This window comes from Pseudochaenichthys georgianus, chromosome 4 (assembly GCF_902827115.2).
Source record: "Pseudochaenichthys georgianus chromosome 4, fPseGeo1.2, whole genome shotgun sequence".
In the NCBI taxonomy this organism is placed as follows: Eukaryota; Metazoa; Chordata; class Actinopteri; order Perciformes; family Channichthyidae; genus Pseudochaenichthys; species Pseudochaenichthys georgianus.
Window position 1 is genome coordinate 31,833,043 of NC_047506.1, and position 56,598 is coordinate 31,889,640.

The 56,598-nt window shown below is 41.8% G+C and overlaps 5 protein-coding genes across 5 annotated transcripts; 3 read left to right on the forward strand and 2 right to left on the reverse strand.

Annotated features, from left to right (window-relative positions):
• The first annotated feature begins 1,352 nt into the window (after positions 1–1,352).
• On the forward strand, positions 1,353–24,762 carry LOC117445791 (solute carrier family 22 member 23). Its single transcript, XM_034081662.2, has 10 exons — positions 1,353–2,587; positions 4,755–4,858; positions 5,988–6,142; positions 17,206–17,392; positions 17,664–17,791; positions 18,547–18,649; positions 18,840–19,066; positions 20,770–20,802; positions 20,940–21,063; positions 22,156–24,762. Exons 1-10 carry the CDS (start codon positions 2,159–2,161, stop codon positions 22,574–22,576), a joined length of 1,911 nt encoding a protein of 636 aa, XP_033937553.1. The 5' UTR covers positions 1,353–2,158; the 3' UTR covers positions 22,577–24,762.
• On the reverse strand, positions 24,645–28,609 carry psmg4 (proteasome (prosome, macropain) assembly chaperone 4). The gene is made up of 3 exons (XM_034081663.2): positions 28,283–28,609; positions 27,415–27,490; positions 24,645–25,027 (listed from the first exon to the last, which is right to left on the reverse strand). Exons 1-3 carry the CDS (start codon positions 28,457–28,459, stop codon positions 24,906–24,908), a joined length of 375 nt encoding a protein of 124 aa, XP_033937554.1. The 5' UTR covers positions 28,460–28,609; the 3' UTR covers positions 24,645–24,905.
• A 787-nt stretch (positions 28,610–29,396) lies between these two features.
• Positions 29,397–32,908, reverse strand: bphl (biphenyl hydrolase like). The gene is made up of 7 exons (XM_034081495.2): positions 32,694–32,908; positions 31,425–31,528; positions 31,182–31,348; positions 30,255–30,408; positions 30,010–30,141; positions 29,690–29,813; positions 29,397–29,589 (listed from the first exon to the last, which is right to left on the reverse strand). Exons 1-7 carry the CDS (start codon positions 32,774–32,776, stop codon positions 29,499–29,501), a joined length of 855 nt encoding a protein of 284 aa, XP_033937386.1. The 5' UTR covers positions 32,777–32,908; the 3' UTR covers positions 29,397–29,498.
• Positions 32,909–34,846: 1,938 nt separating this feature from the next.
• Positions 34,847–42,198, forward strand: LOC117445658 (dual specificity protein phosphatase 22-B-like). The gene is made up of 7 exons (XM_034081434.2): positions 34,847–35,095; positions 35,198–35,231; positions 36,889–36,971; positions 39,133–39,182; positions 39,632–39,706; positions 40,019–40,190; positions 41,430–42,198. Exons 1-7 carry the CDS (start codon positions 35,075–35,077, stop codon positions 41,577–41,579), a joined length of 585 nt encoding a protein of 194 aa, XP_033937325.1. The 5' UTR covers positions 34,847–35,074; the 3' UTR covers positions 41,580–42,198.
• Positions 42,199–43,855: 1,657 nt separating this feature from the next.
• LOC117445624 (interferon regulatory factor 4-like) lies at positions 43,856–49,415 on the forward strand. The gene is given in 9 exon segments (XM_034081391.2): positions 43,856–44,249; positions 44,982–45,168; positions 45,495–45,568; positions 46,266–46,404; positions 46,500–46,601; positions 46,935–47,312; positions 48,034–48,146; positions 49,162–49,299; positions 49,302–49,415. Coding segments are annotated over 9 exon segments (1,353 nt in total). The 5' UTR covers positions 43,856–44,051; the 3' UTR covers positions 49,326–49,415.
• The last annotated feature ends 7,183 nt before the right edge of the window (positions 49,416–56,598 follow it).

The following is a 56,598-nucleotide window of genomic DNA, read 5'->3' on the forward strand; positions in this document are numbered from 1 at the left end:
ATTTATCGTGGGATTTTGGAAATAAAAGTTTCATATTCTGAAAGCCAAGACTTTGTTTATTTAAATGTTTTTTAAAAACATCCGAAATAATAATAATAAATTACATTTTTTATTTTATTGGCTCATGATAGGCCCCTGATCTCCGTAGGCCCCTGGGCTTCAGCCCAGGTCAGCCCGTGCATTAAGGCGGCCCTGCACACAGTAATAATATGCTACTTATCTGTTTTCAAAAGTATGGTTGAATGCATCTTACCAGAACTGTGTGTGATTCCTGTTTCTCTATATTAAAACCATTAGGTCCATTTCAGTTGTAACGCTTGAGATGTTGAACAATTAGACAGCTATGTGAAGCAACTAACCATCAATAAATCCTTTTATCGTTCATTTTTGATGTATTAGTTAAATTACCATTCACTAATTAAAATGAAAGATTGCCAGCAGTGAAATTCTGTTTATTTACATCGAATTGAATTAGCTTTTATTTAACTTCTTTTGTGTTTTTGTTTGTGTGGAGGGGGGGGCACATTCTGTTTGAAGCCCTGAGGGTTCCTGAGCCAGCTCTGGTATGTGCAATAGATTGGGTGTGGTTGAAACGGTAACAGATGACACACACGAACACAGCATGTTCCTCCTACATGTCAAACCCTAATTAATCTCAGAGGACAATGAGGAAGGAGATGAGAGATGAGCACACATGTACCTCTCTGCTACACCGTCAGCCCCTAAACCAGCTATGTGTCATTCAGGTGCATCGGGATTAAACTGTTATCAGGTAAACACACACAGACATGCACACACAAACACACAACACACACACACTTGGCTGCAGGGGGGAAATGTGTCACTCTTGCATCTCAAGGTCACTCTTCCTCAGTCCTTTGGGAGCAGCTGCAGCCACAACAACACTAATACTACACTCAATATTTACATCCGTTTAAAGACATTTCTATCTCATTTGTTTGCTTTTCTGCACCTTCAACAAACATCAGTGCGGCCTATGGTTTATGTTCTGTGTGGTTAATGCTGTCATCTGATAATAAAGGCAAACACAATTACAAGGGGGTCTATTATGATCGTTTGACGCCCCCTTGCGGCTATCAGTTAGCACTCCATCCAAAATAACTGACATCCTCCTACTGTCTCCTCAAACCAGTACCTAATAGGCCTATTTATATGACGGTTATGAAAGAAAATATGACAAAAAACCTCAGTGGGACGGTCAGCAAACGCATCACCACGAACCGCCTTGTAAAAAAAATCTGCAGCAATATGCTTGCTTTTAAAATGTGATCTTCAATCATCCTGTGTCGAATGTCGATGTGAATGACTGAATCATAACAAGCTTAATATTTAGTGGAGTTGGCAGAGGCTGCACAAAGGGGATCATTGTTGACTGCAGATGCCCGTCAGTGGTGCAGTCGCCCTTTGAAAGCTCTCCAATCGCAGCGCATAGCGCGACCGAGGGAGGGCGGGGCTTGCCTGCCTCTCCCAGCCCCTCTTCAGCACCCTGTTCCATTGACAAGACGGCGACACACCGAGCAGCGTAGTCCACCGTGTCTCTGGACTCAGCACCGTTACAGTGGACCGGGGATGACTTGGAGCTCGGATATTCTGCACTTGAGGAACTAAGTGATGCACACATCCAGGAGGTCCCCGTTTGGGCAGGTATGAGACCTGTGGCGCTCATGGAAGAAGGAGCAGCAGATGTTTAGTGGACCCAAGGGTGGCTCCATATTCCACTTCTACACAACCAGCAGGCCTGGCCCAGTTGAGCTGCACATGGATAGATCCCGCTTTAGGAGCTGAACTCATGGAATACAAAGCCCGTGCTGGTGAGCATGCATGCCTGTCCGAGCCCTCTCCTCTGCGGGAGCCTCTCCTCCTGACACCGCTTCTGCACTCGGACATCCCCTGGTCGCTTCAAGCACCCTTACCATGAGGACCTCTGCTCGGTGATTTGGTGCCTCTGCACGCTTGCACGGATCAGAGACCCTACTATTTTTGGATCGTGCTTTTGTTGGCTACACACAGGATTTATCTGCGCTGAGGGCTTCCTTTGTGTCAAAGGGCTTAACGCAGAGTGCGCGGACGGCGGCAGAGCGGGGGCTTTGCTTTACCCGCTGTTGCGCACAGCTGCTGTCTTTGTGGCCGGGCCGTTATGGCAGCCGGACGGCTGGAGGCGCAGGACCACCCGCCCGAGAACGGCTTCACCCCGCTAGAGCACCCGGTGCCCCGGCTGCTGCCTCACATCGACGGCTCGGTACTACCGTCCCTGGGGGGCTTCGGGAAGCATCAGAAGCAGCTCGTGGTCCTGACCTGGATCCCGGCATTGTTCATCGGCTTTAGCCAGTTTTCGGATTATTTCCTCCTGGCTCAGCCCCATGTCACGTGCTTGCAACCTCTCACCAACGAGACCAACTGGACCGCGGGACCCCCGCCGGTCACCGTCCCCGGTGGCGCGCCCGCGTGGCAACTCAAGGGCAACGGCACTGGGGAGGGACTGGGCGACAGCAACGGTATGCTGTGCGCGTGCAAGGAGTGGAGGCTCGAGCTGCAGACGGGACTTAGCCAGAATGTGGTTACCAAGGTAACGACTGAGATAGAGCCACAGTGTTATCTGGCAGAGAAGACAGCTCTCTGCTCTTCATCATCATCTTCATCACTGCCACTCAGTTCACAGCAGAGGCTGATGCACCAACAGCTTATTGACAAGTTACCCACTGACCTCAGTGGGTGTGTGCGTGTGTGTGTGTGTGTGTGTGTGTGTGTGTGTGTGTGTGTGTGTGTGTGTGTGTGTGTGTGTGTGTGTGTGTGTGTGTGTGTGTGTGTGTGTGTGTGTGTGTGTGTGTGTTTTTGGCTGGGTGATTTGGTTGAAATTAGTATCACGTTATGTATTACACTATTTTCAACATTTCAACATCACCATATGGGAAACTATAACCGAAATACACGTAGAAATCCAACTCCTGTTAAGTGCAATGCACAGGGTTACATTTGTACGCATTGCATTACACATAGCACTTCAATTGTGCAAGGCTGGATTAGCAACTTGGCAAGGTGGGCGACTGTCCACAGCCAGAGAACCAGGAGTGTGTGTTTTCTTTCTTGACTAAGTGAATGTTAGTAAAAAAAACTGACATTTATAATGGCATTGAAAGGAACCATCTTTAATGTGGCCAACCAATCTAAGGATCAGTGCATCTTTGCTCAGAACTCCAGGAACCCTGATAGCTCCAAATGTAGCTGGTTTGTGTTAACTGAGTTTAAAGCACTGACATAATAAGGGTCTTCATGCCCTATAACCAAAGTACATTCATGTTTTAAAAAGAGTCCCTGTGTCAAAATCCAGTTTATAAACCTTTATTATTTCAAATGTTTGCTAATGTGGCATATACACAGTAGAGAAACAGTAGAGAGTGGGAGCCCCCTGAAGCCCTAGCAGGTTAATATTTCCATCGGCATGTACAAAAATGAGATTTGATGAGATGTTACCAATGCTGATTCCATTATCCTTTAAAAAAAATAGGATTCCTGATAAATTGTTTGTTTAAAATAGATTACATGCAGGTCTGTTACGGTCAATTTACTTGTATTTCTTAATCTTTAAACAGAACGTAGCCGCGCTCCTGGGTTGAGGAGGGGGTGCAGTACTCGCCTGTAGACTATCAATAACATGACATTGATGCCCTTTTGACCAATGTTTCCAAATATTAATAGTCACTTTAATGAAATATACATTTTGCAAGACAACTTGCACTGTTGTTATCTACGTTTGTTAAATGCAGCTGTGCTTTTGTGCATTCTTTCCATGTGCCTTTACTCCGCTCCTAAACAAACTGAAACAGGATACAGGGGGTGAATGGCGTTACTACGTTGCTCAACTGTTGGAAAGCATCGATAAGAGCCCTCGCTAGTTACAGAAGCAAGCAATTATAAACAACCTGTAAACAAATACCAGCCCAAGTGTAAGATGTACACTTTTTAAGAACACAGTATGTGTAAAGATAAAAAACGTTATGGTCATCACTTTAGGTGACTATTCTACAGAGGGTTGTTGAGTGATCTGTGTGCATGACTGCTATCTGTTGTCTCAGATAACACTGGTGCTAATAGCCCGTACTTAATAAACCCATACTGGCTGAGTTCTCCACATCACCACCGGCCATTTCACAACAAAAACCATCAGTCATATCCAATAATCATCTCCTCCTTTGCTCCCCTGCTCAGTGGGAAGCTCAGCTGGAGTTGTGTAACTCCCTGTTAAACACCAACACTGTTTTACACACAGCTGAATCGCTCTGCTGTGCTCTTACTGATGCTCTCGGGGTCGTAAACATGGAGCACACATCGTGCTTCCACATGTGTCTGAGTTTCAGAGCCTGAGAACTGTGGCGGTGTGTTCACTGACCCTGTGCTTTAAAGGCAAGAGTTCAAAGCCATTGATTTGTGTTATTATAGACATGTGCCCACATTCACAAACCAGCCGCTCTTTCTCCCTCTCACGCGCTTGCTTCTTTATTTCAAGATACACATTTGAATATTCCAAAAGCAGCACGTTTGCACACTTATCAACATTCATGAATTATCAAAGCACTGAGTCAGAGAGTTCGACAGACTCGAAAAGAAAAGCCCACATGTCTTTGTTTTCCTGTGCTCCGATGGTGATGTTTAATTCCCTTTTATCAGGTTGTGGGTGGTTTTCTCTGAACAGTTGCCTAACGTTCCTCTCTCTCTGCGTGTGTGTCTTGTTTCAGTGGAACCTGGTGTGTGACTCAGCCTGGAAGGTGCACATTGCCAAGTTCTCTTTGCTGGTGGGCTCCATATTTGGCTACCTAGTGATGGGTGTCATGGCTGACTGGTAAGCTGCCTTTTTATGTATTTTGTGTGCCTCTATACAGCTTCTGATACTTAACCTTAAACCCCCATTCAACTGAATTACAGAAGAGAAAAAAGCTCACTTACATGTACTGGTATTTATCGCCCTTGCAGATAGCTTGTTTTATTTACGTAGGTTTTGACATTTTAGATTAATACTTTCATAACAAAACAATGGTGCTGAATGAGGTTTTGTTATGCGCTATACTAAAAGTTAACAACCCTAGCTTGTCTGTGATGCTGTCTTTTGCTACAGTGGTCCGTAGAGCTAAATGCTAACATTAGCATTCTAACAATAACAGTGCTAACAGGTTTTCCATGTTCACCATATCGTCATCAGGTTAGCAAGTGTTTGTTCATAAAAGAAGGTATTAGTCAAATGAAAACCTCTACCTGGTGATAGTGGTGCTAGATTTAAAATATAGTGCCACCCCTAAAGACACGTAATGTTGCTACTAGTGTGGCCACAAAATGGCAATAGCAACAATAGACCTCATGCAAAAAAGTGTATTCTTATACTAAACCTTCTTTCCCTTCCATATTAAAATCTTCCTTATCAATTCGTCTTCTCCAAAGTTGTCACGATCAACAGGAAACATTTATTTGTTAGAAAAATGTATGAAAGAAACATCCAAGAGTTACCAGAATATTGTCTTCAGACATGTTGCTACCAAATCATTTGTTTTTAAATTGGAGCACCAAAAACTAAATGGCTACACATGTTTAATCAAAACCCAATCTATCTGCATGTCTAGGTGAACAAATATGTTTATTTCTCATTTAATGATCTGACTCTTCAAGGCACGATGTCCGTTACATTTATTGGGGCCCTGTCTGAAGGCCTGTGAACCCCCGAGATGCCTCGTGGGAAGAAAAGGCCTTGCATTGTGATTGGGATCAGTAAGCATGGAAACAATGTAAAGAAATGTGCAGCCTCAGCTCTGGCCTGACCCATTGACCTACTGACCCCCCTTGAAGCAGGATGTGTGCAGCATCTGAAGCTTACAATGAGGGGGATGATCCACAATAAAAGCTTCTTTTTTTCTCAGTTTGTGACAGATTTGAAACACTTTGCTACATCTGTCTCTTTCTTGCTTCTCTCTGTTTCTAAGGTTTGGTCGACACCCGGTGTTGATTATCTCGGTGCTTTTCATGCTGGGGTTTGGTGTGAGTGTTGCCTTCTCTGTAAACGTCACCATGTTCAGCACCTTGCGCTTCTTTGAGGGTTTCTGCTTGGCGGGCCTCGCTCTCTCCCTCTACGTGCTCAGTAAGTATACGCTTTCTCCTCCTTATGCCTGTTTGCTTTTTATTTCTGCTTTCCAGCTCCTGTCTTTCCTAATTCATGCTCTGTCATTTCTTGTTTTTTATTCAAATGAATCATTACTGCCCTAGAGTACTGTAGGGATTCCTGGGTTTGTGAGAAGGCAACTAGGGTGAGCGAGGTCCAGATATGTTCTGTTGACTTGAATGTAGCGACTAAGCTAATAGCAATTGCTGTCTCAGATTTTCATTTAACCTACCTTATTCTATAGGGAGTATAGATAGTGGGTTGGACACAGAAGGTAGTAGGGCAGCAGCTTACATGGACTATCATTGCCAAAATATGTTATTCCTATAACCCCTAGTGTTATTCATCCATTGTTATGGTGTGAGTTGCCTAGTGCTGGATATATCAACCCTATCGATCCCTGCCTTCACTGTAATGTTATAAATCTACATGGCACTTTTCTTGTGGTTAAAAAAGCGCAAAAAATACATTAAAAAGCAATGTCTATTTCCTTAAATCACAAACCAGTAACATAGGATAATCCACAGAATTTATTGAGAGCGGTTTCATGGAGGAATTACTTTCTTTCTATGAAACTACATCCGCCAACGATTGAGAAGGAGCCTTTCCTAAATACGTAGATGCACACTTTGTCTCTGTGCAGTGATACGATATGGTGGTGTAGTTCCGTAAAAAGACAATAGTTCCTATGGTAAAACAGAGAAGGCAGATAAAATGTCCCTTTAACATTATCTGCTATAATTCTTAAGGTTTGTGGTACAAATGTGTGCAGAGACAGTAGGTCTGTTTTTCCCTCTCCGTGTAAAATATCTTCCTCTACAGTATGAGCCTTTGCATAATGGCCATTGGCCAAGGAGATGTAAATGACCCAAACTCGCTGATAGCATTCTATTCCTCCTCACCCTCGACCCCCAGCTGCATTACCTGAACTCTCCCTTCTCCCTGCTGCCGTCTCCCATCGTTCTCACCCGCTGCAGTGCTCCTTTCTCTATCAGGCCAGGGATTAGTCATACATTATGCGTGAAGCCATGGCAGACTGTGAGCCTGGGCGGTTGGGCGGGTTTTGTCCCTCTCAGCGGGGGCTCCTGATAAATCTCTACTGAACTGCTTAAAAAAACAAACAAACAAAATGGACACCTCCGAGCCGTCTGCCACTAGACTCCTGAGAGTTTCATTTGTGATGTATTCAAAGGCAAACGAAATGCTAAGAATACTAATAGTGTTTTGAGGCTCACAGGGAGATTTAAATTGTGATTTGTATGTAAATGTGATCTTCAGCCCAGTATTTATGCTCACTTTACTTTACTGTATATCAGGGGCACATGTCCTCTTCTCCCTCTACAGCAGGGATGGGCAACTTTGATGGTGGTGGGGACCACATCATTGATGTACTGGCCACCAGGGGGCCGCAGATTCACTTGGAACACACACACACAGATTATTTTTGCGGTATTTGAAATCATGTACGCAGCTCGCGACGTAACTAGGAGTCTAGTGGACGGTATCAGTACTACAAGTAAAAAAAATAAAAAATATATTTTTTATTTTTATTTATTTTATTAATTACGTTGTTTATAAATTAATCTGAGGGCCGCAAAAAGAGGAGGTGTGGGCCGCATCTGGCCCGTGGGCCACCATTTTCCCATCCCTGCTCTACAGTATATCTGTCCCTTTAGCACATTCAGTCATGCACACACTTTTCATTTTTTTCCGTCTGTTTGTCAAATAACAATATCTGGAGGCGAGGCAATTGTTCTATATATTACTTGTTTGTGTGTGCTCAGGATTGACAATAATGGGGTTGGTAACCGTATGTGTGTGTTGGTCTCTACTGTCGGTGTGAGGTTGCAGATTGTATGCATGTACTTTGAAGTGCTAAAAACGTATTTGTGTGAGCTAGTGTGTGAGGTGTCTGTTGGTTGTGTGAGGTGTGGATGAATACAGTAGACGGTAAAATCAGCACTCTACCACAGAATGAGTCACTTTGAAGTAGACTCACACTATTACCTCATTTACACCAACGGAACTCCGGTTCAAGCTCCGTGCTAGAGCTTTTCAGGTTCAGAACCGGTTCTTCGGTTTAGCTCCGGCAAGCTCCGTGCTAGAGCTTTTCAGGTTCAGAACCGGTTCTTCGGTTTAGCTCCGGCTCTTTTCACACTGCCCAGAGTCCGACTGGTGCAGCGTCATTGCGTCATCGTTTGCGTCATGACGTAGCCGTTTGCGTGCCTGCTTCATAAAGCCAAACCGCTCGGAAACCCCTCACAGCTGACACCGACAACAACAACAATGGCCGATTGTGCTCCAGCTTCCTCTGTACCTCTTCGGAAGACCAGATTCCCAGAAGGTAGCTGGTCTCTTCAGTGGACCGCTGCTGCTTGTTAAGTTTCTCCATCGTTGTGTACAAACTGGATAAAACGCCGGCTTTTTGTTGTTGTTCAGGAGTTGATCCCGCCCCTTCCCCTGCCTCGACGTAAGCGTGACGTATGCGGTGCTTTCGCTCTAACCGGACAATTTGTTGGTGCTTGAAACGAACCGGATTCCGGAGCTAAGAGGCTGCTCCGCTGCGGTGTGAACAGGAAAACCCGGTGCTTTTCAAGCTCCAGCTCCGAACCGGCCCTGAAACACCGTTGGTGTGAATGAGGTGACAGCAGTTAATACACACTGCCATCGCATCTACAGCAAAGAGACATGTAGAATAACGGCACACACATTTGAACTTTCCAGTAAACACATCCTGGAAGGCTGAATATAAATCATATGAGCTGTGAGGCGATGCAATCCACAATGTTTCATTGTTTTAAACTAAAACACCACAGATGCAGAGTGGAATAGGAAACTTCTCACTGTACCTTGTTTCGGCTTTCATTGTTTGCCTGGAGTCACAACAGTCGCTCTGCAGGAGAGAAACTGTCTGTTATGCGGCTTTCACACCAGCGCTTTTCAGTTTCTAGCTCCGAGCGGGAGCTTTTCTGATTCAGCTCCGGTTTCCCTTTTCAGCTCCCGCTCTGTGCACACCGCCCACTGGCGCCCCAGAGCTGCCCTTGCTGCGTCATGACGTCACCGTTTACATCGCTGATTTGCCCCCCAACGGCAGCCATTACGGCGCTCACAACAACAACAACTGCGTCGGGTCGATGATCGTGTTGCTTTTAATCACACAAAGCCAGAATAAATTGAATAACGACTTCTCCAACCTTATACTTTTCTCCAGAGTGCCGTGGTTCATTGTTTATTAATGTGTTTCTGCAGCATTTACCGACCGCTGCAGTGCTGCTCTTCCACGGGAGTTTATTCTCCCGTTAGCTCCCGGTTAGCTCACACTGCAGCGGCCGCTCTAAAGTATTCACTGTCCGACTCACACAAGCAGCTGATGCATATCCCCAGTTCCCCTTAGCCTAAGTGAATGTGTGTCAGTCTGAATTGACACTGTTTGGTATCACAACGCTGTTATGAAAGTTTCTCTGGTATCAAACGGGTGATGTTAGCATAGCAACCGAAGCTAAACTGACTACTTGCATCCGATAGCTGCAATAATACAAAACAACACGTCTGCCTCTCTCCACGATGATCGATAACAGCGAACGGATGGTCAAAGTAAGGCACAAATAAACAGAATCACACGAAGCCTGGTTAGTGTTGCCTGACTTTATAAAGTGTGTTTATAGGCACTACTGCTTGTAGGCAGGCATAACAGTCGACCCATGTTCAGGGGAGGTGGGTTTAGTTTCCTGCACGCCTCGACGTGAGAGAGACGTAAGCGACGTCACCTCTTAGCTCCAAAGCTCTTGCCTCTGGACCGACAATTTTTTGGAGCTGGAAATGAAGCGGATTCCGGAGCTAAGAGCCGGCGCAGCTCCGGTGTGAACTGGAAAACCCGGCGCTTTTCAGGCTCTAGCTCCGAGCCGGAGCTGAAAAGGCGCTGGTGTGAAAGGGGCATTAGTGTTTTGGCAGTCACACATTGTTTTGTTGTGTTGGCTCTGTAGCCATGACTAGTCGAAGTGATTATACTCTATAATTTGAAGTTTTTCCTGTTAATAATACAATACAATACAGCTTTATTTATAGAGCAGAGAAGAGGTGGGTTTTAAGAAGCGATTGAAAAGCAGGCAGTGTGGAGGCCTGTCTGGTGTGCAGGGGCAGATCGTTCCACAGTGTGGGAGCCGCTACAGAGGAGCAACGGCCCCTCTGAGCTTTGACTTGGTTCTGGGCACGTTCAGGAGCAGCTGATCCGCTGACCTGAGAGGGCGGGTGGGCGTGTAAGGGTGTAGCAGCTCAAAAGGATATGGTGGGGTCATGCCATTTAGGGATTTAAAAGAAAATAAAAGGATTTTTAAATGAATCCTAAAATGTATTGGGAGAAATGTGGTCATATTTCCGTGTGCCAGTTAAAAGCCTTGCTGCGGCATTTTGCTCCCGCTGCAGACGAGCGAGGGAGGACCCACTGACCCCCATGTGGAGAGAGTTACAGTAATCCAGCCGAGTGGTGACAGAGGTGTGGATTACTGTCTTAACCACTAAAACTGCAAGTACTTGCATCTAAGTTGCTATGTACAAGTGCTTTGTCACAAGTACAAATCCTTCATTGAATCCAACATTCTAAAAAGGTTTTCAAAATGTTGGTGGAAGTGCGGCACATTTGAACTACTTAACATCCTGTTGGATGGTTCAAACTATTGCAGAGTATCACACTTTATAAACGAATCACATGTTTTGTTTGTAAAATCTTAAATATTTAAGTTGTGTACCTCCAAATGGTAATCAAGTGCAGTACTGGATTATATGTACTTAATAATGTTTAATTACTGTAAAAGAGGCGACCAAGGAGTGTTTGAATACACATCAGACCCACAGTGTGGGAAGTGAATCCCTATAGACACTCTCCCAAAAGGCATTTGCAACTAGAATATACTACCTTAATATTTAAAGGGATACTATTATTTATTACAAAAAGGACACATTTCAGTAGTTATGAGCCTTTTTCTTTATCTGCAATAATACGATTGTACTCACTAAGCGTCCAGTATCCCATCCGAGTACTGAGCATGGCCGACCTCATCATGGCCTCTGAGGTCAGGGCATACTCAGGGTTATGTCGCTGTGAGGTCTGGATGAGATCTGTGGATAAGCAACATTGTTAACAATAAGTCCTACGGGGCAACACACGAGCAATCCGTCACAAACAAAGGTTGTAAATAAGATAGCAGAAGCCATCACTGAAACAAACCAACCTCCTTGTTTAACCTGGACAGAAATGCTATGGTTGTTGTTAGTGTTTGTCCTCGGTTGCCTGTATGTCTGGTAAGTACCTTTATCCTGCTGCGTTGTGCTAACATTGGGGGCTGGGCGGGTGTTTACGAAAAAGAGACGGATGTGAAACCCTAAAATTAAGCTTAAAGCCAGCACTTAATGTCGCAGTGTGCTAGACTGCTGAGTGCTGGGCTGCAGTGGGAAGCCGATCAGACCAATACACATGCAAGTAGCACCGATAGAATATTTGCTGCATTATGGATGATAGTCCAGTAAGCATGCAACATCTTATCGGGCCCATTTCTCTGTCTGCCTCCCTCTCTTCTTTCCTTCTGTCACTTTAACGCAGCACACCATTTCTATTTCTAAAATGCAGCTCTCTGGCCTTTTTCATTTTCCCTCTATGCTTCCCTCGACTCTCTTCGCCCCATTCATCCCCCCTCCTCCTCCTCCTCCTCCTCCTCCTCCTCCTCCTCCTCCTCCTCCTCCTCCTCCTCCTCCTCCTCCTCCTCTCTCTCTCTCTCTCTCAGTACCATTTCATTACTACCAGCACTCTCGCCCTCAATTTCTAATTTTCTCGAGGCTCATTTAAAATCGTTCATCGTTCGGTTATCTCTCCGCAGCACGCAGCCAATAATAAACTCCGCTGGAGCTGCCAGCAGAAGCTTTAGTTGACTCTGCACATGTACATGTGTTGATTTGTGTGCATATTGTGTGCACAGGTTATTAGTTTGTATTTAGCACCTCAGGACCGTCCCCATGGAGATCGTAGGAAAGAGCTTCTGTGTCCTGGTACCTTGTCGCTTCTTTATCTGCCATCATCCAAACTAATCTGGAAAACACAATCACATTAATACAAGTGCTGTTAGCAAGTATTAGAACAAAACCTTAGGGAATACGAAATGTAACTTTTGACAACAAATACTTATTCTCTGTTTTCTCTGAAAGCGGCTTCCTCACAGCAGACCGCAGAGGAAGTCAGTCTGTTCTCAAAACAGTTCTAAAGGATTCTGAAAGCTTTAGTCATCCATAGAAACTTCTCACACCATTCAACCCACTCGTTCTGCCACTGAACAATAAGCTTCATATGTTCTTAACAATCGTTCTTTCAACATTAAATGTTGCTAATGATCCGACTTCATGTGGATCTTTGGAAAACTGTTTGACCCAGAATCATAGGAATTGGTCATCACAAGGTAGCCATGCTCCACAGCATGCTCTACTCTATAATCTACTTTAAAGGTAGGGTATAAGAATGGAGAAACCAGCTCGAGTGCGCTAGAATTTGAAAGTACACAACTGAAAAAAATCTGCCACTTCCTTCAGACTTCCTCCAACACACACGAACGCGCACATGACCAATGAGGGCACGAGATAAGTTTGTGCACAGATGGAAGGCTGACAGGCAGGTAGGCCATCCAGTTACTTTAGCCGGGCCGGCTCAGATGATTGGTCGTGCTTTTTACAGTACTATGGCTTCCACAGATGAAATATTTGTATATATTTATTGTCAAAGCATTCAATGTATTCATTGCTATCGGGATGTTAAGAGCGTTCCATGGAATATAACAAGTGTTTCTGAAGTGAATGACCTACCCCACCTTTAATGGGACCATCGTTTACAAGATGAACAACATGCTGTATTAAAGAATGCATGCAACATGCGTTTAGGCCCATACCCTCAATTAAAAATGGTTTACTGAGCAGAAAGAGTATTTCTCTGGGTCAGGGGTCGGAACATTTTCTCATAGACTTCTATACAATCACATATTTTCACAACTCACTGACCATGTCAAAGTTTAAGGCACTTATGCATTGGCTTTACTCTTTCATCCTTGCGGTTTCAGAGAGAAATAGTGCATCAAGCTTCGTAACTGCTTACTAGACCTGACTGACAATAGACTGGCCTGGAGCTTGGACTCCAAATCATGGAACAATCAAAAGAACGACGAGGCATTATGAGGCAGAGAAATTCTGTCTTGTTATAGTTATCGAGACTTGCAATTTCTCATAAAAACACGTCAGGTGCCTCAAACAAAGCAAGAGGAATAGGTTGTGCTGAGGACGCTTCGAAACATGTTTTCTCACCAAATTCTGTCAACCTTTAAATGCAGTGTACATCCTATGATCCCCAGGGACTAGAGTAGCTGCAGAAAGCTTATATCCTTTCAGATCCACGTTTCAAGCCGTTTGGGGAGCGATCACGTGCTACTCAGGGGGCTTCAGTGAGCAAGCACCCGGAGGAATTAGGCTGCAGTTGCTTTTACACCGACGACACACGGGTAACATCTTTTTGTCGTCCTATTTGTCTCTGCTCCTCTGAGACTTTTAGGTAATGACAGAGACGTACGATATACGCAAGTGTGTGTGTGTGTGTGTGTGTGTGTGTGTGTGTGTGTGTGTGTGTGTGTTTTTATGAGCTGGGGGAACAGCTACTGCTGAGTCAGCTGGGGAGAAGTACTGTCCTGTGATGCTGTGCCCTTGTAAAACATCCTCTCTGTTCCCCTCCCTCCCTCTCGATGCAGTCATCCCCCTTAAGCAGCTGCAGAAGACGTTGTCATTATGAATGCATAGACTAATTAGCCAAAACAAAGTGACAAAGGCTCATCATTAGCCATTAAGGCAACATATTGAAATGGTTTTGACCAAAAGAAGGTCCAATCACAAAGGTACTTAAACGATCAGTGATGTAGAGAATAGTCGGTACTTTTACCAAAGGAAGCATCATGGTTTAAGGCAGGGCAATATTTGTCTTTACAGTAAGGCGGTTGGATAGCAATTATTTCATTATGGATGAATCCTTTCAAATTCTGTTTCATTTTTCACTTGAAATCCAGGAAACCCACATATTTGATGCTAAAAACAGCATTTTCTGACATGTTTGCTTAAAAGAGATCAGCATATAAGACTGGTTAGTCAGCTGATCGTTGCAGCAATACACTTATAATTCTATCATTTGTGGATTGACACTACTATTCTTTCTTTCCCTGAATCTAAAGTGTATATTATTAGCACCTGCATCCTTCCTACATCCACATGCTCCACACACGGACATACTGTGGTTCTCGCTCTGAATGCATGCTGTTAGGAAGCCAATCGTCCCTGCGCCCTGTTCTCACGCCCCAGGCAAGGTTAGCGAGGGAGCAGCAGACAGCGGCGAGTGTGTGCTGCTGTCAGACATGTGTCATCAAAGATTATGGTCATTAGATCAGATGATTTGTGTTGCATTCTCTTTGTTTTTAGCCTCCCTTTCTTCCATTGTATCTTTTTGTTTTTCACTGCCCTCATCTGCAACTGCTCAGATGGCGGGACAGTGGAGGAGCTGCGTAGTGAAAGAGGGAGGGGGAGGAGGAGGAAGGGAGCAAGGAGGGAGGGTAGAAGTGGGGGATGGTGGCTTTACAAAGAGTGAGGGAGCCACTTCAGCCCTGATGCGCAAGAGGGACGAGTGGGAGGGGGGTGGGTGAGGGAGGAGATCAGCCCACTGGGGGGGGGGGGGGGGGGGGGGGGGGGGCGGCAGTGAAATAATCGGCACAAGGAGAACTATTCTCCCACTCAGCTGGAACAAAAGGTCTTTGCCAGTGTGTGTGTGTGTGTGTGTGTGTGTGTGTGTGTGTGTGTGTGTGTGTGTGTGTGTGTGTGTGTGTGTGTGTGTGTGTGTGTGTGTGTGTGTGTGTGTTGATAGAGTGGTTCTTGTTTTGTGAGGTAGGTTTGGAGACCAATTGCAAAGCCAAGGTACAGGGTATGTCTCTAGTTGTGTGTGTGTGTGTGTGTGTGTGTGTGTGTGTGTGTGTGTGTGTGTGTGTGTGTGTGTGTGTGTGTGTGTGTGTGTGTGTGTCTCTGTCTGGTCCCGCAGAGACACTCCTCTGTGTTGTTTGTCAGAAAGGACGGCAGTGGTGGAAACACAGTAAATGTGCACAAGCCACCGACTTTAGTTGTTAGAAAACCATCACGTGGTTATTATTTCCCGTCTGAATTAGTACAATGTTGTGAGAAAAGCTGATACCAGCGATTGAATGGACTGATAGAATTCAAAACGCATGAACTGGCAATGTAATACTATCATACATGTTGTATTGTAATACTACACTTTCATGTTATAGTACTTGCCTTTACATTTGAGTTGGAAACATTGAACATTTGGTGTTGCTGTTGCTACATGAACTTTTGGTATTTATTATAAAGCTTAAAGTTAAATAATGCTTCTTTGGGGTTGAAAACACAACACATACAGTGCAGTATATTATTTTTCAAAGTTATCATGGTACAATTGTTGTGGGTTGAAAGTTAACTTCAAAGGGGCCCTATTATGCTTTTTGTGGTGTCCCTTCCCTGTAGTGTGGTATATAGGCTAAAAGGTCAAAGTTCACATCATAGGCACTTTCCCTCCCACACATTCCCCTCACTGCCTGGACGTTTTTTACTTCAGTAACATATTGACATCACTACATAACACTCACGCTTCTATTGGCTACCGCACCAACACATTGTATGTGATAGGCTAAGAGGCGGGACATGGTTTACACCTCGCCTGTGTGTTGAGTGGAGGTGGCTACAACACTGCTGTGCCATCCTGTTTTGTATAGTGACAATAATAAGACCTTGAATTCCAACTAGGGATTGGAAAGCGAAGCTGCGAAACTATTATACATACATTCGCCAAAGTGAACAGACCACCATCCTACCTGAACTATGACCTACAATGCATGAGATACACACACACAGTGTTTCCTGTAATGCAGGAAAGGATTCTTACCAAGAATGAGCCTCTGGGTTCCTTTCACCACTTTATACACTAACAGCTGATGGATAGACAGACTTTCCTCTCTCTCCTTTGATGCGTGAAGAGAGGATAACAGAGATGAGGCAGGTTAGGGATTACGGGTCAGTGTAATTTCCTTTATCTGTTTTGGTTTCTGCAGGGAGGGCTTTTGAAAATATGAACTCAAATTGTACGTCTGGGGCTGGAGAGAACAGAGATGAAGGGATTTCCAGTGATACCTTTCTTTCCTTTCTTAATCTTTCTCCTGTCTTTCTGTTACGTGGACATCTTTGTCATCTTCCTCTCATGCTCCCTTCGCCCTGTCTGCGTGTTTTCTCTGCCTCCCTCTTGCTAGTCTTTCTTCCTCTGGTGCATCCGCTGATGAATAGGGGGACTTTTCCGTTTCCTTCATGGAGGGAAAGTCATTTGTATTCTGCTCCTGTCTTCCTACTTTCTCCTCTCCCTACCTCCCATCCCTTTTCCTCCCCCTCCTCGTTCTCTTCTTGTCCACAATAACATGCGACTGTACATGAGGCCAGGTTAGCGAGTTTCCCCCCCGCCCTTCCACAATGGTCACCTTCAAAAAGACCTTGCCATATGGGCCAGGCCATCTGGACTGTACCATGTCACAGGGGAGGGGATGAGGAGGGGGGAAATGAAAGGGTGGATACAGTAAAACGCTCTCTGAGCAGCTGCACCCTTTCAATAGCTTTGACGTGAAGTGCATCCTAAGTTTATATTGAGGTCTGGTGTTAAACTATAGTGGCTTCTCAAGGGAAAGATCAGTAATAGGAGTCTTTAATAATTCACAAAGAGAGGACATTCAATACGGGCCTCACCATTAAACAAACACACACATCACACTCTTCCAGGCCATTAAGGCTGCTGCTTGTTCTGGTGGTAATCCCATAGACACACATAAGGCCTATACATCATTTACCTTTCTCTTCTGGCGCACACACTCTACAAGAATCTGTATGTTCTGTGAAACTAAATGTCCCTCTTTCCCTACTCTCTCCGTCTCTTCATTTGTTAGGAATCGAGCTTTGTTTGCCAGCCTGGCGCTTCTCCATGACCATGGTGGCCAGCTTTCTGATGGTGGCCGGGCAACTGCTGATGCCAGGGGTGGCTGCTCTGTGTCGCAATTGGCCGGATCGGGATGACTGGCAGGTCCTGCAGATTGTCATAATCAGCCCCTTCGTTCTGATGCTGCCCTACGTCTGGTGAGTCTCGCCCTCTGAGGAAATCCACAGCGGGTGGAGTGCAGATTCTCCCCTCGCTGAGCCAGGCGACGGCTTGTACAGTACACACTGCTCTACACAGAACTGAGCAGCCTCTGCTTCAACTTACAGACAATACTCTCTTTCTTCTATTGTTTATCTTCTTCCTCGCTTTCTATCTGTTTCTTCTTCTGGCTCTTACACATCTGCTCTCATCCTTCTTTGTGTGTACTTTTCATGTCCTTCCTTTCAATTGATTTATTTGGCTCTGCAGGCTTTTCCCTGAGTCGTTGCGCTGGTTGCTGGCCACCCAGCACTACAAGAGGTCCAAAGTCATGATGCTGCGCATCGCCAGGAAGAACGAGGTTAACTTGACAACTGAGCCCAGTGGAGTCCTTACAGGTGAGGGACGTTAAACAAGATGAGTTATCCAATTCCATTGAATACTTGGATGCACCATTTTGCTTAAACACTCTTTTATGCAATTTATTTGAGATCTTCATCCATGGTATGTGATGAAACATGCAACCAACCCAAAGACTAACTTGCATACAAAGACCCATAGATCTTCTTTCCATGTGCAAGCATGTAGTTATCAAGAAGCATTTCCCAACTGATTCAATGACGAAATGTAATTGTAATAACCCACATACATGATCTTCAAATAAGTCTGACTTCTTCCCACTAAGGAGCATTTTCATTTAAGTTTAATTAATTTTCCAGAAAAATGCCAGAAAATAGTGAAAACACAAGTTCTAAAAGTCCAATGTTTAATCTTCAAATCGCGTTTTGTTTCAAATAAAAGAACAAAATGCAAATAAATACACTTTAAATAACACTGGGCAGTACAAGATAACATTTATGAAGCTCAACTATTAGATATTGGGAATTTTTATTTATAAATGACTTTTAAAGTTGAAAAGGAATTGTGTTGGATTTTCCTCCCTGAGATCTGTCCTTGCTCATACTCCGTGTCTTGGTGATTGATTACGTGTTTCTGCCTCTCAGCAACTGAGTAGACGGATACATGATGAGTGGCCAAAGGGATGTGCTGTATCTATCTTAAGCGTCTCTGTGCTGCAGGTCCCTTAGTGGCCGGCCTCTCATTACCTTCTGTAAGGAAAGGTCTGAAGGTGTGCGTTTCATGTTTCTTACAGAGCTGGAGCAGGAGCTGCACAAGAAGCCCCAGCGGACCTGCATTGTCAAGATGATGAGCACCAGGAACCTGTGGAAAAACATTGTGGTGCTGTGTGTCAACTCGTAAGTGTGTCATGGCCGGACTCCTTTTCTGATCAAAGCCAACATCTGTGGCGTTGAGAGAGCATGATTTACATGAGCTCATCCCCGAGAGGGAAATGTAGACATGCACGTGGGAGTAAACCCCACAGGCGCATGTCTCAGGTTCCTCCTCCCTGTCCTCTTCTTATTGTGTCTTATTGTGTGTGTGCAGGCTGACAGGTTATGGGATTCACCACTGCTTCGCCCGCAGTATGATGGACCCGGAGGCCCAGCCAATTGCTCTGTGCCATGCGGACTACTACACTATGGCTGGCATCGCCGTGGCAACCTGCCTGGCTGTTTGCCCCGCGGTGGGGTTGATGGGTCGGCGTGGAGGGCTGCTCACCTTCATGATCATAACAGCCCTGGCATCGCTACTGCAGCTGGGATTACTCAACCGTGAGTAATCACAAGTCCTGCTACACTTAGCTAGCATTGCTAACGTTTTACCTGTGCACTTTATAATGATAACACTCACTTCAATTTGGGTTGTTTTTATTTGTGTAAACATTCAGCATTAAATGAAGGAGTGCAGCATTGTACTCTAATTTGGTTCTATATCCTTTCAAGGAAACATCAGTATAATATTAGGCTGTTATCTCTTGCTAACATAATAAGATTTATATGAAATTGAAACTTGCATCTCATTTAGCAAATACATTTGTAGTATGAGGAGCAGAGTTGGGTGTAACGCGTTACAAAGTAACACGTTACTGTAATAATATTACTTTGTCGGTAACGGAGTAGTGTAAGCGTGCTGTAGTAATCACACTACAGTTACTAACATTGCCCCGACACGCGTTACTTCGTTACTTTCTAAAATCAGTCATAATCAAACCTCAACAAACACCTGCAAAGAACACATGCTAGGTGAAGCTAACGCACATTATTTATATCACACACGTAGTCTGTTCTTCTTCTGTTTTCCGGTTGTTGCCTGTTTTGAATGACGAATACACACTACCGCCGCCTGCTGGTAAGGAGAGTTATTGCCACTCACGCATGCGCAGTTCGTACGTGCTCGGCTGAAGTCTTTGCGGTGTGCTCCAGTCTGGCTCCAGTGCAACACATGGCCAACACGCAGGAGAACACGCTGACGCAACAGCGTGAGCAGAGATAGACTGGGCAAAATATACAGATAGCAGATAGCAGGAGACAGAGGACAGCCATGGTCAAATAGGAAAACATTCAGGAGCTATCTGGATCAGTCTTATGCGACAATGGAAACTGAACTAAAGAGAACATTTGAAACTTTAGCAGTCTGCGTGATCTGCCTGCAGGGAGGGGCGGGCCAGCCCTGCGAGTAAAGTAACGAGTAAAGTAACAAGTAAAGTAACGAATTACTTTATGTAGAGAGTAACGAAGTAGTGTAATATATTACTTTTTTTAAAAGTAATATGTAATATATTACTTTTTTTTAGTAACGACCCCATCTCTGATGAGGAGTAAGCAATGAGTTCAGCATACATCTCAAACTAGTAGCAAGTCAGAGCTGCAAAATAACATTGATTAAAGGTTAGCATAACACAGGACCGACTCCTAGAACGAGGTTTATTCTATTATAAGCCAAAACAAATGATACTTACCTAAAGTCATGCTCAGTTTAGGCATTGGAATTTAAGCTAGGTTGCAAATGTAGGCAAGCAGCTAGTTAGATAGGCATGCTAAGATTAGCATCTTACCATCAACCTGAAAAACAGTTATTCTGCTTTGGCAAGAAAAAACTCCACAAAAGTGCTCGGGTGGTGGATTAGTTAAAGTGTCATTATAATTTGGCATAGTTACATTTCAACTTAATTCAGTTAAGAAAATCCTGAAAGTGACGTCACACCTGTCCCAAAAAGAAAGCCACAATTCAACAGTAGCGAACATGCACATTCCTGTCGTTAAAACAGTGGACTGTATTTGAACTCTCACACTGATAGGAGCCACTGTGTGTTGTGTTATGACCTACATAATGCAGTAGTCATTATTTCAGCCTTCAGTGGGAAAGTGCTCAGATCTCTCCTGAAGTCCTCGAGTCAGCACCGTGCTGCTCTTTGTGCTCACACATGACATGATTTCCTCTTCTCTTTTCTCCAATGCTTGCCGATGTAATCCAGTATTTGGGAAGTACGGCCTTCGCCACGACACAGGTACACTCACATCGTGTTGTTTTGTGATATACTGTAGTGTAGAACGTGTCTGTGCCCCTGGCTAATGATAAATGAGCTGTTGGTTTCATGTGGATGCTTCCGGATAAACTTACATTATCTTCTCCTCTTCTCTTCAGTTCTGCGCGATACCCTGAACAGGAAATTCTCGGTGGCTTTCTCCATCATCGGCATGTTCTCCTCTCATGCAGTCAGCACACTCAGCATATTCTTTTGTGCTGAAATTACTCCTACTGTCATCAGGTGAGCCTGGACGGCCATAAACATGAAATACAACACTTCGGGGAGCCTTCTGCTGTAGGCGAGCTCAAGGCTGGGTCTGACATCCTTTCTTATGAGCTACTCAGCGAACCACCTACTGGGCACCATTTTATTTTAGTGTCCAAATCTCTGGGTCAAATTTTTATATAGCATCCAATAAATTGGCAACAGTTCAAGAAAAATGTACTAAACATTTATGTATGCAACAAATAATACAGTCCTTATTGTAGATATACAGTAGACCTACTGTGTGGCAAATGATGAACGACATACTCTTTTTAAGTAGATTTGAGAATGTTGTGTGTTAAACAGACATGTAGAATTCAATCAAACCAACAGTGTGAAGCCAAAGCTTAACTGATGTCCGTCAGCATATATGTTGGTACCAAATGTTGATGTACATTTTTAAAAACATACTGCGACAATTACTATATAGTCCATACTGGGTATTACATTACACCAACATATGGAATCTCCGGGCAGAGCTCTTGTTGCATATTGGCTCCATCTTGTGGTGCAGTTTTGACTGACAGGGGTGAGTTAGTTCCCAAAAGGGCGCAGTGTGCTTCAGACTAACTAGTTTGGACACACGTGTCACATAGAAAGAGGAAGAAGTATGAGAATGAAAAAAGAGAATATTAGAGAAAAAGCAGAATATTGTTATCGAAATAAATACCTTTTTATAAATATGAGATGGCAAAGGAACGGCAACAATGTAATTTAACATTTAAAAAATATGTTTGTAATTGTTCTTGACAAAAGAAAAGGAGACTTAATATAATTTTTTCAGTGCAGCATTTCCCTTTCCAGTGCTTACATTATAGTTGAAAAAGAAACTTGACTTAATAAAGTCCAGGTTGAAACGGATTAAAACTAACAAGGACACTTGATAGAAAAAAAAGTGACATAATTAACACAAGAGGCAAGTTCATGAAGAGATTGTCGGTTTTGAAAATATACAAAAAAATGTCAGGCAATGGAGAAGGGAGGTTTCAGGGCGTGTTTGACACTTCAACGGTTGTACGTTTTCAGTCCCGTCAGATTACCTTGGTAACAGATCCTCTCTTTGTGCAGGGGTGGCGGACTTGGCCTGGTCCTGGCCAGCGCCGGCTTCGGCATGCTCACTGCGCCCATCATGGAGCTCCACAACCAGAAAGGCTACTTCCTGCACCACGTGATCTTCGCCTGCTGCACCCTGCTGTGCATCATCTGCCTGCTGCTGCTGCCCGAGCCCCGGGGCCAGCCCCTGCCGGAGAGCATGGCGGACGGAGAGACCTTCACCCGTCAGACGCTGCTCCACCCAGGAGAGCAGCACCTGCTTCTCGCCAAGACTGACGGGGACTACTCCCGAGTCCACGACACGCCGCTACACCTCACGACCACTGGGGGTGCTACGGTGGCAGCAGCAACCGCTCTGGCAGCGGTTCCTGCCTCCTACGCCCTGGCCACTGGAGGGGAGGTGATTGGAAATCATGCCATAGCCAATGGAGTGTGAGCAATAGCAATTGTTGAATACTATTGCTCAAGCATTAACTTGAACTGGAACATTTTCAAGGGAGAAAATTACTTTTCGAATGAACCAGATGAACTCTTTAACGCTGAGATTTGAGACGGTGACGATAATACATTTGTGTAGTTTGTAGTGACTATGATTCATTCAGGAGTTGCCAACAATATTGTACTGGACAAAGTTGACCTGAAGTCAGTGTGTGTTTGGTAATATGAAAGTCTTCAGTGGTGATTTGTCTTGCTCTGTGGGCCGCTTTGTCGAGAATGATTTACAGGTGAAAGGAGCAGACGCAGGCAAGGGAGAAGGGCAAAGTGGAGCAGACTAGCTTTTCAATAACGTGTGCTCTGTGACTTTTCTGTTTGACGTGTTGACTCGTTGAGAGAGGATCTCACTGCATCTTATAATTCTTTATAAGTTATTTTTGCACTAAATGTCAGAGGCACAATCAAGTGTTTGGGATTTCCGGCCAACATGTTGGAGAGTGGAGACCCAGGGATTGGCTAAACCACTACCACTGTCTTTTTGCATGAAAGGGCACAAATTGTTTTACATGTATTTTCTTATTATTTGTGGTCCCTTTGCGAGAAGTCCAACGTGGCACTTTGTCCTCAGAGATGAGGTCGGGGTGGGCACTGCTTTTCTTCAACAGAGCATTACTGTTTCTGGTGTGGGTGTATGATGGCTTTCTCTTGTGCGGGGAACAGCCGGAGACCTCTGCAGAATGTAAGTGTAGCGACTGCTGAACAAATCTGAGAGTTGAACGGACATAAGTGTGCACATGTCTTATGACGCATTTCAGCATTTGAATGGCTTTATGATGGCTCTGTTGTTTTTAACTAAACGGAGAATGTATTTCAAGAAAACCAGTATTTATTTTTGTCATGCTGCCAAGGGCAATTTTGTTGCTTGAAATACCTCCTTAACTAGCAAATATATTTCCACTCCAACTCACTCCTTGTTCTCTGTACCGTGGTAATGTTGTACTCCTGCTCCCAGGATGTGTTACTCTAGCCAGAAAGCACAATGTTTTACAGTTTTTTGAAGTAAACGTTTGTGAAGATTAGATTAGAGCAGTGTGTTCTGCACAGTCCTGGCCTAGTTGTTATTAGTGTACATTTATACACTTTATTACGTAAGTATCTCTTAAGCCTGCATTAAAATGTAAGGTATGTATACATGTACTAGGGCTGCACGATATTGAAAAAAACTGACATTGCGATATTCCCCCCCCCCCTGCGATATATATTTACTATACTATATTTAACCGGATGAAGGATTTTAGTCACGGACGTCTGGATCTTAACTGGTTGACTCATCATACCTTAAGTCATGATCTAACATGTCATGATAATGCATGTTGCTTACCCTCAAATAAGAGGGTCAATCTGTGAATGAAGAAGAGAAGAACCTTTTTGTATCCAAAATAGTTCCAGATGGCAGATGTTGCTTTTCTTTTTGGAAGTAAATCTTCATTCTCGCCGGTATTGCCCTCCTGTGCCTCGCTCATTTGCTACCGGTGTTTTGATGGTGTGCAAACTAGCGGGGCGGGGCCTGCTGTGATCTGATCAAGAATGATTGTGATTGGTGGTTTGCTGTGCATGCAGAGCCTGCATGTCACTCACTCAAGTACCCCTGACATGAGAGCCACGCAAGTTTTCCTTTTGTAGCCAGCAGCAAAATAATTGTAACATGACGTGTTTGAGTTAATTTACCTACTTAATATCGTACGTCCTAAAAATAAAAAATGAAAAAAAGATATTAATAAAATCGCACATCCCTGCGATCTGAATATCGCATATCGCGGTTATCGCCATGACACGATATATCGTTCAGCCCTAACATGTACCATTCATTCATAATGTGTGGACCATCGACTTTTATAGGATATAAGCACATTGAATAGATACACCATTTCTGTCATCCAAATATACGTGAATCTTTTTTAATCACATTTAGTGCTCAGTACGTATTTTGAACACCCTGTATGGTTTGCTAGATTGTATGTTTTCGACAGTTAAACACTCGCAGAAAAAAAAAAACTCAACTACTAATGTCGTTTTCTAAGTGTTATTTTTTTTAATATGATGCATTTGTACAAAAAGCCATAGGCCTACATGTTTTGATAATAAACCACTTAATTTATTATGTCAATAAAAGAACACTTGATGTGATCATCTGTGGTTATTGTGTTGGAGTTTGATGTAAGTCCAAAGAAGAACTAGAAGAAGAAGAAAAAGAAAGAGGAGCACCTGCTGTTTCATGTTGCCCTCCTTCCTACATGTCCTCAGTTCTACTCAAAACAATGTCCAACAGTTCAGAAGTGCTCAGGAAGAAGCTCCAGCTCCTTTTTGATCCTCTTCTCCACCAAAAGACTGAAGTTGTTGTCCGTCATCGGAAGACTGTAACTCACGTACACTTGCTTCTTCGTTTTCTTTGCTGCAAAACAGACAAAAACAGACAATCATTTCAATTCAGTTTAGCTAACACACTAAATGGTTTGCTATACTATGCAGAAGGGCAGCTGATAGATGACTTTTGGAGTCTTGCTGAATGACTTCTTTCCAAGAAATTAATGTGCACATTTGTGGTAAAAAAAAACATGGTACTTCAGCATGATGCTACATAGAGAACCTCAGTTTCACACATCTGACGAATGAAGAAACGTATCGATTAGCTGACAAGATCTTATGATGGACCGGGTCCAGTGTGCGAAAAAGTACACGTCCCACCGTCCGGGACGTGTTATTTACAATATCGGACAAGTAGATCTTTCAATTGACTTGTCCGGCGGACAAGTGACGTGTTTCGCCCCGATTTATTGACAAATGATTGATAAATTCAGTTTACAAAAGGCAGAACTCCTTCGCAAATTGTCCGTGTCCGCCATTGTTCGTTTAGAAGTGTTAGTTTCGGTTCTGCTTGTAGATTCATAAGTAAATGTATCTCGCCGATTTCTGTACAGTTAGACGGGGGCGGAACGGGGCGGGAAGTGTAGCACAGTGGCCGGGTTGGGAAGCAAAATCCGGTTCCGAGTAGGAACAAATAACAATTGTCCGGTCCCGGGATTAATAAGAGTTGTGAGGACAGGAGGCGAGGCCGAGCCCCGCGGACTGCAGCTCTCTCTCTATGCTCCGTATCAGCTGATCGCTGTGCAGCTCAGCGTCCTTCTCTCTCTCTCTCTCTCTCTCTATACACACACACAGCGCATCCGCTGCCCGTTTAACAGCCTCATCTTTGTCAAACTTTCTTATGTTCTTTCTCTAACACGTAATGAAGGTTATTAAGCGTTTTAGCTCCTGTGTTGTTAATATTGACCGCCATTTCCTTTATGAAGTGACGCAGCCTCCCTGTCTGTGTCCTCGCGCTGTCCTCACATCCCCGGACCCCCAGACTCGGAGGAGCACAGGGATGTTAGTATTATTTATGAAGCAGGGTATAGAAAGTACATTATTGAAATGAAAATACTATTTATTTACTTTTACAAACAGTGAGCAGCTGCAGCATGTGTATTGCAGGACATGTGTAAGCGTGCAAGCGTCTTTGAGTTGTAGAAAAGCGCTAGGCCTATAGGCTATACATCTAATGTATTATTATTATTATTAGGTTATGTCCTATGTGTTGGACATGTGTGGTTGGACTCTGTCTCACAGGCAGGTTGCAGTGTAACATCAGAGGAGACTGGGCCAATTGTACATTCTCAAACTGCACCACTTGGAACCAACTAAACAATGCAGAGATCATTTTTATATAATTGTATTCAATAACCGTAAGAAATTCAACAGTATGAAGTGATTTGTAAATAGGAATACAGATTTGACTTAATGTTTTCATAAATATATTTTTTCCCAGTTTGTCATGGGACTTATTTTTACCCTCTCAAAGAACCGGAATCGAGAACCGAAAATAACCGGAATCGTTCAAATCCAAACGATACCCAACCCTATGTGTGATGCAGTAAAAGCTCACCGCTCACTTACGTTAGCGGTGTCCTAAAACCGTGGGAAAATGTAAAATACGATGGCGAAGAAAAAGATTCCAGTGGCCCCAATTTTTGTCCATTCTGGACAAGTGAAAAATGTATTCGGACAAGTACTCTCTAAAAACTTTTTCTCACACTGCGGACCCCATCAGTGTTTTGCATGTTTTAGCCAAACATTTACAAAAGCGTGCCAAAGGACTTCCGTGTGTTTCCCCCACACATTCCAAGAAGCCACTGGTTTTTTATTTGATTCTGGTTGGTGTGGAGATTGACCCGTTAAGACTTGAAACTCACATCTGGAGCCAAGCATAGTGAATATCATTATCACTTTTATTTTTGTCAAACTCGTGTATCGTTTTGTGGTTACATAATACATTTACCCAAGTGCTGTACTTAAGTACAACTAACAAATAATGTTACACTATTCTATAATAAAATAAAGGGAAAAATACTTTCTGTAAAATAATTTTGATACTTGAGGTAATACTGTAGGCTTGTTCAAGCAGCATTCAGAATGTAGGACTCTTACTTTTAATTGAATATTCGTTGACAGTGCTATTTCTACTTGTACTAAATATATAAGTACTTCTTCCACCACTGCATAGCAGACACTTTTTAAATCAACTCACACATGAAACTGTATTAACACAACTGCAAGATTTGGAGAACTGTTAACACTAAAATGAATTACAAGCAGTTTCAAATATATGGGATAAAACATTCAAAATATAAATGAATATAACCACATCTGAAAATAGCGTTAGTGTTTAATAAGTTATTATAACTTTCTCCATTGACAGCAAAAAAAAGACAATACATTCGTAGAAAAGTAAAACATAATTACCTAATCTCTGCGCTAAGGAATTTGCAGCAGTGTTAGATGGGTCGCCCATGACTAATGTCGATAAAGGCATCGAATCCTGCAGACAAAAAGCAATGAGTAGAACAGCAGTTATTTTCTAGGCAAGACAAAATAATTAGATATCCGACATAAAAAAATAGTGCTAGACTTTCTTATTATCTGTTCGTCAGCTGGTGTTCCTAAATGTGTCAGCTTTGTGTTTGTAGTGTTATAGTCAGAACTGTACTTTACATTACATGTCATTTGTTAGTCGTTTTTATCCAAAGCGACTTACAAACATTCAGTACTGTGGACAATCCTCACAGAAGCAATTTGGGGTGAAGTGTCTTGCCCAGAGACACAACGACATGCTGACTGCAATAGGACTCGAACTTGCTATCCCCTGATTCGAAGTCCATCACACTAATCACTGAGCCACAGCCTCCATTTTAGGCAGCAGATGTATTAACACTGATGGAACAATCATATACAAATCTAACGTTTTTAATGCTTAAATAAATCAGTCCGTATATTTACAATGAAATGTACCCCCCCCCCCCCCCCACACACACACACACACACACCAAAATAAAAGGATAACAATACGGTGTAGAAAGTAGATGAATGCATTTTTTTTAAAGAATATTCCTTTTAATAAAACAATAAGTATTAGATACATAATATACATATAACATATACATTTGTAAAAATAAGTGAAGTAAAACACAACATTTCCCTGAGATTTTTAGCGTAGTATTATATTAGTATAACGTAAACTCAAGTATAGTGGCGGGAGTGTGTACTGAAGTACAGTACTTGAGTAAATGTACTTAGTTACATTGCATCTCTGTTAATTACATTGTCTACTTACATATTTGCTGCTCATGGAGACCGCCAGGTTGGACAGAACCGGACTCGAACCGACCCACAGGAAGAACCCGCCGCTCAGCTTCATCACGTGAAAGTGTATGGACTGCTCCAAAATTTTCTCCGAAAAATTATGCACTGTAATGGCCTCAAACACTTCTCCGTTTTGTGTCTCACTCATCTTTTTGGTTTAAGTCTATCTAACATTGACTAGCAAACATTTAAACTCGTGCTAGCTGCAAACAGAAACAGCTACTTCCGGATGAGAGAAAAACGACAGTCCAAAGTAATCGATCGTCAATGCTCTCACGTGCAGCACCAGCACAACCGATCGTGACCATCAAACAGTCAGTGGTGAAGAGAGTATTTAAGATTAAAGATAATCCGTAACAAATACAAGCAATGCATTTCAATCCAAAAATTGTAAAATATACTTTGAAATATACAACATTATTTTAAAAGTAATTTTAGTGGATTATAATTATTGATGCATTAATGTGTTCATCCCTTTGCAGATGGCAAACAACACGATGTCAGGCTAATTTTAACTACTTTAAATACTGATTTATTTGTAGATTTGTTTTGTATTTTCATAGTATGAATGTGAGGGTTAACTTTTGTGAGTTGTAAAGTAAATGAATAAATGTGCTTTATTGATGCTAAATAATCATTGTAAAATAATTTAAATTACAAGTTAATGTTATCGCCTTTTCTTTAGTTTATTATACATTACTTTGTAAGGACAAAATGAACCCCAAAGCTTAATTTAAAAAATCCTAACTGTAGTTTTGCAATGTTTAAGTTATTAATACGGTTGTATAATTTAGCTTTGCATTAGTGTTTGATTTCCAAAAGAATGTAGCTGCAGATATTTTACTTTATTTTGACAACATCTTTGTAAAGGCAAAAGCTAGCAGCTAATGTTATAGCCTTCTTTTTCTAAATGACATAGCTTCACATTAGCAAAAAATACACTTTTTGTTTACCGATTACCCAATGCGGGAAATAACTCCTACTTGATTCACAAAAAATGTAATTACAGACATTTTACATTAAATATGAAACATTTTTACAATTAATGCCTCATGAAAACCAAGTATAAATTAAATAATCAGTAACAAAATCAATATTTTAATTTAAATATATGCAATGATATATACGCAACTCTGTTTTTTCTCGACAAAACGGTCAGTGGTTATTTCACAGTGTTAACTAATGGATCAGTCTTCCATAAAGTTTTCCACCAGCTTGTTGAATTCATCAGCGTACCTCAGGTGGAGATTGTGTTTACCCTCTGGCATCAGGTGTAATCTAGATGAAGGACACACAAAAAGAATCACATGTTATATTTCCTCATTTGAGGTTTTAGTATTATTGCTGTTTTTAAATGTATATGTGTGTAGCATCTCACTGTGATCCCTTGATGTGTTTGAGAAGGTATTGTGGGTGGAAGTTGGGCACCATGGGGTCTTTCTCTCCATGAATGATGAGGGTGGGGCAGCTGATCAGGGGCAGAAGTTCCATGCAGATACTCCCTGACAAGAGGACAGTAAAGTTACAATCTTGACTCTGCTTTCATTACAACAAAACGAAATAAGGAAGCATCTTCAATGTGTTCTCCATGTTTTCCTTGTGCAAAATAGTAGCGGAGATCTTGATGCTAAATTTATTTTTCCTGCATGGTTTTCCGTTTACTTATGTTCTGAATCTGCATCATCATGGTTTCAGTACCTTCGGGTCTTTTTGCATACTGTGCGATCCCATCCACCCAGGCCTTCCAGGTTTTCGCGAAGACTTCTACTCCGTACACCTCCTCCATGGGCTGCCTCATCCTCGCACTCCACCTGGAGACGTCACGGACCGCTGCGTGTTTCCAACAGACACCCATCCACACATGAGGATACACAGTATACACAGTTCACACAGTATGGGACTACATTGGCAGTTAAAGACAATGAGAGGTAGAGAGCGTGTACCCTCGTAGAGCTCCAGGTCCTGCTGGGAAACAAAGGCGTTGGATCCCCATACAACCATCCTGCTGATCAGGTCGGGGTTCTTAGCTGCGGCCATCATGGCGGTGATTCCTCCGTCACTCCACCCCAGGAGAGAGAACTTGTCAAAGCCCAGTGCCTGACAATTAAATGAAAATTACTAAACATTCCTAACAAAGTCCCTACTTTTTTTTTACGTTTGATATGCAACAAACGCAGAAATGACAGTGGAATGCAATAGGTAAAACAAGGACATACTTGTGTGAACATTTGTGTGCATTGGTTGCTAAACCAAGTGTTAATTAACAAACTGTGTGTTTGATTTCAATATTATCCTCTGTGTCAGAGAAACTCGCAGAATGCATTAGATCTGAGCATTAATGCTTAGTTTTTAGTTATATAATATGAAAAAGGGGTAGGACACTTAATAAGTATTTAACATAATAATACTGTTTTCTTAATATATGTTTTCATAATAAAATACAATTTTAGGTTTCTTCTTTTGAGGATTTATTAGAGGAGGTATTTTTTTGATATAACCTCATTCTTTAACATTTGAGGAAGAGTTTTGCTTATTTTAAGTCTATTAAGTGTTATAGAAAATATATTATGGTATGTTAATTATTATTCTGATGCCACATGGATTTCACTCCACAATCCTGTGGGTTTTTTAGCTGCTGGGACTATTTAATACTGCATTCTTTTTATTTGATATCCCCTTTGTCTTTTAATTATTATTATATTTTTTAATCTTGCTTTAAGTTTTCCTTTTTTTTTTTAAAATGGCATTGAACTCAAATGTATGCTCTGAGATGTACACACCATCTGTCTTCCAAGCATATGATGCTACAGGCTTCTCTGCAAACTTTGCAATTCAGGTGGTAATAATTATCAACAGGCTGATCAACAGACCTTCATCAGATCCACTGCGTCCTGTGCATCCCTCTCAAAGAAGTCAGGTGGGAAGTCTCTGTCTGGGGGGCGTGACTTTCCGTAACCACGGGGATCCCATCCCACCACAGTGAAGCGCTCTTTATTCAGAGACTTCAGTTGGGGTCCAAAATCAGTCCGAGTGCACCCTGGAGGAACATAAAATAACAAAGTTCTGTAAACGATATAAGGCAGAGAGAAAAAGAGGAATGTTGTTGTATTTACCCAGAGCGCCAGGAAGCAACAGCACAGGGTGTTTCCCGCTGCCCGTCTGCTCGTAGAACAGATCCACTCCATTAACACGCTGCCTGCCCAAGGCCATCGACGAGCTGCAGGGAAACACACAGGTAGACTGATTTTGACAGCTAATTGCTGTACGACATTGTTGTGTTATTGTTCTCAGTCTGTAGTTAGGGCATTATTACAGCTAGGTTGACTCTAATGTGAATGTGATGATTATCTGTCCTGTTTCTCAGCTTGCGACACTACACATCATTCTGATCTGCTGTTAAACAGGAGTCTTGCTGTGAGGAGGGCCTGTGGCCACATGTCAGGAAGGGGGATGTAATAAATACATGCTGCACAGATAAAGGGACCGAGTACAACATTTAAACAAAGCAAAAAGTCACAGAGGAAAATGCTTCAGTTCAGACGAAGTCTTGATGATTAGTGCAGGTACTGTGTCCACATGTCCTGATAGAGAATATTCTGTAGGCATTTGGCAGAACTTCCCCTGAGATATTATTTGTTATTGATTTTATTTGTTATTATTGACTGATGTTATTTGTTTTATGATGTAGAACTTGACGTTATTTAAATAAATGTGACAATTTTAAGCATGGCCTACCATTGATAACACAATTGCATAGTAGGCCCTTTTTCTATATTGTTGGAACTCAGCCCATTTGAAGCAAGAATTGACACCATTGCACTTTTACTTTCTCTATTTCTGAACTGTTATTTGTTATTGATTGTCTCTGTTTTTGAACTGATGTTATTTGTTGTAGATATATTGTTATATTGTTATAGAACGATACATTTGACCATTTTAAGCTTGGCCTACCATTTTATTGGAGCGATGAGGAACAGGTGGGGCTTGAAAAGGCCCACCTGTTCAAAGTGGGGAATGACAGAAAACGTTTGAGAACCACTGTACTATACAGAGATGCTGTATGAGAAACCAATGTGAGTTTGGAACATTTCACAATACAAATCTATTCTAGTAGACCTCAACAATGGAATTATGGTCAGTAGAAATGGCCAAGACATGGGACCTTTAACAGTGGACATAATGCGCCATCTAGTGGCTTTAAATCAAACAAACCACGAGAGAGATTCTGCTGAAAAGACGAGGAACATGTTGAGTTGCAATTGCAAACCTAGGTTGCAAACAGCAGGGCAGACATTTCCTGTTTCACACTGCAACGCTCCGTGGTTAAAGTCCAGATTTAGATGTGGATATTAACATGCAAACATCTAACATAATTCCCTTACCAGTACGACTGGACAGCTGTCATGGCTCTCTTTGTGTCAGTTCTGGGTTTGAAGAAACGTCCTCTCAGTAAAAACAACGCCATTCCTCACGACTCCAGACTGAGCAGGTCTCCGCTGCAGGTCTACAAAAGATGGTTAAAGATTAAACAAAGTCTCTTTCTGACTGCAGTCATGCATTCCTGCACTGCACATTTGTTGTGGGTAAATAGGAAATTGCAGTCAGTTTGGCACTTTCCACGTAGTCTTTTGACGTTTTAAAAAAGAGCGAAAGTACGAAAACGAAACGAAAGGCAATACAACGGGAAGGTGTATAGTGTTGTAATGAATTATTCTAGCACTGTAGGCCTATACAGTGCTAGAATAATTAATTAAAACAGTAGTTGACAGATCGTTGACATTTTGTTAGCAAGAGACAAAAGGCAGTTGTTATTTTCAGACAATAATTTCCACGTAAAGCTCCATAGAAAGCCCCATTTATTAATTAATACATTATTTAACATTGGACAACCTTAACATAGGCTACTAACTCTCACATTTTTTGAGTAATCTGTTTGCTTGTAAAATTAAGTATACCTTTCTATGGGCTATGCCAGAATACAAATTCATTTATTTAAAGTTTTTCTTTTTGAATAATTTAGATTCCACCATAAACACGTTCCCACTAAGTGACGTTCAGGCCAAATCGTCCCGAAAAATACAAAGCCTTCTTTAGACCTTTGATAAACAAACTATAATGAACTTAAAAAAAGACACTGAGATTTGATAGCACTTGCATTGATAATTTGCTTGGTGTAACAAACAAATTGACAAATTGTTTTTGTCTGAGGTCATTCTTATAATTGTTTTAAAAAAATATGATTTAATCTTCATCATATCAACTTTAGTGTCTATTCAACACAGTTCCCATCCTCTCCTCCCACATACACAAGTACACATACAGTGATTCTCTGACGGAGGTGCTTTTATACATTTCCAATGTCTGTTTATGAATACGTTTGACCCCACTGCTATTGAGCTGTTCAGACCTAATTCTCTGAGACAGACAGGAAGACAGATTTTTGTAAACGCCTCCACTCTCTTTTGCCTGTCAGTGAGTCTGACATATGTGCCACACACTGAACCACACACATAACACAACAAAAGGTGATAAAGCCGGGCTAAAAATATCTTGATGAACGCGGAAGGATTTGTTGAAGATAATTTACTGGAAATGTAGTGGCAAGTCATTTGAAGTGAAAGTCCACTGAGAATTTCAAATAAATTGGGAATTCTCAGTTACAAGATAACTTACTAAGTTTATTAGCAATTCTCATGACATTAAATAAAGATAATGAATTATCTAGCTGATAAAACAATGATAATGTAAGAATTTTCCAAGTTTTATTTAATAGTAAACTTAATATCTACTAAATATCTTTGAGGTTTTAGAGATGGCAGTGTGTCAACTGTTTAGTCCAACCGCACAAGACTGAAATAAATCAGCAACTTTTGGATGGATTTCCATGTTGTTTGGAACAGATATTTATGATCCCAAGATGATGAACCCGTTGACTTTGGTGTTGAATGCCACGGCATGTGGTCCATTCCTTTACCCTTACCTCTAGAGCCACCAGCTGGTCAACGTTTTCACTTTCACTGACTTTAATGTATCTTCAATATAGGTTTGCATGAAAATGCAGGAATATAAAAATACCTTTGTGTCAAGAAACTTAACTTAAACTGGAAATATAGTAAGAGAATTTCAACTGAGAAAAGACACATTAGCTAAAGCCCCTAAACATGGTCTCAAATGTTCATCATTTAATGTACAACGTCAATATTTTCTATAAATCATTGTTAGATCGTGAGATTTTCCAGGGCCTTGCTAAGGAATTCGAAGCAATGAGTCACTTCATATATACCTGAGGAATATTATGTGGAGATTTATTGTGAGTGCGGTAATTTGAGCTTCTTCCAGAAGGGCTCCTTGTACGGTAAAGCACCTCAGCAGATAGTGATAGCCATGCCTAAGCCACTGTTGGATCTGTTATCCTCTGGCCCTCAACCATCTTTGTCTGTATGGTATGTGCCCATCCACAGTCCCATGACCCAACTCCTGGTCTAAATATAAATACCAGAGTAGCACTCCTAAGGTCACATTACGTCATCCCAAGCGACACATTCTCAATCAAGCAGCAGTCGTTGCTCGAGCTGTGGACGCAACAAACCCTTTATGATATCCTGGGTAAAGAACAAAGTCATCAGGGGTGGCTTGATAACGATGGGACACATTAACAGTGAACTTCTGGGGGGAGGGCTTGACCGGAGCTAAAGATTACATTTAAAAAATCTAAACTGTGCTCTAATATTGATGTGCTAAATCCTCGAGACTTTTTGCTGACATGGGTAACGGAATTAATAAGGTACAGTTTCAAATCTCTACAAAAAATGATTCACCTTAATGACCTTGTTGTACGTTCACAGCCTCGTCTTACTTATTTGACTCAATTTCTAACTGTCTTTAGGTTCTGCCTCATCTGTATCTCGGAAATATCAAAGGTAAGATGTCCTACCTCCTGTCATTTGAGTCTAGAATTAATTTATTGTCAGGATAATGTAGTAAAGTGTGTTTCAGTTCCTCATACATGGGGCATGTGGTGAGATGCTACACTGAGCTCAGTTTCTATAGAGTGGAGAGGTCACAGGGCAGAATGATTGAAGTCGTATTTTTTGATGAACAAAACAGTTTTTTGTCAGAAGCCGGAGGAAAGATATTTAGGGCTGCTGAGTACGTGAGGGTTGGTGTGGGAGGGGATGCCCCGCAGCGTGGGGGTGTCCCTACTGCAAACTGTATCCACATCTTTCCATTTGTTTGTTTTTTCATATGTGCACGCTTGTAATGGTGACTGCTAAAATGAAATATCTTTCAAATATGTACAATTTAAAGTAAACAGGACAATTTCAGGAAACCTCTGCTAAATAGAAAAGATGACACACTTGCTCGGCATGTTTTACATCATATGAAACCTTGTCTGTGTGAGCAAGTGTGAGAAAGTATGAGGAGACTTCAATTGTCCCAGTCTCTTATAGTGTAAGAAGTTCCCTGGTCTGTTATAAAATGACAACAAAGTAACTACAGAAACAGTGAAGTTGCTAAGGTAGTTACTTTAGCTTGCGCAGCAATTTCCGTTAGCAAGGTTTCTTATTCTGCATAGACCTAATTGTTGGATTAAGATACTGCCTATTGTGTGTATTGTAGTTAAATTGGCAAGATTTCATAAATCAAAATAAATATAAATATGTAAAATATCAAAAAGTAACTTTAGTTTTAACATTAGCTGAGGATATCTCACCAGCTAACATTAGCTTATTAGCTCTCTTGCGTCTATTTTGCCTTCTTTTTCCAGTTACTGCTAATTTGACATGGTGTTTTCACAGAAATCCAACATTTCTATTACAATTATTGTATAAGGTGAAACATCTTTAAATCTTGAGCATTTAGTGACTGTGTTTCTGGCTTCATTGGGCAGCTTCACTGGCATGTGCTCAGCAGAGACAGTTGTTGGCATTGTGTAGCCCGTGAAAATATTTATCTCATGACCAACACACTTGTGGTCTTGTCTCTTTATGACCTTCATATCACTCGCTTACAGTTAAACAATCAGATTGTATTTACTTTGCAGCTAGCATAAATACTTATATTGTAGCCTACTCGTTTATTCATCTATTGATTCAATCAATTCATATTGTATCAGGGTTTGTTTTGGTTTTGCAATTTGTACAAACTCATATATGTGTTGAATTGGGGTACGTGTAATTAATATATGTATATAATATAGACAGGAAAGTTCACATTCAATTATTTTGTAAGGGTTGCATTAGCATCCTGCAAACGTGCAAAGCATGAGAAAAAGTTGCTCAAGACACATCTGTCCAAGGTAGAAAACATTTGGCTTCCTTTTAAAGAACAAAATTTGATTAGAAGAATTACTGTTTCTTGCTTCTGGGCCAAGCTGTTGTACGGTTTTAGAAACATTGGTTTTCCGGTTTTTCTTTCAGTTGAAAAAAAAGGGCAATTTTAAGGCCCTATTTGCTTGGGAGAGATCAGGGGAGGGGGGTTGTTGTAGGGTAGAAACTGCTTTATTTAGATTGGATCTGACATAGGGTGATTTGTGATTGGAATATTTTAGATGTCAGATGTCTTTGTGCTCTGCAGATGCACAAGACCGGGAACTGTTGGCGCGGCACAACATTACCCACATCCTGTCCATCCACGACACTGCAGCACCCATCCTCGAGGTGAGCTGTCTTCTCTGTGTCTTACTTCGGCCTGTGGGACCCTCTGACCCCAACATTGATACAGCTATTACGTGTACAACCTCCCCTGAATTCTCTGTGGCTTTATTTCCTCCTAAGAGCCCATATGCTTGGTCTGAAATTATGAAATGTTTGCAGCATACATGAGATTATTTAAAAAAAATTAATATCTTCATCAGGGCTTTAGCCTACAAAAAAAAATCATTATCTATTCATCTTTCAATACATTCTCCAATGGCTTAGTCTGAAAAATTGTTAAAAAAGTGAAAAATATCCATCACAATTTTACAAATTCTGAGGTGACTTCCCTTGCTTCAGTAACTTGAACCATCTTTTGTTTCAGCTCTAATATGCATTATAGAATTGTTATCCTCATATCTATCACCTTTAACCACAGATTTAGTTGCATTTAGAAAGGATAAATATGAGACAAAGGGTGGTGTAATAAGCTCTACTCAAAAGTCAGATTTTCAGTTGAGATAGACCACTTCAATTAATGTGAAAGTCAGATGGTCTTTTCAATTCTGCACAGAAAGTCCTTTTATCTTGTATCAGTCAGAAGACCTGGAATTCACCAGGTGTCTCTAAATAAGCAGTTTTCTGGTTCACTTCAATATTGTATAGGATCCATGAATATTTGAAAATTTGCTTGCCAATTTCAGTCTTTAGTGCAGCTGTGATGCAGATGCAACCTTTTTTTTTCACACAAGATGCTTTTAACTCAGTATCTTGTCGTCCATAAAGTCTTGAAAGTGCAACTGTTTTTAAAAAAAAAAAAAAAAAAAGGCTGCTGACTTTTCACAGCTGCATCTATACGTGGCGATTCGTGTATGAAGGGGGAGAGAAAGGTGTTTCTTCTTGTGTGTCAGGAGCAAGTGAGTGTCGAAAAAGAGGCGATTCTACTGTGAGAACCTTTGGCTGCAGAAATAAGAATATAACATTTGCAAAATCTGTTCTTAGAGTTATACAGTTTTATTCAGAGATTTTATTATTTAACGATGCATTTAAGTTTAATTTAATCATCCTTTCAAATTGAATGAAATGTCCATCTCTCTCCGTTTGACTTGTTTCTGAAAATCCTGATTTCCAGTGTTTGCTTTCACAACTTTCATCTTTTCTTGTTGAAAGCGAGCATGAGAAGTTCTCAGAGATTTCTGTACACTTTCCCCATCCATGCTAGTATCATTGAACTCTGAAGAGAAACAGCAACTTGTATTACAGTATCACTACACAAACTGGTCAACCACCAACACTTTTTAAAAGGATTTAAGATTGAAATGAAGCCTGAGTCGCTGAACTGTGCTACTCTTGATTCAGCAGCTCTTCACAAATCTTTGATCATGATCGTTAGATTGGTCTCACATTCAAAAGCTATTTTTAGCTTTGTGGCATAATGATGACTCAGGTCTGTTTTTACCAGTTTAGCCCAAATGGCCAGATGGGATGTGCATTTGCATACCTAACAGTCAAACTGCTGACAGATTGATTTCTTGGAAGAAACGGTGATAATTCCTGCGAGAGGAAAGTAGAATTTGCAATTTGGTGATTTTAAAAACACTGAGTCATGGTCTTGATGAGTTTTAAGAGCGATGGTGCAAAGATACTTCTCAGCATTTGTTTTACATAACCTCACAATTAAACTAATGTAAGAGTTACATGCTGGGTCAATATGTACGTCTGTTAGTAAGTGTGTGTGTGTATATGTTTGTGTTTATGTGTTTGTGCGAGTACTTTGTCTGGTTGGTGTGTGTGCGAGCTAACCTGTCTGGAGCACTTCCAGAGCTCGATGTGTCCCCGAGGACTCAGGGGTTTTTGCAGCGGTTCAGTCATAACCGGACAAGGTAGTTTCTGTCCACTGCATGTACCATCAGCTGCCAGGTGCACGTACAAAAACACACACATTACACAAACACAAATGCATATCATTAAGTTGTGACCTACCAAGCCAGCAGGGTCAGAGGCGCAACGTTTCAGGGGCCGTCCCATACATTGAAAAACAGGAAGTGTCTAAGACCCCCGAGTTCAAATAGATGACGTATAGAATTCAATGTGAAATCTTCATTTATTAAATCAAAAATGTTTATTTAAAAAATACACAGTTTTATGTTTTTTAAGTCTAAACTCCTCCCCCTTTGCCCTTTAGGAGATGACATACCTGTGTATATCTGCTGCTGACAGTAGGCTGCAGAACCTGTGAGTACTTACATGATATATATATATTTATATACACATTTTATATGTTAGGTTCACTGTGTTCGAAAGTAATTCCATTTAGGATCTGATATATCTGTATGATGGTTTGTGTAATAAGAAAATACAAGTCCTACAAGAGTTTGGTCAATTCTCTTTGTGATGTCTGGTTTTATGTTTTATGAATGAAATTATTTTATATTTAGGTATCTTATTCAGGATATTAAGTAGCACACATACAGTCCTATTACTGAATGTATCTCAAATGTATACAGAGTGTATAATGTCTTATACTTGGTGAGCAGGTGCAGTAGACAACATTTGATGGAATAAAAACTGTAGAAAAGATTATCACTACTTAATTAGGTTGAATTATCAATTGGAATTTAATACATAGATTAAATAATTAGTAAAGATCTAAGATTGACTGTTTAAGTGTTTTATCCTACTAGGGTTCAGCACTTCAGAGACAGCATCATGTTTATCCACGAGTCCCGACTGAAAGGAGAGGGCTGCCTTGTCCACTGGTGAGTACAAATACTATGAACTATAATCTTTCTTTATGTTTTAGTATGCATAACCTTAAAACTGGTGTTGTTTATGAGGATGTTGGAAGGAAGAAGCACAGATATTCAGCTTAAATTGCTCTTTGTTTAAAATGAGTAGTATTGGCCTCAAGTGGAAACTTTTTTTTTATTAAACACATTTTCATTTAAAATGTACCAAAAAAAAAGGAAATTGTTTTCATCAAATGTCCAACATTACACCACAGCATTAAAGGAAAGGGGTTTCACTACTCTGTAAAGTGAATGAGACCTGTGAGACCTGTGTGCCCTCAGTGTGGCGGGGGTGTCCCGCAGTGTGACCCTGGTGGTGGCCTACATCATGACGGGGACGGGCCGCGGCTGGGTGGAGTCTCTGGCGGCGGTGAGAACGGCTCGGCCGTGTGCGGGGCCAAACCTGGGCTTCCTCCGTCAGCTGGAGGAGTTCGAAAATACAGAACTGACAGAAGTGAGTGACACCTCGCTAGTGTTATAATAATCAACATTTCATACTATCAAATCCCAAAGATGCTTGTTCTTTTGTTTACCTCTCTGTATACGTATTAGTTTAGATTGTGGCGGAGTCTGCCATTACTAGGTGTGATTATATAGTGTACCCATGCATAAGGGGTTAACAGTACCCCACCCATTTCAGTTAGTGGTTGGTTTGTCCGTTCTGGTTAATTGAACTTGGAGATGCAACATGGCAGGCTCTGTATGAATGACCTGCTCCCTATGTAGATAGGAAGGGCTCCTTCTAAGGTTACAACAACACAATGGTTCTTAGTCTAACAAAGTAACAAAAACGTAATCATGAATAGTATAATCCATGTTTGCCAATAGATCCGTATAAATCCTAAACAGTACTCCGTTAACACCTTGCTGAACATTGTTTGATTGCCCTCTCTGGTTGAAAGTTCCAAGACTATTCCACTTGTGTTTGGCATTGATGAAGCAAACAGAGGTAATAGGAAGAGACAGGGGGTGACATTTGTCTGAGGCCCCCTGTTACAGTCCCCGGTGTCACTTCTGACAGTTGCAACACCACACACTTCTGATCACACCCCGTTGGCTGTGGTCAGCAGTGAGTGCTGAAGCACCTCTAACCCCACCCCTCAGTGATGCCACACACGCTTCAGCACACTTTTACCTCACTGGAGCTAGGTGAGGTCTCACAAAACTACTTTCCGGGGTTGTTGCTCTATAGCAGACAACACAAATGACATTTGAAAATAAAATTGCCACATATGAAACCAGCCAGGCATGAAACAAACGTTAGCACTGCTCTGAACAGGCACAATCAAACGAGGGACAGAATATCCGACAGTAAGAAATGAAATAATGAAACACACTTCAAAGCCATCGATGGTGTTGTCCTCTATACAAAGAGCAAGTGTTATTGGTATGCTTATCTTATATTCATAAAGTTACACAAATTGGCCGATGCAGGCTCCCTATTTTGGAAATCTGATCCAATCTGTTTGACCGTTTTGGAAACGGTCAAACAATCTGATAAGGATGCCAATTGAACCATGCTACCCCATTAAGTTAAATTGCCTAAACCACTAGGACTGCAATCCTCCTTTAGAGACTCCTCTGTCTGAATCTTCCCTCAATGTGAAACACTTTCCAACTCTTTCATTCTGCCACAGCTGTCAGTTCTTCATCTGACTCACTCCTAAACTCCCCTTCTCTGCGTTCCCCCTAGTATCGAGCCTGGTGGAAGGACCGATACGGGAAGAACTCCTTCAACGATGATGAGGAGGTGGAAGACCTTTTGAACCGGAAATTAAACGGTGGCAGCAGCAACGACACCTTTACAACCAGCATTTCTCCACTGGGCACGAGTAGCACATGAGTCTTTCCTGAACTCAAGCATCGCTGTGCTCGGACCATTACAACCACTAAGACCAGCTGTTTGCCTCAATCACAGGGCCTGCAGAGAGAAGCTACAGCAGACACGTTATGTATATATCTCATGTTCGCAAAGGAGTCATGTGAGTGGGGGGGATTTTTTTCCGGCCATTATCTCAGTCCCCCCCTTGTCGTGTCGTGTCCTCGCCTCAAACTGTCAAACAACATGCAAGAGCAGCCAAGCATGACACCAAGGAAATATATGTACATATACAGTCCACAGAGTGAACATGTTTAACAGCGATCTCTCCCCCTGTTAGTTACGTTATGCTGTGCCCTCTACTTGAACAAAAGTATTATGCGTTCTGTATAGACCGTGTTAAAGCTGAACAATACTGTGTCTTCCAGTCAAACAGTATCAGAAGCTGTATTTATTGCAGTTTTATTTACCAATGTTTATTTTTGTTTGTACTTGAAACGGTAGCCTATGCCATTATAGGAAGGATTAACAGTAAGAGCCTGGTTTTAATTGTAATGTCTAACATTTGATTGTGAATGATTCCCAACCATTTTGGCTTCCGTGAATTTACTTTTTATGAAATAAATCATTAACATTACATTTTGTTTTATGTACTGTGTATTTCTTTATCTATTTCGAGAAGTGGTTCCTATCTTGCAAGCTGCGGGAAAGGATCAGAAAGGCATAACAAACATATTACTGCTCCACAACATTTTAACATGTTTAATTTGTGGATCATTATAGGCATATAAAAAAAGCAAATAGTCATGAGCCTTTGCTGGAACTTGTCTCAACTGGTCAGCGATAGAAGGCTTTTCTGGATACTTTACTTACTTCAATTTAAAGTGGATGACTAGACATACTGATCAATGTTAATATTGTACAACTAATATAGTTTTATATATAACATCATTACATTTTATGAGGATATTATTAAGTAGGATGAGCTGTTAAATAAATGAAGTTAGGAAAAAAGTACAATTTATCTAAAATGTAATAAAGAGTATAAATATTTATAAATAATTCCTACTTGACCTGTTGCACTATACACATCTTTCTTATTGGCAGGGGTGTTATGTTATTAAGTATGTACTCAAGTAAAAAGTGGAGTAACTTATAATTGACTTATGCTAATGTGCTTTTACTCCACTATAAATTGTAGGCAAATATTGTACTTTATAATTAATACATTTATTTAACAGATTTAGTCACTATAGCTTCTTTGCAGATTTAGGTTATTAACACAACATGTAAATTCACGATCATGTTTTCATATATTATTAAAGATGAATCCAGCAGTATACTAAAGTAATTAAAATACACCCCACCTTTACCAAGTGTAACATTATAGTTATGAACAAAAATAATTACAATACAATAATTTAATATATATGGTGCTTAAATGACCCATTCTGCACAATGAGTACTTTTAAATTTGGTACTTAAGTACAATTTTATATGCAGGTCTTTTACTTGTAAGAGAGTATTCTCACACTTGGTTATTGCTCATTTTACTTACATACTTCTTCTGCCTCTGCTTATTGGTAAATGTGTTAGTAATAATGATCAAATAGTATATAATATATATTTTTCTACAACACTGCAGTCAATACTGCATAAGGATAAAACATATTTTTGAAAATGTTGAGATCATTTTGATTTTTGTAGTACCCAGGACTTGGGTATGTGTTTTAGTAAAGTCTTCCTCTGTCACATAGGTTGAGAATCGGTGATTGAAAGCGTTAGAGACACATTTGCTATTTTTAATGAAGTTCTTATAAAGCCTATATTGTAGGCAACACCTCTAACTTGATGGGCTGTTTTGATTTTGTGCTCACTTTAGGGTAATTGTTTCTATATAATAGTACATTCTAACTAAACGACACAGTTTATAATAAACCTAAGGCGGTATCATTTCAATGGTTCTATAACATCTTCCTGTGGCAACAAACTAATTTTTCTTTCCTTTTACTTTTGCAGCAGGACCACTAGCTACTTTTCGTAAAGCTTTATCGTTTCAAAGAATTGTTTTCGTCTCCGTGCCACGATTTTCCGTGTGTGCGGGTGTGTGACACTTCTGTGTGACTGACGCCGGCAGGGTTTCCCCCGGTGTGTTACTGGAGATCTGCCGCTGTGTGCAGATAAGCTTCGCAGTAGAGAGAGAGAGAGAGAGGCGGGCGGACAGCAGGTGCGTCCTCTCAGCATCCCGGCTCTGACCCCGCCCCCCGACACGCGCTATAGGCGGAGGATTTAAGCGGGCCCTCCGTAATGATGAGAGCTTTCTGAGACTGATTGATTTGAAAAAACTTGACAGGTTTTGAGTTTCACAGATAACAGCAGCTCACCATCAGACCAAGTTAATAGAATAGACTCCTCTGCATTAGTTTCACTACACATTTCAGCACGTTGAACTGAGTTACAGGAGTTTACAGTGGTCTTGCGTGTGTTCGGACAGAGATGAACGGAGATGGGGATTACGTAGGCTCGGTGAGCAGCGGGAACGGGAAGCTGCGGCTGTGGCTCATCGAGCAGGTGGACAGCGGGAAGTACCCGGGGCTGGTGTGGGAGAACGAGGAGAAGAGCATCTTCAGGATCCCCTGGAAACACGCCGGGAAGCAGGACTACAACCGCGACGAGGATGCCGCGCTTTTCAAGGTAAGAGACCCGCATCCTCTGCTGTAAATGCAGCAAGAATTGAACATGGCTTTCAGAATAAAAGTATGAAAATAGGCGTTTAAATTATGAAAAGTTCTCAAAATATGATTTTAAAGTCCTACAAAAGGGGACTACGAGAAATAATATATGGTCCGTTTGATACATTTTTTGTTATAGTTATTTTCACAAACCCTAACCCTTGCCTACAATTCATTATAAAATAATAACAACATCGTAAACATTTTCTATTTTTTAATGTCTTATGATGTCTTCAAGTTTTTCATATACAAATTGTGTTTTTGGGTATGCAAAAGCCCGAATTCTGCAACGGTTAATTTAAAAGTCTGACAATAACTTTGTTAATTTATTTGTATTTTATTAAATGTCTGAAAATAGTTTAAGCATTGGGGTGAGAGCCTAGTCAGAATTAGTCGACACAAGTTCCCAGGGACATATGACTTATTTAAAATAGTTGTTTTTGTCTGAACAATTATTCCAACTGAAAAGATAACCCGATTACTTATAAGACTGTGGAAAACCCGAACTTCGTCACATTTGAAATATTGAAATTAATCGATTAATTCAAGAGAACTCAAAACATCGACTAATTACTAGCGCTGAATAAACGTTCTTCTTGAGAGGGCTCTGAAACACAACACGGTGAAGTTTGTAGTATCAGGCTTCTCTTTTTAAAGTTTTTTTTAAAAAGTAGTCCCGGTTACCTGTGTGCAGGCCTGGGCGCTGTTCAAAGGAAAGTTCCGGGAGGGGATCGATAAGTTGGACCCCCCCACCTGGAAGACTCGCCTCCGCTGCGCCCTGAACAAGAGCAATGACTTCGATGAGCAGGTGGACAGGAGCCAGTTGGACATCTCGGACCCCTACAAGGTGTACCGGGTCATCCCTGAGGGCGCCAAGAAAAGTCAGTCCCACCTCCAACACCTCACATATCTAACAATACAGCTTTTAAAATGTTGATTTATTAGCCATGGCATAAAGATTAAAAGTGTAAGAGCTAACCAAACTGGGTGAACATTTTTGTAAATAAGTGGTAAACATAGTTATTGTAAGTTGTGTTTTTTGAGACAAAGTTGGAAATTCTCTGCAGTGATTAATAAAGGTCAATGACTCCTCAGTGTAGTCAAAACCAAACCACCAGTGAAGGTCACGCTGCATGATGTCATGAGGTGTGGATTTTCTCTGTAGCCTGTGTGTTTATACGTTTCTTTTCTTCTGTCTTGTGTTCAGGACCCCGGCAGGAGGACAGTCCTCTGAGTCCAAGTTATCAGGGGCACTCCCCCTACCCCGCCCTGCAGAGCCAGGTGATTTTCAAACACATGCAAATGAGTGGGTTAGAGAGACAGAGGAAGGGAGGGAGAGAGAGTGTGAGAGAGAGGTTTGGTGTGCAGCAGTAAGAGTGAATGAGAGAGCATCCTATGCATGCTCCACTGACCTTGGATGCACCAGATGCCAGGTTTATGAGTTTCATCCCAAAGTCTCACTGACGCTGCCTTCAAGTGCTGTTGGAAATAATGATATTACAAGTAGAACATAACATAGGAATAGGACTGGTCTTGTTGATCTGTGTTGCTATTTACAATTAAATTGTAGGTGGTGCATTTCTAGCTTGTCAAGACTAGCCAAAATAAGGTGATTTTAGTTTCATAGAGAGTATATGTATGTTTGAATTTACCAAACATAAATATCAACTTAGAAAACTTATTTTTTGACCCAAGTGCACACTGTCTCCTGTAGGGAAATATGAAATTATTATATTTAATTTTTTAAATGTTTCCAAAAAAAGTAACGTTTTTAATTTAAGAGTGGCTCATGAGATATGAAAAGGACAGTGTGTCATTGTAAAATATACTAACTGTACTAACAAAAACAGTATTAACATTACTACTGTGCTCCCTAATGCTCTTTCTAAAAAGAGTCATTTCTTTTGAGCTTTTAGGTGTCCAGAACTGATTGTTAACTGTGCATGTTGAACTGATGTTTGTGTGTGTGTGTGTGTAGATGCCACAGTACATTCCCACACCAGAGGGTGGATGGAGAGATTACTGCCAGGAGCCGGCCTCCCTGCCCGACCTGCCCTTCCCTCAGTGTCCCTGTCCCCCCCGCAGCCTGCCATGGCAGGGCCCGTCCATGGAGAATGGTACGTTACTCCACATTCAGATGGAAGCTCCAGAATTCCATCATGTGCCTTTCTGTGCTCGTGTTGATCTCTTGTGTGTTCCTCTGTGGGTGCAGGATACCAGCTCAGAGCCTCCATCTACTCGTACGGCCCCGCTGACAGCCAGCCCTCGCCTTTCACACTGGACGCCGGCATCAGATCAGCAGAGGCGCTCTCAGGTAGAAAACACTGTAATTTCACTTTTTTAATCTGAAATCAGTAGGGCTGTCGGTCCAGGGGAATTCCTACACTAAGCTACATTTGATTTCGATGTGACTTCATACCTTATTTAGCCCTAGAATCTAAATAAAGCCACACATTACAATAAAACAGTTAATACCTGTTTGTTTGCTATTTACACCTGGAGGTAAACAATGAAAATACTTTAGCCTACTTATTTTAAAGGGGCCCTATTATACTTATCCTCACACAATGATAAGTTAAACTACAAAACGTGATCATATTAAATGTGAAAAGATTGATCGACCTGTGTCTTCTTCTCCTCCATTCAGACATCCGCCTGCATGTGTCTGTATATTTCCGGGACGCTCTGTTGAGGGAGGTGACCACCTCCAGTCCGGAGGGGTGCCACCTCACTCCCTGCTCCCCGGAGGAGAAGCACTACCTGACGCCAGGACTTCCCGAGGTGGTGCCTCTGCCTGTGGACAGCCTCTCAGCTCCGAGGAGGACAGATGAGGGTCCCCCGAGCCCCCCCTCCACCCTGGATAGGGGGGTGTTACTGTGGATGGGATCAGACGGACTCTACGCCCGCAGAATGTGTCCGGGCAGGGTGTACTGGCAGGGAGGACTGTCCCAGTATGGAGACAAGCTCAACAAACTGGAGAGAGAGGTCACCTGTAAACTCCTCCACACGCAGGACTACCTGACAGGTGAGACAGGGAAGGGCTGCAACTCGCTTCATAATCATTTCATCTGGGGATTCTTTTGGATTGTTTATGATCTATAACAAGTTAAAATGCCATCAGATTTCCTTTAAGGTCACAAGCAGTCCACATAAAAAGATATTCAAGTTACAACAATATTAAACACCAGATATTCACATTTAAGAAGTTAGAATTGGACGCCACTCTGTGAATTTAAATGTAATAGTAATACAGTTCATAAAAGGCATAACATGGGGCCACAGATAAACTTAAATCAGTAAGGCAGCAGTGCAGACTTGAACTTGAAACAGTTTTGTTAGTCTGTTAGCCTTAATCGTCTTTGAGGAAAAACTACCCCTCATTTACTGTAAACTGCTTTGCTTAAAGCCATCTAAGAACAAAACTTAAGACACACTATTCCCCCCAAAATTCAACATTACTGTGGTGGGCAAAGTTGTTAAAGTAGTATTTCATGATGAGACGGCAGTCACATCAATTCTTCACAGACTCATCCTCCCGCCCACATGCTAAGCCAGCCCCAGCTGTGTAAGAGCCTGACAGCTAATTGTATTTGCATACATGGTGTGAGCAGGACTTTCCATTGGAATCACCCCAAAGGTCATGCCACTTCGAGAGAAACCATCCTGAATTCATGTGAATCTATCAATTCAGATGTTTTTTATGTCAACTGATTATAATGTGATATTGTCTATTCCGGGACTTTTAGAGATTCAGAGTTACGGGCTCCACGGTCGGCCTCTACCTCGCTTCCAGGTCCTGCTGAGTTTTGGAGACGACATATTGGACGCACAGAGACAAAGACAGAGCCTCACAGTCCAGGTGAGGATCCTGCCACCTCCATATTACTTTCATTTAGCCTTTTTTTAACTTTTAAAATAGGATTTGAAAGTCAGGCAGGGGTTCTTTATAGTCATAATGTTTAGTAACTCAGTTTCTGAGAGAGATTAGGCAAAAGCCCAGTTCCACATCTCTCAACTCTCCCTCCACATCTGTGATCTCTGCTATTTGTTCAGATGATGGAAGTTCTGACACAGATTTGAAACCCAGAAAAACAATCCAAAAAGTAGAGCTTCAACCAATTGACTGTTACAGACCAATAATCAGACTGTGTTCATTAAAGCATATTTCTATTTGGGAGTGATTAGTTGACAAGATATTAAACATTTGCTGTTATGGAATTAGCAGGTAAATAATGGGTAGATGTATTCATAAGGAGAACAGTCACTAGATGCAGCCCTAATGCTGATTTAAGAGTTACTTATTCCTGTAACAACTCAACTTACAACAAGCCACCAACCAAGCAATTGTTTTAGAAAAGTCCCCTTTCCATCATCCAGGGAAACAGCTTTCAATGAGCACACACCAGAGCAAGCCACCGGGTCTCGGAGATAATATGAGATGTGGACAGTTATTCCAAGGCCTGAACTATATTAGTGTTGAATGTGTTGCTCCATAGTCCGCCTTTTAGATCAAGTGGAGATTCTGAGCTCTGAAAAACGTGTGTGAAAACTAAGGCCGATTTTCAATTTCTAACCCTGTTTTTTTTAACAGTATTTTGTCAAAAAAACACAACATTTAAGACGAATAGTTCTAGTTGAAATCTCAGGTTAAAGCTAGTAAATGGGTTTTTAGAAATGTTTCGTTAGTCCCCGATTCAAATTTATGACAAACACAGACTTTCATTTTTTTTACTTTCCAATCCATTTTTCCACTTCCTACCTTTTAGGATTTTCAAAATAAGTTGTGATATCTTGATACGAATCTTAGCTATAAGCAATGTAAAATGGTGACAGTTTAACCTTTTTACTGACCTGTCTGACCTTCCTGTTGTCAGGTGGAGCCGCTGTTTGCCAGACAGCTCCTGTACTACGCCCAGCAGATGGGGGGCCACTACTTCCGCAGCTACGAGCACCCCGGAGTCACAGACCATATAAACACATCTGAGGACTACCAGAGGACCATCACACATCATTGCACAGCAGCAGCCTGCAGGAGTGACCTCTGTGGGCTCAGGGACTGTTGAAACCTTCAGGATGCAGCTGTGACCTTTGACACAGGAGACGAGGAAACTGAGACAGGAGGACAAACTTGGACAGTATATGAAGATAATGGACGTTTAGTGACAGTGCTGCAATGAAGGGTTCTGTGGTGTGTGTGTGTGTGTGTGTGTGTGTGTGTGTGTGTGGTGTGTGTGTGTGTGTGTGTGTGTGTGGCTGGAAATAAAGTTGCATATTCTTTCTCCCCTTACTGTATTTTTGTGGCACCATGAATATATTCCATACTGACTATGCAAAGAAAACTGACAGCTAAGCGATTGTACTGTACAAAACTTTGTGATGAAATGAAGTGCCTTAAAGTGATAGTTAGACATTGGGAAATGTTTGTTTCTTGTCAAACAAACTGAGAACATTCTGGAGTCTGTACAGTGAACAGATGAAGCTGGAGCCAGCTAGCGATTAGCTTAGCACAAACACTGACAACGGGAAATTGGTTAGCCTGACTATCTCTAAAGGTAACACCAATCCTCCTACAGTACCAGCAACGTTTAAAGCTCACAATTTATCATGTTATTTTTTATTGGTTTATCTGAAGACAATTTAGTTTAAAAAACGTCATTTTGTGGGGTTTGTGAGTAAGACTGCGGTTTTACCTATGGTTTTTTACACTTGTTTATACTTATAAACACCTTATAAAAGGTAATGTCCCATATCAGTGCTTTAAAGGTGATTACTGGTAGATAGTTTAACACTTAAATGAGTGAGGCTAGTCATATGTAGTCTTTATGCTAAGCTAAGCTAATCTTCATTGTACAGTAGCTTCATATTTGCTGTACTGAGGTGAGAATGGTGTGGATTTTCTCTTTTGAATATTTGTTGTATTGCTAGGAGACACTATCATCACCATTTAGTGAATTATGATTATTGTGCTTGGCTGTTGTGTGAGAAACTCAGGGACCAGATTTTATGATTTTATATAAGCTTTTTCAACTTAATTTGAAATATTTCAGTTGCTATTTGTTTTATTATAATGTAACTGGCATACATCAATTTTAAGAAAGAGTTAAAGTGAATGTTCGGACACATTTAATGAACACATCCTGTTTTCTAAAGAAAAATAAATGGCTCAATTGCAACATTGTTACGACCTCTGTTCATAAGTATGTGAGCTGCTTCTGAACAGGAAGTGTGGTTCATGTGCAGGAAGAGGCTGGTTAATCAAACGCGTCTCTGTCACAACATGTATGATGACATCACGAGGGGAGGATAGAGAGGAAGAGGCGGCCACGTTTTCCCGCTGCGCTGGAGACAAGGCCTTCCTGATTTCTGCTCACAGATTAGAGTTCTGTTTCACTTTCATGGAAAACAATCACAAGAAGCCACAGTTCATTTGTCACCACGACCAAATCATTTACAAGAAGAGCAGGGACGATGTCATCACTTGATTAGGGTTGCTTGAGAAAAACAACTGAGAGGAAAACCACGTTCACACAGAGTTTATGAGCAGAACATCAGGGTTGCAAGTTATTTTGGATGACGTGATTATTAAGTCCATAACATGTAAGAAAATAGCAAATAAAGGAACTACAAACTTTCCAGTGCGTCAAATGGCTGGTTTTTCAAGTCAAATAGCAATGTTATTATGTTATAATAAAACACAAAGAGCAGACAACGATTGAGAATATTGCTAACCTTATACTTAAATAAAAATAAATTAAGAAATGTATGGCAACATAAAATAAGTATACATAAAAAAAACAACAACTGATGCTTGAATATCTCTAAAAAACATTATTGTGGAGATCTTTTGTTATCCACTACAGCATTTAAAGTCAGCATTCACCGTAGGAGACGACCAAACTGCTTCAGCATTACAGAGAAAACATTCAACTTTGCATGGCAGATCATCAGTGGCATCACCTGCTCCAAGGTTCCATGTGTGGTACCTTGGTTGGAACGAGTGGTTATTTGAGTTACTGTTGCCTTTATGATCTTTAACCAGTCTGGCCCTTCTCTGACCTCTGGCATCAACGAGGCATTTTCGCCTCGCTCACTGGATATTTTCCCTTTTTCGGACCATGCTCTGTAAACCCTAGAGATGGTTGTGATCCCAGTAGATCAGCAGTTTCTGAAATACTCAGAGACTTTCACGTTCACTTAAATCACATTTCTTCCCCATTCTGAAGTTCTGTTCACTTCACCAGGTCCTCTTGGCCATGTCTACATGCCTAAATGCATTGCGTTAGTGTACCTAATAAAGTAGCCAGTGAGTGTTTATTGGCAAGAAAATCTACAAGAGATTGTACAGTGCAATCAGCAGTGGCGTTTTCTCCCGGAGGCCAAGGGAAGCCAGGCTTCCCCTTTTTTTCGGATTGTAGTTATAATTTAAATAAAAACACTGTTTTGTTTCTGTAATTCTCCTTTCATGTGTTTCTGCCGGACCGTCTCTCCGTCTCTCCCCCATTCTCATTGAGTATTTTACAAAGAGTGAAACAGCGCCCCTCTAGATGTCATGGTGAAACAGTAGATTGCATTCACTGTTGCGAGAGGAGGCCAGCAGAATCTAGCTTCCCTTGGTGAAAAAAAATTGAGGGATCAACCAATCAGATGAGGCCCACGTGATGCCCCTGCCAACCTGTGATTGGTCAGGGCCATGCCAGGGGAAGCTAGCCGCCTCTAGCTTCCCTTCAGGGGCGGCTGGCGATTTGATTGGACACTGCCATCCAATCACATCAACATCAATTTTAATACTGTAACTGTCATCACCGCCGTTAGAAATTATCAAGCAAATGAAGCATTATGGAGGGAGGAGATTTGGCGTACTTAATTAAGCATAACTTCACTAAACTTCCGCTACAGCAGCAACTAAAATTAAAGCAGATGGCAGGACAACGCCCACACTCGAGCTGTGTACACAGAGGAATAAGGGATCTAATCGGACGTTCAATGAGGACAATTATGTCCGCACGGAGTGGCTAACTGGAAGCGCTAAACTTCAGCGTCTATTTTGGTGGCCATGTCTTCTTTTTGACAAGGGTTCGTGCTCCCTGAACAATCCTTGGGCAACTTCAGGATTCATCGACCTTGCCAACCTGTTACGGGCAATTGAGAGGCACGGTAAATCTAAAAATCATATAGATTGTGCTGTGAAATTAAAGCTTTTTGGACGCGTCAGGATTGCTGCACACGCTGAACAACAACAGGTTGTTTCACAAGCCACCAGGAGAGCTGATACAGCTTCTTATTGAGGATGACCTACAGCAGGGCACACTCTCCGAGGTCTCCAAGCTGCTCCAGCTCATGCTCACGATACCAGCCCCAGCACATCAGCAGAGCGCTCCTTTTCCTGTCTAAAAAGGATCAAAACGTATCTGAGGAACACGTGTGGACAGGACAGACTTGTCAACCTAGCCACAATATCCATTGACTCTGTTGTTGTGGAGGACCTAAAGGCCGCTGGGAAGTTCTATGACATTGTTATTGACCACTTCGCTACCATGAACGACAGGAGATGGCCTTCCTCTTCAAATAGGGTGAGTGAAATGCACACCCCTTTCTCTCTGTGCATACCTGTTGCCTGAACTGCCCGTGTAGCACTAGCTATGTGTGCAATTTCTGATGTGGTTCTGTTGGTTATTGTGCATTGCTTGCCTGGATTTAGCTGCAGGTGTTCCGTCTGAAGTAGTTGTTTTATTGCAGTTGTTTAATTAGCACAGGGTGCTGCTATCCGATAATCAGCCCCGCAGATAGCATGCCACATAGGGCCCGATCACCTGAATAGATGAGATTGTTTATATTTTTGTGTTACTTTTGGACTACGGACTGAACTAATTACAGAGACGAGGACTGTTGCTGCACTTGCCGTGTGTGTTAGTGTAACAGATGTAAATATGCAGTGGGGTTTATTTAATTTAATCTTGTATAATCACACACATTCTGTGTTTTATATTTATTCATTCTGTGTTCTTCATTTTATTGAATGTTAAATACCTGGCAAGGTCGGAGAGCTGTGCTCAGGAGTTTATTGTTGTGAGGAATTTCATTTCCTTTCTTTGTGATTTTACTTTTTGTATATATTGTGTCCCTCACGTTTCCTCTTCCCTTTTTGTAAACGTTCCAATGAGAGGAGTCACTGAGGGAAATGTATGTAAAACTGATCATTTGATCTGTTATCAGATTCAGACATTAAACAGAGATCGTCTCAACTTTACGCTGACTCGGCGGGTCTCGTCCATTATCAACACAACGCATACTGATACTTTGATGTGAACGTAAAACTTTAAAGGTCTCCTGATTTAGTTTGTGAATGAATGCTTCTTATTTATTAATTACCGAATCTGCACTGCGCATTGAGCGGCTGGTATTGCATTGGTGGGGGGAGGTTGGCATAAATTAATAAAATGCTTAAATTAATAAGACGAGAGAGTTTCAGCCGGAGAGTGCGTGCGGACCTGTCGCTTAGATAACAGGCGTGTACAAGTCCTGCATCTGTATGATACAAATGTGTGTAAAATGTTACCGGGCGCTGTAATCACTCATCTGGTTACGTTATTGACCACCCCCCCCCCCCCCCCCCAAAACATTGGCTTCCCCTACATTTTTCCCCACCCCACGCTACTGGCAATCAGAGAGATACAGTATGTCCACGTTTTTGAGCAAGTCCACGAATCCAGTCTTTGTCAAGTCTGTCACCACTTTCGCGCAGCTGCTGGCGCCACTTCATCCGGTCCTCCGCCAGCCTCTCCCAGTTGTCCGTCGCAATGTCCAGGGCCTTCATGTCACGTTTTACGACATCCTTGAAGTGCAGCAGTGGTCGTCCTCTGCCTCTGGAACCAGCGCTCAGCTCGCTGTATAAGATGTCCTTTGGCAGGCAGCCATCTGGCATTCTGCGAAGGTGACCGAGCCACCGCAGCCTCCTGACCTTCAGTGTTTGGAAAATTGACTTGCTGCCCGTACGCGCCAGCACCGCCTCGTTCGTGACCTTGTCCCGCCATGTGATCCCGAGGATGTTGCGCAGGCACCGCATGTGAAAAGCATTTAGCTCTCTTTCGTGCCGCGCGTAAGTTGACCACGCCTCGGAACCATACAGCAGGACGCGGACCACGCAACATTGGTAGATACGTGTCTTAGTGCGCTCGGTGAGGTATTTGTTGCTCCAGGCTCTTGAGCGCAAACGACTGAAAGACGTTGCGGCTTTGCCGATACGAGACTGAATCTCCTTAACTAATGACAGGTCACTGCTGATTGTTGAGCCAAGATACGTGAACTGGTCAACAGTCTCCAGCACATGCTCGTTCACCATAACCGGTGATGCTGCACTTCCTGCTTAACAACTGTCTTTTTGATGTTGATGATCAGTGCAAATTCAGAGCATGCTGCACTGAATCTGTCCATCAGGCGATGTAGACCAGCTGCGCTGTGAGACACCAGAGCTGCGTCGTCCGCGAATAAGAGCTCACGAACTAGCACCTTCCGTACCTTTCTTTTTGCGCGCAGTCGGGCCAGATTAAACAGCTTCCCGTCTGACCGCGTGTACAATTGTCGGTCTTCTCTCCCGATGAGATGCAGGCAACGCCCCTGCAGATCATTATCAAACAATTTACAGTTTTTCCAACTACATAGATTATTTCATCATGCATCTGTTTTACTTCAAAACAAGCATTTGTACATACACAAATTGTAATATATATATATTACTAAAATAAACTGTTATGTAGTGGTAAGAAGATGTAAGTGCTTATACATGTATTTGATAATAACTATTCCTATGGGCAACAATCATTTTAGGCTGGTGTGAACAGATAATAAATAGAAATATAGCTTTAATAATAAAAATGTATCTTTGCTGGATAAGTAATAACTGTTTTCAACTACTATAGACCAATCGTCACTTATTTAATCTGCTCATGATCACATTAAGATATTAATTACCATTTCCTTTTTAAGATAATGGTTAGACATTAGACACACATGGTTTAGTATTTCTCAAGAAAGTGATCCAGATAAATGACTGCTTTGTACGTGTTTCTGCTCGTTCGTTTTGTCGCAGATGCATGAATTCAACGAAAAACAGTCAATAACAATAACTGTGAGCTCAACCTAAAAGTACGTGTCACATTTCTCCATTCCTTTTAATTACCCACTCATCAAGTTGGATCAAAGTTTAAAGTATGTTTTGAAGGTATGGAGACCTGCAGAACCAAACAATAAAAAAAACTCCCCCTTCTCACCTCTGTTACTGTAAACAGAAAGCGGATAAGGCTTTAGGCTTTGAAATTATTTTGTGAATGAATCTGTGGGAGGGCAGAGAGCTAAGTTTAGACCTCAGAGAATCAAAACAACTGCTGTCTGCCCTGCACGGCCTTCCCCTAAACGCAGATGGGAAACCAAGACAGAGAAAAGGTCTGTGGGGCATGAATGTAGACAATAACACAACGTTGTACACCTTAAATGTAAAAGGTGGTGCATTTACATTCTGAAGTGGAGATCAAATGGGTCAGCCGCAAGTCCAACTCCTCCCAAGAGAACTCATCTCGTTGTCTAAGTCTCTCATGTGAGGTGTGGGCGTGCCGCTGTCTGTGTCCTCTGCCTCAGTGACTAAACCTACCGCAACCGTAAGTCATCATTACACCCACCACCATTATCACACTTTCTGTTGCCACCATCTTCATCCTTGGATCCGGTTACAACAACACAATGGTTCTTAGTCTAACAAAGTAACAAAAACGTAATCATGAATAGTATAATCCATGTTTGCCAATAGATCCGTATAAATCCTAAACAGTACTCCGTTAACACCTTGCTGAACATTGTTTGATTGCCCTCTCTGGTTGAAAGTTCCAAGACTATTCCACTTGTGTTTGGCATTGATGAAGCAAACAGAGGTAATAGGAAGAGACAGGGGGTGACATTTGTCTGAGGCCCCCTGTTACAGTCCCCGGTGTCACTTCTGACAGTTGCAACACCACACACTTCTGATCACACCCCGTTGGCTGTGGTCAGCAGTGAGTGCTGAAGCACCTCTAACCCCACCCCTCAGTGATGCCACACACGCTTCAGCACACTTTTACCTCACTGGAGCTAGGTGAGGTCTCACAAAACTACTTTCCGGGGTTGTTGCTCTATAGCAGACAACACAAATGACATTTGAAAATAAAATTGCCACATATGAAACCAGCCAGGCATGAAACAAACGTTAGCACTGCTCTGAACAGGCACAATCAAACGAGGGACAGAATATCCGACAGTAAGAAATGAAATAATGAAACACACTT

Coding starts and splice junctions, on each gene's coding strand:
- LOC117445791 (XM_034081662.2), top strand. CDS start 2,159: ATGGCAGCCGGACGGCTGGAGGCGCAGGACCACCCGCCCGAGAACGGC. Junction 17,792..18,546: donor GCCCAGTGGAGTCCTTACAG/GTGAGGGACGTT, acceptor TGTTTCTTACAG/AGCTGGAGCAGGAGCTGCAC. Junction 18,650..18,839: donor GTGGTGCTGTGTGTCAACTC/GTAAGTGTGTCA, acceptor GTGTGTGTGCAG/GCTGACAGGTTATGGGATTC.
- psmg4 (XM_034081663.2), bottom strand. CDS start 28,459: ATGAGTGAGACACAAAACGGAGAAGTGTTTGAGGCCATTACAGTGCAT. Junction 27,491..28,282: donor TCTCCATGAGCAGCAAATAT/GTAAGTAGACAA, acceptor TTTTGTCTGCAG/GATTCGATGCCTTTATCGAC. Junction 25,028..27,414: donor TTCCTTAGCGCAGAGATTAG/GTAATTATGTTT, acceptor TCTGTTTTGCAG/CAAAGAAAACGAAGAAGCAA.
- bphl (XM_034081495.2), bottom strand. CDS start 32,776: ATGGCGTTGTTTTTACTGAGAGGACGTTTCTTCAAACCCAGAACTGAC. Junction 31,349..31,424: donor GTTGCTTCCTGGCGCTCTGG/GTAAATACAACA, acceptor ATGTTCCTCCAG/GGTGCACTCGGACTGATTTT. Junction 30,142..30,254: donor GGACCTGGAGCTCTACGAGG/GTACACGCTCTC, acceptor GGAAACACGCAG/CGGTCCGTGACGTCTCCAGG.
- LOC117445658 (XM_034081434.2), top strand. CDS start 35,075: ATGGGTAACGGAATTAATAAG. Junction 35,096..35,197: donor TGGGTAACGGAATTAATAAG/GTACAGTTTCAA, acceptor AACTGTCTTTAG/GTTCTGCCTCATCTGTATCT. Junction 36,972..39,132: donor CTGCAGCACCCATCCTCGAG/GTGAGCTGTCTT, acceptor TTTGCCCTTTAG/GAGATGACATACCTGTGTAT.